The sequence below is a fragment of the Cricetulus griseus genome, chromosome 6 (genome assembly GCF_003668045.3).
Source record: "Cricetulus griseus strain 17A/GY chromosome 6, alternate assembly CriGri-PICRH-1.0, whole genome shotgun sequence".
In the NCBI taxonomy this organism is placed as follows: Eukaryota; Metazoa; Chordata; class Mammalia; order Rodentia; family Cricetidae; genus Cricetulus; species Cricetulus griseus.
The window spans coordinates 6,206,984-6,278,529 of NC_048599.1; the positions used below are offsets into that span (position 1 = coordinate 6,206,984).

The 71,546-nt window shown below is 51.1% G+C and overlaps 1 protein-coding gene across 1 annotated transcript; it reads left to right on the plus strand.

Moving 5' to 3' along the window:
- The first annotated feature begins 3,247 nt into the window (after nt 1-3,247).
- Ctcfl (CCCTC-binding factor like) lies at nt 3,248-27,926 on the plus strand. Its single transcript, XM_027423259.2, has 10 exons — nt 3,248-3,808; nt 4,491-4,716; nt 7,997-8,167; nt 9,201-9,334; nt 12,976-13,096; nt 14,474-14,623; nt 16,430-16,590; nt 19,555-19,737; nt 26,051-26,171; nt 26,734-27,926. Exons 1-10 carry the CDS (start codon nt 3,248-3,250, stop codon nt 26,901-26,903), a joined length of 1,998 nt encoding a protein of 665 aa, XP_027279060.1. The 3' UTR covers nt 26,904-27,926.
- Nucleotides 27,927-71,546: the final 43,620 nt, after the last annotated feature.

Consider the following 71,546-nt stretch of genomic DNA (forward strand, 5'->3'; position numbering starts at 1 on the left):
TCCCTTTTCTGGTCTACAGGCATACACGCAGGCAGAACACTATGTACATAATAAATAAATAAATCTTTTTTAAAAAAGTTATTATAAGACTGTTTTCATGGGGACCTCCAAATATTTGTCTTCCCAGCTCAATCCCAGTACTGAACACACATATACACAAATACACGTGTACACACACACAGAGAAATCTCAGACATGAGGAGAAGAAAACCAGGGACCTCAGAATCTAACTCATGAATGGTGTGAGAGTTTCTGTTGAAACTGACTTGAGTTCCATCTGTTGCACTATTGAAATAAAAAAAAAATCTGAGTATATACTGTACGAAAATAAGAGGCAAATCGCTATGAGACAGTGTGGGGAGAAAAAGGCCAGGAGAGAGGTGTGTGTGGACATTGAAAAATCCCAGGGCTACAGTAAGAGGGAGATCCATGCCTTGGTATTAGGGGGCGGGTTAGAATCAAGACTACATGAAAACCCACAAAGTCACTTACTTTTAGAAGCCTGTTCTTCAAACTGTGTGCTCGCCTTTGAGACTTATCCCAACATACAAACATGTTTATTCACAACTAGCAAACAAGATCACATTACACTTTTTGAAATGTGTTAAATGATGAGAGCTACAAGCCATACCTTTAACAAACTCCTAGTTGTGGAAAAGCAAACGACTTTGGAGGATGGGAGGGGCCCAAGGGGAGAGAGTGTCCTGTTAGCTTCTATTTTTCCACTGCCCCCCATTTCCATCTCTTCTCCATCCCACCTGCCAGCCAAGGATGCTCCTGCTGAGAACATCAGCTGGTGGAGAAGGGCACCTCTGGTCCCTCTGAGGTCCAGGCCTCCTGCCTTCCATCACAGCACCTCTGACGGGCTCCACCCATTGACTGCACGGGGAGCTGTTTGAGTAAAGGCCGCAGGTAGGTGGAAGATATTCACAAGTTGGAAGACAACACATTTGAGGCCCACGTTTGTTTTTTCTTTTTTAAGGTATGTTGTACAACTTTGCAATGTTCCATAATTTCAACAGAACGTTCTTGTTTCCACCCGACTCCCTCTGGCCTCCCCCACTGAACGGTTACCACCCTGTGCCCACCAGGTTTGTTGCCCTCCATTTTACAGCGCCAGCCTCCCTCCAAACCCCATTCCACCACCCAGAACAACACACACACACACACACACACACACAGAGTCACACAGTCACACATGCACATACACACATACTCACACACTCACACACACATACACACAGTCACACATGCACATACTCACACACACACACACACACACACAGAGTCACACACACACAGAGTCACACACACACAGAGTCACACAGTCACACATGCACACACTCACACACACACATACACACAGTCACACATGCACATACACACACACACACGCACACACTCACATACTCACACACTCACACACACATACACACAGTCACATAGTCACACATGCACACACACACACACACGCGCACACACTCACACTCACATACTCACACACTCACACACACACACAGAGTCACACAGTCACACATGCACATACACACATACTCACACACTCACACACACATACACACAGTCACACAGTCACACATGCACATACTCACACACACACACACACACAGAGTCACACACACACACAGAGTCACACACACACAGAGTCACACAGTCACACATGCACACACTCACACACACACATACACACAGTCACACATGCACATACACACACACACACACACACACACACGCACACACTCACATACTCACACACTCACACACACATACACACAGTCACATAGTCACACATGCACACACACACACACACACACGCACACACTCACATACTCACACACTCACACACACATACACACAGTCACACATGCACATACACACACACACACATACACACAGTCACACATGCACATACACACACACACACACGCACACACTCACATACTCACACACACACACATACACACAGTCACATAGTCACACATGCACACACACACACACACACACGCGCACACACTCACACTCACATACTCACACACTCACACACACATACACACAGTCACACATGCACACACTCGTGCACACACGCGCGCGCACACACAGGCTTCTGCCTCTTGTAAGACCTTCCTCTTCATTGTCAGTCCTCCCAGTCTCCAGGTAGCGTCCCCTCCACTTCATCCAGTCTTGCTTCAGCGCCCCCTGCAGACCCCTCTTCAGCCTCCCTGTCCATGGCCGTCCACCTGCCATGCCTCCAGCACCCGCTTCAGGACCCCTCCCCTCCTCCCAGCCATCCTCACACCCTAGGCCTCAGCGCCCCCCAGGACTCCACCCTCCCTCCCTCTCTGTCCATCACCTCCAGCTCTCCAGCGCCCCCCTCAGGACTCCACCCTCCCTCTCTGTCCATCACCTCCAGCTCTCCAGCACCCCCTCCCAGGACTCCACCCTCCATCTCTGTCTATCAATCACCCCCGGGACTCCAGCGCCCCCTTGGGGTCCTGTGCCACTCACTCCACGTCCCCATCTCCATGCTCTCCCTCTCCTTGGCTCCACCCCTTTCCCCGCCAGCGCTGCACACGGCTCTCTTTGGGGCGGTGGTGGCAGCGGCTGCAGCACGAGGATTCGCTTAGCACGAGGTGACAAGGCGGCAGCCACGCGATAGACTCTACCCAGGTCCCGCCTTCGTGGTGAGGCTCCAGGGAGCCCCGGCCTCCTGGAGAGCATCAGGGGGCGTGGGCATGGGTGGGATAGGGTGGAGTGAGACGGGGTGGAGCGCGACGGCTGGGGCCCGAGCGTGGGAGGCAGACATGGAGCCTGATGGGCCGTGTGCACATGGCTGCACAGAGCAGCGAGGCACAAAGAGAGGTTGCTCTGCCCTGCAGACCTCGAGTGTCGCACCGGGTTTTGGGGGAGGGGGGGCTGAGCCTATGGAAACCTGTGCGCTGACCCCGGTTTTGATCAGCTCTTGGCCATGCCAGCTCAGACCACCGCCCTTAGCGTCGTGCACCCAGCCAGGGATTTAGAATGTGGAATTGTGGCCTGCTGTAGCAAGTCCCGCTAGAGCCTTTTGCGGGTGCTGGAGGGATGCTGAGACGTGGTCTCACTACAGAGCCCAGGCTGGCCTGGAACGCTGGCTCTGTCTTCTGCACCTTGGTGAGAGCCTGTGTCCGCTAGGCCTCAGCCCCTGCGCACCCCACGAAGATTGCACGCTCTCTTTCCATCAGGGGACGTCACCATGGCTGCTGCTGAGGTCCCTGTCCCTTCTGAGCATTTCACCCAAATCAAAGAGCAGAAGTTGAAGCCTGGAGACCTGGAAGAGGAAAAGGAGGAGGGTGGGGTACAAAGAATGGAAGCCCAGGAGGGTGCTGTCGAGGCGGAGGCCGTGCCCTGTCAGCTTCTGGATGCAGCAGCCGGGCTCCAGAAAGACCAGCCTGAGCTGCCTTTGTGGGTCCCGGCGGTGGAGAGCGATAGGCGGGTCCTGACCCTGCAGACGGTGCACCTGACCTCCCAGGATGTGCAGCTGCAGGGGCTGGGGTGGCTGAGCGTGCCCCACTCGGAGTTCCCGGTGACGATACCACAAGAGGAGAGCTTCCTGCCATTGCCATCCGTGCTGTGGCTGGAACAAGAGTCCCAGCCCAGCCTCCAGCACTGCATGACCGTCAGTATCCCGGAGGAGCTGTACCAGCCTGAGGACGTCGGGCTGACACATTTTCAACTGCTGCAGCAGAGTGTGCCGGCGGCCGAGGAGGACCCAGAGTTAACGCCAAACTCGGGCGGAAGCGCAGCCCAGACGAAGGTATGGTTCACTCTCACACACCGGTGCCTTGTGGGAAAGAGGAAGGTAAAACTGATTTTTCCGAGATCGAGGCTTTGGGCGATATTACGTATGGACAAGATATTTTGATGCAGTAAGAATAATGAGAGATCTTTCCATATACGTATTTATAAGTATGAAGCTTACCATATGTTAACACACACATATATAGTATGTGTATTATATGTAATACATAGAGTATTTTAAAAGTCACAGGAAACAATGCTTTTATTAATGTAAGGTGCGTTGTGTTTGAAAAACAGAAGTCTTATGGCCTTACCCAGTTGGTACGGTGCTTGCCTGCATGCATGAAGCCTGGCTTTCGTGCCCAGAACCTTATACACCTGGCTTGATGGTACACAATGGGCATTCTGATGTGGAGGCAGGAGGCGAAGAGGTTCAGGGCCCTCCTCAGGTACATAGGGAGCGTGAGGCTGGCTTGACTACAGACGCTGTAAGAACCACCACCAGCGACAAAGATCAAGTCACCACAGAAACCCAGATGCTAAGTGAACGAAGGCTTAATTGCAATCATTTGGTGGCCATGAGTGGTCTTCACGTGTCAGCTTTTCCTTCTGTGGTCTGTGGTTTGCCAGCATGAAGAATTCTATTAGACTGTAGCTAACCATGTTGCCTCTGATTGCTCGTTTTTTTTACTTATCAGTTTGAAGACGAGGAGCAGGACCAGCTGTTACCCGAGGCGGGAGAACCAGATACGAAAGAAGAAGAGAAGTTCCTTTTTGTGGAAATGACACCAAACGATGAAAAGAGAGATGAGATCGTTCTGACCATTTCCCATCTGAGCCTGGAAGAGCAGCAAGATCAATCAGCGCCAAAGCAGACCAGTGCGCCGAACGCTGAGACCACCAAACCTCCAGAGAGGGGCAAAGGTTAGGCTGGTGGCTTGCACAAGACCCTGGGGGACCCCTTGCTTCTCTTGTGGGAAGGTGGCAATTATTGAAGTTAGCTTTTGAAAGTCCCTTTCGGAACATCAAGAAATGGAAGGAATGTTTTCTTCCAGGGCAGGGTTTCTCTGTGTAGCTTTGTAGACCAGGCTGGCCTCAAACTCTCATTAGATCCGCCCGTCTCTGCCTCCCAAGGTGTGTGTCAGCATCACCAACAGGAATTTTAAACTGATGTTCTATAGTGTAACTCAAACCCAAAAGGTTTTTTTTTTTATTTCATTTTGCACACAAACATTTTAAAGGCAGTTTTTCATGTTCCAAAAAGCCTTATGCACATAAATCACAGGGCAGGCCCTTGACTCTGCTTTCTGGCTTGAAGTTCCTTGGGAGTGGTAGGTGGGGGCAGGTGATTACATGCAGGGCAGCAGAGAGCCCTGCCCTGTAGAAGAGAAAAGACAAGGCAATGGGACTGGGGATCCTTTCCTGCAGAAGGCTAGAGGCTAGGAAAGGGTGCGAGCAAAATTGGGGGCCAAAAAGAAAGACAGAGTGAGACTGGGGGCCAGGAAGAAGGACTGAGCCAGGCTGGGGGCTATGGTGGAGAATGAAGCCAGCCTAAGAGTAGCAGAAAGATGCCCTCCTGTGTGGGCATCCATGGCCCTGTCAGGGCCCTCACTTAGTCTGTGGAGGTCTCATAATAACAGCACAATAGATGCCATCCTAGCAGCCCACAGGAAGATTTTGACTCATGGTGGTTTAATGGACTGCTGTTTTAAAGTAATTTCTCGCTTATTTAAGTCAAGACATTTTATCCCATTATCTCAATTTCGAGATGACTTCTTGAAAGTCCTCTCTGACTGGAATTGTAGCTCAGTGGCTCAGCTCTTGGACTCCATCCCCAGTCCTCCAAAACAAGCAAACAAACACCATTAAAAAGTCACTCTGTGACAGCACACAGTATCTTTCTCTGCTAGTAGCTCATGGCCAGGGTGGGAAGGAGGTGATGCAGCTTACAAAGGAACCAGCCACCCTTCAGCACTTCAGTTCCCTTCTAAGTGGCCAGGGTCATCCCTGTAGGTTTCTGCTCTGGGGGTGGAGTTTGGGCTCTTTGCCTATGGCAGCTTCTCATATAGTCAGTCCTGAGGCTATAGCTTCAAATTTCTCTCCTAGCTTGCATTTCAGTTTTTAATGTATTTGTAATCCCATGCAGCCATCACCACTCTAATTCCAAAACATTTTTATCACTGCCCCCAAGAAGAAATCTCTATCATTTAGTTACTTTCCATCCCTGGTCTCTTGGCCCTGGGAACTACCAGTATACTTTTTGTGTTCTGGACGTATGGAATAATATGTCCATAATAATACTTGCAAACCATATGTCATCTGGCTCTTCATTCTCTCACTTGGTACAGTTTCAGGGTTCCTCTTACTGCTGCATATATTAGCATTTCCTTTTTAACAGCTGGCTAGTATTCTATTGCATGGGCGTCCTACAATTATTTATCCATTCATCCTTTGCTGGATGTTTTGGTGTGTGTGTGTGTGTGTGTGTGTGTGTGTGTGTGTGTGTGTGTGTGTGTGCATGTCCATGAATGCATGTGGAAACCCCATAGGAAGAGATCACAGAATATCTGCTTATCACCCTCTGTGGAGACTGGCTCTCTGGCTGAACGTGAAGCTAGGCTGGAGGCCAGCAAGCTCCAGCAATCCTCCTGTCTCCAACTCCCACAGCACTAGAGTTAAAGGCATGGGAGGCCAATCCTGGCTTTTTACTCGGGTGCCGGGGATTTGAGCCTGGGTCGTCGAGCTTGCATAGAAAGCAGTCTTCCATGCTAAGTCGTCTGTCCTGACCCATGTCTAACTTCTGAGAAACTGCCAAACTATCTCCATAACTGACTACAGAGTCAGAGGCTCGTTACCCCACACCCTCACCAAGCAGATCTCAGTGCACTGTCCTGTCATTCTAACAGTTGTTTGTTCTAATGGTTGTTGTTCTAATGGCTGTTCTCATGGTTGCTCTGATGGTCGTTGTTCTGGTGGTTGCTCTGGTGGATGTTGTTCCAATGGTCGTTGTTCTGGTGGTCGCTCTGGTGGCACTGGGTGTGAAAAGGAATCTGACTGCTTCCATTCACGTCTTTCTGAGGCTGTTTCTCCAAGCACATATTGGCCCTCTGTGTATCATCTGAAGAGAAACACCTTCACAGCCTTGGCTGCTCGTGTGAGTGTCTGGTAGTTGTTGTCATAAGCTCAGGTTGCTCAGTGCCTTCAAACAGCAGATGGGATCACCCACAGTGCTGGAAGCTGTAAACTGCCCTCAGCCAGCTCCTCGAGAGCTTTGTCAGGGAATGGTAACGAGGCTGCACACTCCTTCACAGCTGTCTCCTGGCAGACGATGTCCTCACTTGCCTACATGACCTGGCTCTGCCAACAGGGACATCTGGTGCAGAAACCACCACCCGTGTGGCTGGTGGGCGCAGAAACGAGGCTCACCACAGAGAAACCACGTTCTGTTTTCATTTTAGTCATTTTAGATACAGACTTAAATAGTCACGTGTAGCTGTTGGCTGTGGTTTCATTCAGCTTCATGCCAGTTTGCCAGAGCTCCCCAGCTTGGGCAGAGGATGCTGGGAAGTCGCTCGGGTGTCTTCGTTTCACTCAACAGAGAGCATAGGCACTTGGGTCCATGTTTGTGGGAGATTTGCTTCTGGGGTGCCCTGCTTTGAGCAGACATTTCATCTTCTATCCTCTCTGGTCTCCACCACACTCTAAATGTTGTGACATTTCTATAAGATTGATTTTTTTGCTTTATTGTTTTCTTGAGACAGGGTTTCTCTGTGTAGCCCTGGCTGTCCTGGAACTCACTCTGTAGATCAGGCTGGACTTGAACTCACAGAGATCTGCCTGCCTCTGCCTCCTGAGTGCTTGGATTAAAGGTGTGAACCACCACCGCCCAGCTAAGATTGATTTATTTTTAATTTATGTGTGTGTGTGTGCATGTATTTCTGTGCACCACCTGTGTGCAGTGCCCATGAAGACCAGAAGAGGGCACTAGATCCTCTGGAATGGGAGTCACAGATGTTTGTGAACCCTACTGGTTCCCATTCTGGAAGATGGATTAGGGACCTAGACAGACACTTACCTCCTAATAAGATGCTCTTCATCCAGAATGGGGTGCCCCGGGGTATCGAGCCATCGCCTTATCCTGGCCTTGGCTGGAACCACTCAAGGGAGATCTTCCCAAATGAGTCACTGTGTCTTCTCCTTGTAGGAAAAACCCGAACCTTCCAGTGTGAATTCTGTCCATTCACTTCTTCCAAATTCTCGACTTTCACCCGTCACGTGAAAATTCATAACGACGAGAGACCTCACCTGTGCCACCTGTGCCTGAAGGGTTTCCGCACAGTCACCCTCCTTCGGAACCACGTCAATACTCACACAGGTGAGGCGCCCTGGGCGGGCTTCCTTCACAGATGCACCGTAAGTCTTGGTGAGGGTGCAAGGAACCCAGTGAGTTCTTCACCTGGGGCTTCACTGAGGTTTCTGCTACAGCTGGTCAACCTGGAAAATAGAAACTCCCAGAAGCTGGGGTAGAGCTCAGTGGAGAGCACTTGCCTAGCACATGCAGGGCCCTGGGTTCCGTCCCCCCGCCCTGCAGAAATAAAGTGAAATTGCAGAAGAGGCAGCTGATTAGATAAGTTTCCTCCCTGCGTATGGTTTAAAGAGTTTTGCCAGTATTCTCTTGGCATCTGCTAAACTCAGTTTCATTGCTCGTTCTTTGTAAAATGAGGACTCAGGCACGCTAGGCAAGTTCTCCATCACTAGACTATATCCCTAGCCCTTTTCTTTTTATTTTGAGACAGGTCTAAGTTGCCCAGGCTAGCATGGAACTTGTGAGTCTCCTGTCTCAGCCCCTGAGCAGCTAGGATGATAAACTTGGGCCACCGGCCCAGCTCATTGGTCTTTCAATCTCTTATTGCTGTTCATTCCGGTTTTATAGTGTCTAATGTATTAATTAAACCTTAGCATAAGTATCCATGGACCATTTACACCTTGCTCTCCAACAAGAAGGGAGGTTCCCATTGTACAAGTATTTATGCTTAGTTTTGCCCTTTTCCTCCCTGTTTTGTTTCTGTTTTTTGTTTTGGAAATAGGGTCTCACTTGTAGCTCAAGCTAATCTCTAACCACCGATCCCACTGCCTGAGCCTTCTGAGTGCTGGGGTTACAAGCCTGCCACTCCATTTCCCGGCTTAGTTTTGCCCACCCCCACCCCCGCCCCGAGTCCGCCTTCTTGAATTTCAGTTAAAAGCACTGACTGTTACCCAGAGCAAAGTCTCGTACATCTGTGATATTTATAGTGCAAAGAACTTCTTAATTGCTGAACCCTTTCAGACTGCCATTTCCAAACTACAAAGTCGATGGAAGTTTTGCAGGTAAGTCTCGTCTGAAAAGTGTAAACCCCATGATTTCCCAGGAACCAGGCCCTACAAGTGCGGGGACTGTGGCATGGCATTTGTCACCAGCGGGGAACTGGTCCGGCACAGGCGTTACAAACACACTCATGAGAAGCCCTTCAAGTGCTCCATCTGCAAGTATGCCAGTGTCGAGGTGAGACCCCTTGCAGTCAGCCCTGTACAGGAGTGAGAAATCGCCACCCCGAGAGGGACACTACTCTCTCCGGTATTCAGCTACTCACCAAAGACGTTTTAAAATCTATGCCAGAGGCCACGGGCATTGTTGTCTGAATTAAATATAGAAAACTGGAGCTGGGTGTGGCAGCTCACACCTATAATCCCAGCACTGTGGCTGGAGGATTGCTGTGAGTTCAAGGCCAGCCTGGTCTCCATAACTGACCATCAGAGGACAACTTGATGGAGTCAGTTCTCTCCTTCTGGAGGATTGAACTCAAGACTGTCAGGCTTGTCGGCAAGTACCTTTACCGGTCACGCCATCTCACCACCCCCAAACAGTATTTATCTAGATTTGTTTTTATTATTTTTCAACTGAGATGGGTGGTGTGTGCATGTGAGTGTGGGTTCCTGAGACGACCAAGAGAGACACATGGATTCCGTGGAGCTGGAGCTGCAGTGGTTGGGAAGCCGTTTGACAGCAGTACTGGGGGCAGGACCTGGGTCCTCTGCAAGGGTGATCGATCAACACATGCTCTTAGCTGCTGAACCATCTCTTCGCCCACCCCCAGCAACATTTAAAAGTACATAGATTATATAGTAGTTATGGTCAAAAAATAACCCTGGGGCTGGAGAGATGGTCAGCAGTTATGAGCACCGGCTACTCTTGCAGAGGGTCTGGTTTGATTCCCAGCACCCACGTGGTGGCTCGCAACCAGATGCCTGTAACTCCAGTTCCAAAGCATCCGATGCCCTCTCCGGCCTCTGGGCACCAGACACTCCTGTGGCGCACAGACATACATGAGGGCAAACACTCGAATGCACAAAATGAAAATTTAAGAATAGGAGAGAGAGAGAGAAAACTCAGACTTGTTGAAAAGGCCTTTCTAGTATTTTATGTCACTGTCAGGGGCACAAACCAGAATGTCCCTTCTAGTACAGAACTTGGGAATTTGGGCTGAAGTTTTGAGCTGAGCTGTGCCCCAGCACCACAAGGCAGCAGCTTGAAGACATAACCCTGTCCCAACTCATGGCACCACTAGAGACTCAGATGGAATTTAGCTGCCTGCTCTGCTCATGTGCGCACGTGTGTGTATATGTGTGTATGTGTCTGTGTGTGAGTGTGTGTGAGTGTGTGTGTGAGTGTGAGAGTGTGAGTGTGTGAGTGTGTGTGTGTGAGTGTGTGTGAGTGTGTGAGTGTGTGTGAGTGTGGTTTGGACCCAGGGCCTCCAACATGCTAGGTGACTGTTCTACCACTGACTTATGTCCTCAGCTATTTCTTCTTTTTTGAGACACGGTCTCACTAAGTTGCCCATGCTGGCCTTGAACTCATTCTGCAGCTTAGGCAGTCCTTGAACTTGAAATCCTCCTACCTCAGCTTCCTGAGTAGCTGGGATGCCGGGCCTGCACTGCCTGCCATCAGGCCCTTCGGTGAAACAAGTCTGTGTGCGTGCGGCGTCCCCTTTTCAGGCCCATTTTCAGCAGTCCCTGCCCAAGGCTCCATTTCGTGTGAGGAAGAGGCTGCATCCTGGTGGAGGGTTAAGCAGGGACTCCCAACAGGAACTAAGCTAAAGGGGACAGCGAAAGCTCAAACTCAGCAGTGACGCAAGTGTGTTTCATAAATCGGGGTACTTCACAGACGGGCCAGAATCCGATTCCAAGAACCTCTTTCCGCTGTGGCTATTTTTAAAAAGAGCTTTCCTATCTGAGGCAAAGGTTGTGGCCGCAACATGAGGTCTCAGAAGGTGTCTCTCCGACAAGGCGACTCCAAGGCTCCTCTTGGGGAAGGACTTACTATGGCGTCCCGCAAGTCTGCCCAGGCTCTCAGACCCTGCCCAGAGACAGAGCATCCATGGAGCCCCGGGGTGGCCTACGGGGCACTGCCCACTATGCCTCCGTCTTTTGATGGTATTTGCTGGCTAGCATTCAGGTAGGATGATGGGCTGTGACCTCCCTGCCCCACCCCTTTACATGTGAGAAAGCAGAGTGGACTAGACACACCAGTTTCTGATGCTTGTGCATTCTGCTGAGCCCCTTGGAGGTAAGTTCAAGGCCTTCCTGGGCTATAGCATGAGCTCCAAGTCAGCCTGCGCAACTTAAACACGGTCTCAAAAGGTAAAAAGAAGGCTGAAGATGCATTTGGTGGTAGAGCCAAGCACGAACACCCTATGTTACCACCTTAGATCTCCTACCATTTGCCATGCTGAATCCCGAGCCATCCCACACAGAAATGGTAAAAATGCTTGTGTCTTTCCTTCCTATGATACATGGAAGATATCCCCGTATTTCTTCTTTAAAAAAAATCAAGCTGAGCCATTATCGTGGGTCTTGCTTCGCACTGTAAGCCTTCTTCTGTTCTAAAATGTTCTTCCGGCCTAGGCGTGCCTCCTGCATTCAGGTCTGTGTGCCCTTGCTGAGCGTAAGCAGGGTGGATGTGGGACCCAAGCCTCCAGCCCAGTGTGGCCGATGGCGCCGCTCCCAGTGAAACAGTGAGAAAGGGTGGCAGTAAAGCCGGCGGCTGTGGGAATGAGGAGTCTCTTGCTGTGTCTCCTTCAGGGGCCTTCCATACCTAACAGAGTTCATTTTCTTTCCCTCTGTGTTACTTTTGTTTGTATTTGAGATGGTGGCTCATAACATGGCCCTGGTTGGTTCAGCACTAACTTTGAGGCCCTGGCTGGCCTGGAACTCACTATATAGCCAGGCTGACCCTCAGACTCACAGAGATTCTCTGTGCCTCTGCCTCCCAAGTAATGACAGCAAGGTCGGCATACAGAGGCTGAGGCAGCAGGATCACTGTGAGTTGGAGGCCAGTCTGAACTACAAAGTGCGCCTCTGTCTCAGAAAGATCTTTAAAAGAAGTCAGTAGCAGACAGAACCAACAGGGTTAGCAGAGGGCCCGTGAGGACTCTGAGCCCCAGGTGCCCTCTGGCCGCTCTCCCTTTATCTTGTGGTTCAGCTTTCCCACCTTGGAAAGCTCTTCCGGCTCTGTTTTTTGGTTACTTAAACTTTTCTACTGTGAGTGGACAAGGGCTTGGAAATAAAGATAGAAACACATGGCACTGAGCAGCAAGCTCTGTTTCTTTTGTAAAGAGAAATTTAGTGTGAAAGTCTTCAGAGCTCTGCTCATTAACCCAGCGGACCTTGTGCACACAGCCTGTGGCAAAGGGAAGGCTCATCCACAGACTGGACAGCTCTGCTTTAGGGGACACCTGACACTGAGGTCAGGTTAATTTATCTTTTCCTTTGCTCTTTTGAGACAAAGCCTCTGTAGCCCAGGTTAGCTTTGGGTTCACTGTACGACTCAGACTGTTCTCCAACTTGCAGCAATCCTCCTGCTTTAGCCTCCCCAGAGTTGGGCTTACAGACATGCACTACCACACCTGGGTTTTCCTTTTGCTCCCTCTTTCCTTTCTGTTCTTTTATTTTGGAGGGGGTGGTGTTTGAGACAAGGTCCCCTGATGTAGTCTTAGTGGCCTTGAACTACAGCAATCCTCCTGCCGCAGTTTCCTGATTTCTGGGATTGCTCGTTGCTCATATCTCTCTTAGGAAGCTGGTTACCTGCAGCCCTGACCACCTCAGGTCCCCATCACGATGACCCTCTCTCTCCCACACATGTCCTAGGCAAGCAAGCTGAAGCGCCACATCCGCTCACACACGGGTGAGCGTCCCTTCCAGTGCTGCCAGTGCACTTATGCCAGCAAGGACACCTACAAGCTGAAGCGCCACATGCGGACCCACTCAGGTGAGTGTCCTGTGCACACTCAGGTGAGAGCCCTGTGCACACTCAGGTGAGAGCCCTGTGCACACTCAGGTGAGAGCCCTGTGCACACTCAGGTGAGAGCCCTGTCACACTCAGGTGAGAGTCCTGTGCACACTCAGGTGAGAGCCATGTCACACTCAGGTGAGTGTCCTGTGCACACTCAGGTGAGTGTCCTGTGCACACTCAGGTGAGAGCCCTGTGCACACTCAGGTGAGAGCCATGTCACACTCAGGTGAGAGCTGTGTGCACACTCAGGTGAGAGCCGTGTGCACACTCAGATGATAGTCCTGCGCACACTCAGGTGAGAGTCCTGTGCACACTCAGGTGAGAGCCATGTCACACTCAGGTGAGAGTCCTGTGCACACTCAGGTGAGAGTCCTGTGCACACTCAGGTGAGAGCCATGTCACACTCAGGTGAGAGTCCTGTACACACCCAGGTGAGACCCATGTCACACTCAGGTGAGACCCATGTCATACTCAGGTGAGAGCCATGTCACACTCAGGTGAGAGCTATGTGCACACCCAGGTGAGTGCCATGTCACACTCAGGTGAGAGTCCTGTGCACACTCAGGTGAGAGCCATGCGCACACTCAGGTGAGAGCTGTGTGCACACTCAGGTGAGAGCCATGCGTACACTCAGGTGAGAGCTGTGTGCACACTCAGGTGAGAGCCATGCGCACACTCAGGTGAGAGCTGTGTGCACACTCAGGTGAGAGCCATGCGTACACTCAGGTGAGAGCTGTGTGCACACTCAGGTGAGAGTCATGCATACACTCAGGTGAGAGCCATGTCACACTCAGGTGAGAGTCCTGTGCACACTCAGGTGAGAGCCATGTGCACACTCAGGTGAGAGCTGTGTGCACACTCAGGTGAGAGTCATGCATACACTCAGGTGAGAGTCATGCATACACTCAGGTGAGAGCTGTGTGCACACTCAGGTGAGAGTCATGCATACACACTCAGGTGAGAGCCATGTCACACTCAGGTGAGAGTCCTGTGCACACTCAGGTGAGAGCCATATGCACACCCAGATGAGAGCAGTGTCACACTCAGGTGAGAGCCATGTCACACTCAGGTGAGAGCTGCCCCTGCTCAGTTGGTTTGTCATGTAAAGACTGTGCAGGCCCAGGTCTGCTCTCCATACACAATCTCACGCACCCACTCCGAGCAGGTGAGGGGCCACAGTGTCAGAGATGTCACATCTGGGCCCGTGACCCTGCTGTCTGCCTTGCCTTCCTGGTCCTACGCCGTTGAGGCTAAACCTCCAGAAAGGCAAAACCCCAGCACAGGTGTCCTTTGGGAAAGACCAGGCTCACAGGGAAGCCACGCTCTGAGAGTCACTTGTTGTTCCTGCCACAGGTGAGAAGCCTTATGAGTGCCCCACCTGCCATGCCCGGTTCACCCAGAGTGGCACCATGAAAATCCACGTGGCACAGAAGCATGGCGAGAATGTGCCCAAACACGAGTGTCCCCACTGTGCTACCGTCATTGCAAGGAAGAGCGACCTGCGTGAGTATCTGGTTTAAAGTGTCCCCTTGGCCACAGTACAGACCTGCCCTATGGACTCCCAAGGTCTGCAATCCTGCAGAGCCTGCCCAAGTCTGGAAGTCTCACTGAGATTGGGAAATTTGTCTAGCAATGTTTTTTACAGAGGTCCTGCCCTGCCCTCTGGTGGCCGAGCTGAGTAAGTGCATGCGGTTCAGAAGTGGCCAGCCCAGGCTACATACCTGTAAGGGCAAACCCGTGGGTATTGTTTTATCTGGTGTTAGACTTGCTCTTACAGATAAGGACACTGAGACTGGAGGACACAGGTAATTTTTCTGCTGGAGACAGCAGTGCTGATGACCTGGGTGTCAGAAACATAGCGGTAGAAATTTAGCCCTGTCCATGTTCCCTCCTCAGTCTGCCCTTCGCACACTTTGCTGGGAACATGAGGGTACAGAGGAGCAACTGAGGCAGGGTTCGCCCTAAGGAAGGTGTTCAGTAAGAGGCAGCTTGTGACACAAAGTCTACCTTCTCCTGTGGTGAGCCTTGTGACCCAGGACAGGATGAGGCTTTCGGGGGAGACTCTGCGAGGTGCATCAGCCCTTCAGGGAGGGGCAGACAGCTTTTGACACAGGAGTGTGGGGTGTGCAGGGCAGGAGTGTGCAGGGCAGGAGTGTGCAGGGCAGGAGTGTGGGGTGTGCAGGGCAGGAGTGTGCAGGGCAGGAGTGTGGGGTGTGCAGGGCAGGAGTGTGCAGGGCAGGAGTGTGGAGTGTGCAGGGCAGGAGTGTGCAGGGCAGGAGTGTGGGGTGTGCAGGGCAGGAGTGTGCAGGGCAGGAGTGTGGAGTGTGCAGGGCAGGAGTGTGCAGGGCAGGAGTGTGGGGTGTGCAGGGCAGGAGTGTGCAGGGCAGGAGTGTGGGGTGTGCAGGGCAGGAGTGTGCAGGGCAGGAGTGTGGGGTGTGCAGGGCAGGAGTGTGGAAGGCACAGAGTGAGGAGGGGGTAAAAGTGTCAGTAAAAATAAAAGTCCTCTCAGTTGCCTTGGGAGGCAATTTCCAGAGATTCTGGAAATACCCCTGCAGGGGTAAAGGTATCTGACCAATCTCGTCTTTTCATCTGGAACATTCCGTCAGTGCTGCTGTGGCTCCTGAGCCACCAAGCACTGCCCACTGGGACCTGTAGGACAAAGGGACCACTGGCCAGTTGCCAAGCACAGCCTGTTTGTCACATGCCAGAGGGGACATGTAGGGCTGCTGTAGCGATTACTGGCTCTTAGTCTCCCTGTAAGGAGGTGATGGTCTGTCCGCCTGATTCAGGGGTACAGGGGGTACAGGTGCTCGTCGTCCATCATACTGGTGTCGTTTGTTCAGCTTCTCATGGTGCCGCATGGCCACCAGGCCTGAGCTTAGCTGAGGAAGGCGCTTCCTAGACAGCGTGCCCAGTATGCACCTCTCTTAGGTCATGGGGACAAAGGGGCCTAGATTCCCAGCAGGACAACAGTCATGGTTTTGTTACAGAAACCCCCTTAGCCTTCTCTAAGCCCCTGCGCTGTACTATGGTTCTTAATGTTCATGGTCGATCTATAGCCATGATCTCCCTGTTGGACAGGTCTTAGACTGAGGCCTCTGGTTCGTTCCTTCATGGCAGCGGTCTCAGGTGGAGCATTGGTGCCCAGGACATGCGCCTGGATATGGAGGTGGCAGTTGTCATCTCTAAGGGGGACGAGCTAATGTAGCTGGGGGGTGGGGGTGCGGAGGAGAGTCTGCAGTGTCAAGAACTGCCCACCCCACCCAAGAAGTTCCTAGGCATTCACGGTGTCTCCTGTGGCTCTAACAGGTGTCCATCTGCGCAACCTGCACAGCCACAGCCCCGTGGAGATCAAGTGCCGATACTGTCCCGCCGGCTTCCATGAGCGCTACGCCCTCATCCAGCACCAGAGGTCCCATAAGAATGAGAAGAAGTTCAAGTGCAAACAGTGTGATTACGCATGCAAGCAGGTACTGTGTGTGAGTCAGTGTGAAGACCGTGTGCAAGCCGGCACTGTGTAAGTCACTTCAAATGCTGACTGTGCAAGCAGGTACCGCGTGGGACACTGGGAAGCAGTCATTCTTAGGAACCAGGCTGGGAGCTGGAGAGGAGGCTCAGCTCTTAGGAGCAGTTGCTGCTCTTATCAAGGACCCGAGTTTGCTTCCCAGAACCCACACAGTGTTTCACAACGATCCATAGCGCAAGGTAACTCCCGTTCCAGGGGATCCGACACCCTTTTCTGAGTTCCCGGGGTACCAGGGACACATACGAACATGAGAAACACTCCTATATATCAAAATAAAACATAAACTTTAAAAAGAAAGGAAGGAAGCTAGAGGCTAGAGAGCTGGCTCAGCAGTTAAGAGCGATTGCTGCTCTATCACGAGGACCAGAGTTCTAACCCCAGCACCCATGCTGGGTAGCAGACAAAACTCCAGCTCCAGGGGATCCAATGTGTCTTTGGAGCTCCGTGCACTTACACACATACAGACACGGGGCTGGGTGTGGCTGTGCACATTATCCCCAGCACAGAGGCAGGTGGATCTCCGAGTTTGAGGCCACTCTGGCTAACCTAGCAAGTTCCAGAACAGCCAAGGCCACATAATGAGACCTTGTTTCAAAAAACAACGAAAAAAAGAAAAGAGACCTCCTCTCACAGCTAACCTTGGAGGGGTTGAGTTAACCAAAGCAGCCAGATCAGAGTAGCTGGAGCAGTCACAGGCATCCGCTGTAGCTGCAGAGAGAGCTCACAGACCTGCTGAGGTCTACCACACTCAGGGCCACACAAGCCATCATGAAAGTGATGCCGGGATGGTGCACCTCCTCCCTGTATGGACACCCAGTGTCTCCGTCCTAACTGCAGCAGTGACACCCTGCAAAACCAGACCGGCTATGGCTGTGGTCTTCCTGCCCAGAGTTATTCACTCAGGAATAGCAGAAGGGCCCATGAGATGGCTCAGCAGGTAAGTGCTCCCTCAGCCACTAAGCTTGCAGAAAGCTTGGGGAGCTGAGTTCCCTCCTCAAAACCCATGTAGAGGGGAAGGAGAGAACCAACTACACAAAGACGTCCTCTGATGCCCCCACGCACCATAGTCACACAAAATAGTAAATCACTTTAAATGCCCCAGTGATGCTCTCAAGGCTGTTTCCCTAGTAAATCTTGACCCGACACAGTCTTTCATGTTCTGTGGGAGGAGATGGGCGCTATGAAGAGCAGCCCCTGCCTTCCGCAGCCCAGGAAGTGGGGTACCTTGAGTTACCAGTCCAGCTAGCCACTTTCCCAAGGTCATCATTTTTATTTGATGACAGACAGACTGGTGACAAGCACGTGAGGGACATTGCCTTGACAAACGGATGGCATGGTGGGAAATTCAGGGGAGTCATGTTGCCACCCATAAAATTTCACCTTTCAAAAGAAAATCAGAATTCAGATTGGGGGACTTGGTCACCACTGCCCCGAACGTTCTGACTGTTGCCGCGTTCTGACTGTTGAAGACTCCTCTGAGGGGATTGGGACTCTCTAGGAAGCAGAAAGTCTTTCATTTGCCCGTGGGATGAGCCATACCCGTTTTACCCAGACTCCACAGCTCTGCACTCAGGTGATCTCCAAGTGACCGCCCTTCAGTGAGGTGGAAACCACACCTGGGCAACAGGTCCATTTGGCATAGAGCACAGGAGACAGGTTGATTGTTGTGACTTTGAGTTCAGGGTTGCCACCACACTTTAAAGAATTAGTGCTCACTGAATTTGGGTGTGCAGAAACCTTGTCCACAGCTCCTTCTGTGTGGGGTTGCCTGCCCATGCACACGGGCAGTTCACAGCTCAGCACTGGGTGCCTGTCTCATCACTTTCCACCTTACATTTTGAGATAGAGTCCAACAGATCCTGGAGCTAGGTGATCAGATTAGCCTGACAGAGAGTGCCAGGAACCTCCAGAACTGAGATCACAGGAAACGCCCCCACCCCTAGCTTTTACCAGGCACTGGGGGCCTAACTCAAGGTTCTTAACTTGCACAGCAAACATTTTACCCACTAAGCTGTCTCCCTAGCTCCCTCTGATTCTTCTTAAAAAAAACCATGCCTACACTCCCAGGTTCTCCTCAGATACTCAACAAACACCCCACAAATGCAGAGAAACAGAGGCAGACTTCTCCTGGATCCCTGAAAAGAATTTTCAGACTCAGCAGAAAACTCTACATAGTAACTCTTAACTCAGAGTTAACTGTGGAGCAGTTAACTCTAACTCAGATAATCCGTGAGCGGTTCTGCCTATGTGTGAACCCTGAACACTCTGGCCCACACTGTAACATTGGGATGTAGCGTTATTTCTTTTTAATGGACTGATTTTTGTTTAACTTTTCAAAATGTCTATTAGTTCCTCACTTCCTGTTTCTCATAGTGAATACGGCTGTCTCATCCACAACACACAAGCACCTTGGGGTGTGTGATGATCTGAGTGTGCCTTGGTGCTGGGTGACTGTCTCACTAGCGGACACCAGCGGCGGGGTTCCACATTCCCCGTCTTTCAGAGTGTAGGCTAGATTGGGGCTGGAAAGATGATCAGTCGTCAAGGGTGCTCGATGCGCTCATAGAAGACCAGAATTTGATTCCCAGCACCTGCATAACTCCAGCTCCAGGGGATATGACGCCTTCTGCCCCCGGTGGTCCCACTCAAACACAACTCACATAAGTTATCGTCTTCTGTGTGGACCACAGAGAATTTGTGTCTGTTTTTCTTTGGTTTGGGGGCAGGTCTCTTGTAACCCAGGCTGGCTTAGAACTCCACATGTAGCCAAGGATGACCCTAGCACACAGCAGGCCCTGACTCTGATGAGGGCCACACCGCTCTTGAGGGGGGAAAGCTCACTAATGATGGGCAGTTCTGAGGAACGCTTCCACCCTGTGTCAGCCGCGTGTCCCTGCTTTCCCCCCAGGAGCGGTGCTTGAAGGCGCACGTGCGCACGCACACAGGAGAGAAGCCGTTCTCCTGCCTCGACTGCAGCAAACACTTCCGGCAGAAGCAGCTGCTTACCGTGCACCTGAGGAAGTACCACGATCCGAGCTTTGTCCCTGACGTGCACCTATGCCTCAAGTGTGACAAAGGCTTTTCCCGCTGGGTAAGCACCCCTCTCTCTCAAGGGCTAGCGGCACTACAAACAGTGGCCTCAACGGGCAAAAGGGAAGGCCAGGCACATAGCCTTTGGGCAATGGAACCAGGGCCAGGTGTGCACCAGGCAAGCACACCACTCGGCCCCTACTTATTTTTTTTTTATTCTGAGACCAGCTCTAGCTATAGTGTTCATTCTGGCCTTGAACTTGGGCTCTTCCTGGTTTAGTCTCCTGAGAGGGTGGGACGGTCTAGGCCACCAGGCTAGACTCAGTCTGTTCACCATGTTCTTTGGTGAGTATGAACTTAACCTATGGTTATTATTAGTGATATTTCGGTTTTTAACCCCTTTCGTTTTGGAAAAATTACTGTGTTCCACCAGGCCCGGCTCTGGGGAGCACTGGGGCAGATTGTCCACACACTGTTGAAAACAGTTTGGGGAGTTCTGTCATTCCTGAGAGAACCTAGTTTTTTTGTTTTCATTTTTGAGACAGGATCTCACTGCATAACTCTGGATAGCCTGGAACTCAGTATGTAGATCAGGCTGGCCTCGAATTCATAGAGATCCACCTGCCTCTGCCTCCTCTGCTTGAATTAAAGGTTTGTGTGCCACATGCTGGGTGGAACCTAGCTTTTAAAGTGTGATAGTTGACAGTTGCAGTGAGAACTGAATGCAGGTGTCTTCACAGAGTGATTTTCGTTCCCAGGCATTTCCAAGGTGTGAAACCAGGAGGTGAATGGATTCCCATCTTCTACCCTGTCAGTTGATGTGTTCATTTTCTATTTCCGAATAACAAATTACCTCAAAATGCCAGAGCTTAACAAACGTGCGTCACACCATGGTGGATGCAGTGTGACAGGGTGGCTCTGGTTATTAAAAATGAAAGTGCAGCTAGATACTTGAATCCAACTTACCTTTTAGAAGATTAAGAGAAAGGTCTTGGGTGTGGGCGTCAGGGCAACACAGGGGCGGACTGACCTTTGGATTATTAGAAGAGTTAGTGATACCATAGACAGACAGACAGACAGACAGACAGACAGACAGCACAGTGGGGCTCTGATAAGACAGTGGGATCCCTTTCTACAAAGCTCAGAGGAAGGGAAGTTTCCACAGCAGGAGCCTGGAGCCAGGTCTCTCTAATGTATGGGGGGGCATCTAACTGAGAGGTCCCCACCTAATGGTGGCCTCTGGTGTCAGGCTGTCTGTACAGAGTCTGTCTCTGTGGCAGCAGGAAGTCCCAGGATCAGCCACAGGGATGAGATGGTCTGGGATCCTCACCTCTCTGGAGTCCTGGCACTAAGAACCTGTTACAGACCCTCAGGTTTGCTCCCTGGTAGGAGGCTGGTCAGAGACTGAGGCACTGCAGGCGAGTCCACCCTGATTGTCCCAAGCTTAAATCTAAATGTATTCACAAATTTCTGCTCACTGACTCACACATTGGTTTGCCTCTGGATCTGAATGTCAGCAGCCAGCAGCAGGACTCCCCTTCCTGTCATGACCCTGACCTGACCCAAGACACATCTCTGCTGCTCCTTCTCTCCAGGCTCAGGGATTTGTCACATGCCACTGTCTCTGTGTCCAGAAGAGTCTAAATAGGCTACACTTAGCATCCTTGGCCATGCTTTTAGAAGGCTGTGTTCATGTGCACTAACTCAGCTTATACACCAGGCGTTCTCAGCTCTCATCTTTACGCACAGCAGGCACATATAAGTAGCTGGGGGAACAGCCCATGGCTCAGAGGGCTGCTGACCACACTGTCGCCACGACTGAAAACAAGCTTTATTTTATACATAGTCACAGAAAACCAGGGCCAGCACATTTTCTTTGTAAAGAGAATAAACACCCCCAGCTCCTCAGACAGCTTCTGCCACAGCTTGACAGCAGACATGGATAGATCACTTAGGAATGGGTGTTGGGGAAAGAATGGTCTCAGTGTCCTCCAAAGGACCACAGGAACAAAGCTGAAGTAGTCTGACAAGGCAATTTCTTTTATAGAAAGGGTTTGCCAGAGCCCAAACAGGGCTAGGGAGTATGCTCAACCAGGAGAGCCTCCGTCTTTTATCCCTGACAGAGGCTGGTGGGAGATGTACCCTGAGTGCCACACTCAATGACCCCATGCAGCTGGAAGGGGCCAGCTTGGCTGTTGCCCCAATTCCATGAAGGCATGTAGAGTTACCTCTTCAACGGACCTATCTAAAAGCCCACAAAAGTCCATCAATATTTTCATTTGTGTGGCATCCACTTGTAGTGAGGAAAGGACGTCCTGACTGGTACCTGGAAAGAGATGAGGTACGTTAGGGCAAAAGTTATCAGCATCACACGTAGCAGAAGTCAGGACAGAAGATAATTATTAAATATCTAAAATTGCTTCTCATCTCCTGGGCTCCTCCTCGTTTTTCTTTAGCCCAGGGGCTGCTCACGAGTTCTGCTTTCAGACTCTTTGAGGGCTATTGGAATGGTCAATATCAATGTGAGGTCCCACCTAGATGAGGAGAGAAAAGCAATCTACATGGCACTAAGTATAGGTTAAAACAGTCGTGGGCCTGTCTCTCTCGCCATGTCTCAAGTGCGGTACCTAGGCAGCATGTCTTATCAAGAAGAAAGTCATTGTGAGAAACAGTCTTCTAAATGGCACCCCCTGGTGCCTGGGGAGTGGTGAGGCAACACCACAGTCATTTTAGTCTGGGTTACACCTCTATACTCTTCTGATGGGTGGTTAAGATCGTGGAGGAGGCCAGATTTCATCACTTTCTTTTTATCATTAAGTCCCACTGAGGATTCCTTTGGTCCTCGGGGTCATGTGGGCTTCAGAGGACCCTCTGGCTCCTCCTGACTTCCTTCTTTCCGGTTGTTCCATCTATGTGAAGGTAAGGCTGAGTCTGTGTTTCCGTGATCCCATTATGCATCTAAGAATAAGAAAACCAAAGAGGACCAAGTGGGAGGGCTGGGACGTGTGACTGAGTTCCTGTGCTGCAGGGAGTCCTAGGGATGCAGTGCTCCCCCGAGTGCTCAGGGGATCCAGGAAGGTTAATGGATGCTGCCTTTTTGTCCCATGCCATGTGGTGGCAAGGTCACATGGTCATCCCGATGTAGATGTTCTCTATGATGGTGGCCAAGTCACATGGCTGTCTCCATCTTGATGAGGTCACCAGCCAAGATGGTGACAAAGAAACATACTTGTTTTTACTTCTGGTGTGCTCAGCTCCGTAATAGCATTAAACCCATCCCTCATCTGGGCACAAGTCCCGTGGATCCAAGCCAAGAGGAAAGGAAGAAAGAGAGAGAGGGAGGGAGGGGAGGAAGAGAGAGAGAAAGAGAGAGAGGGAGAGGGAGAGGGAGAGGGAGAGAGAGAGAGAGATGCAGCGCCTGTTTGGGTGCTGTGTTGTTTTGTTTGTCAACTTGACACAAACTAATGTTATCTAGGAAGATGAACCACAATCTAGAAAATGCATCCATTGGATTGCCTGTAGGCAACTCTGATGGCCATTTTCTTCCTGATTGATGAGGGAGGGCTGAGCAGGTGGTCCTGGTTGTGTAAGAAAGCAGACTGAGCAAGCCATGAGGACCAAGCCAGTAAGCAGCTCTCCTCCATGGCCTCTGCTTCTGTTCCTACCTCCAGGTCCCTGCCTTGAGTTCCTGCACTGACTTCTCTCAGTGGTGGGGTGTGACTGAGAGCTGTAGGCTGAAATCAACCCTTCCCTTCCTAAGTTGCTTTTGGTCATGTTATTTATCACAGCGATAGAAACCCTAAGACAGGCACCAAGTTAGGTCAGCACGGGTATAGGAGACAGTACATGTATGTGGCCCAGACATGTGAGCCCTTAAAGCAAACAAAAGAAAAAAAAAACAGTTAAACCCATGTTCACACAGCAAGAAATGGTGTCCATGTGTGTTTGGTCTCCTGTCAGCTCCTAGACACAAGCTAGTGCTGAGAAAGAATCCCATGATGAAGTGGAGAGAACAGGAAGTGTGCCCCAGAGCCCATAGGTGTCACTGTTATTTTGGGAGCAATTGGAGAAACCAGGAAAGAAAAGTGACCTTGGTGTGGACTGAATCAGAGGGACCTGTGAATATTGAGAGCTGGCTACCCACAGTCTGGGGGAATCTGCCTCCTTTGAGCCCTACTTGGCCTTCTTGTCTCCTATCCTGGAGCCGCGTGAATTAATCTGTCAGAGTTTCAACACCACATACAGAGGTTTCTTGAATCTCAGCCTCTGGTAATGGAGGCTTCATCCATCTTCAGCCGACTCCCCCGTGGGGCAGTGCCCTATGTTAAGTCCTCTTAGCAATCAGAAGCCACCAGGGACACATGTGACACATGTGACATGTGGATCCAGACTTTACATCCACTTTAGATCAGCTGAGTGTCTCATTCACTCTCTCACTCAACCTGAGGGTGGCCCAGCCACCAAGGGTGCTTGGTCATGTAGACTTAAAGTCCCGGTTGAGCCCCAAATTGTGTTCCGTGTCATACGATGGAACACACGAACTGAAAGTAGCCAGGCAAGGCAATTCTTCTTGCAAAAAGTGTGCACCAGAACCCAAAGTGGGCTAGCAAGCACACCCAGCCAGGATGGGCTCTTTTTATCTGGTTGTCTTAGCTATGGCTTCCCTCACTTCCTTCCTCGGCTGAGATGGGAGACACGAGCACCACGCCCATCCAGCATCTCTGAGCTCTGATGTGGTGCAAACTCAGCTGTCTGTGTCCTGAGCTCAGGAAAACAGCCAGGTGGCGTCAACCTTTCCTCCCCAAGTTGCTTTTGGTCATGTTATTTTTCATAGCATAGAGCGGTGGGCATAGAAATGGATGGTGCATTGAGTTTCAGGTTTAGTGTCAGGCCTCACTTTACAGGGTAGAAGTATTATGCAAAGATAAATTCTCTCTGACAGCTCTTATTTTAAAAACTAAAACAAGCTAGGTTTTGGCTAGACCTAATTGTAAGAGGGAGGGTAACCTTTAAAAGGTCATTTGAGGGACCCAGAGAGACAGCTCAACAGTGAAGTAACTCTTGTAGAGGACCTGACTTTGGTTCCCAGCTCCCACATCAGATGGTTCACAACCATCCACAACTCCAGCTCCCCGGGACTAACGCCCAGAGACACCTTCACCCACCCACCCCACACACACCACACACACCACATACATATACATCAACACACATACACACCACACACACACACACCACACACATATACACACACACATACACACCACACACACACACACACACCACATACATATACATCAACACACATACACACACACACACATACACACCACACACACACACACCACACACATATACATCACACACACACACACACACACACATACATATACATCACACACACATACACACCACACACACACATATACATCAACACACATACACACACACATACATACACACCACACACACACACACCACATACATATACATCACACACACATACATACCACACACACACATATATACACACCACACACACCACACACCACACACATATACATCACACACACACACACACACACACACACACACACACACACAATTTTTTTAATTTGAATTAGAAACAAGATTGTTTTACATGACAATCCCAGTTCTCTTCTCCCTCCCGTCCTCCCCTACCCCTCCCAACTGAAACCCTACCTATCACACATCCTTTCTGCTCCCCCTGGATGGTGAGGCCTTCCATAGGGAGTCATCAGAGTCTATCGTATCCTTTGGGATAGGACCTAGGCCCACCCCCTTGTGTCTTGGCTCAGGGAGTATTTCTCTACACACACACAATTTTTAAGGTTATTTTGTTTTGTTTTGTTTTGTTTATTTTGGCCCAAATCTAAAAGGTACATATAACCTGCTGTCTTCCTGTTATTTTTATTTTATTTGCATTGGTGTTTTGCCTGCACATATGGCTGTGTGAGGTTGTAAGATCTTGGAGTTATGGACATTTGTGAGCTGTCATATGAGTGCTGGGAATTGAACCCTGGGCCTCTGGAAGAACAGTCAGTACTCTTAACCTCTGAGCCATCTCTCCAGCCCGGAGAGCCCACTTTTTAAAAAATATATGTAACTATTGATGTGTTTTGTGGTATGTCAGAGGGTGTAGCGTGTGCCACAGCTACACACAGAGAGCTCAGAGCCCAACTTACAAGAGTCAATTCTCTCCGTCCACCATGTGGGTCCTCAGGCTCCAACTCAGGCCCCTGGGCTGAGTGACAAGTGCCTCTCCCTGTTGAGTCATATCCGAATCTGTTGAAGTCCATCTCTTAACCGAGGGTTGCACCCTGCACATGGGGACACTGAGTCATCTCCCACAGAGTAACCTGCAGAGACACCGGAAGAAGTGTGACCCAGAGCATGAGAAGCTGGCCACCTCCAGAAAAGCAAGTCAGGTGATGCAGAAGCAGACCGTGGAGGAAACACCAGGATGGGACAACGGTACGTCCTTTCTGGCCACTTTGTTTAATCGGACAGTGGCTTTCCCTTTGTTAACCCCAGCCAGAAAGCCAGTGAGGGTGAGGGCAGTCGTAGCCTTGTCACTGGGGGGCTTGGCAACTGTATCAGAGTGGCTGTGTCATGGCCACACCTCTGCAAGGTCACCCACACTCAACCCCCAAACTCAGAGCATCAGGCTACGCAGCAAGCACTTACCTGCTGAGCTGTCCCCACAGTCGTCTCTAGTGACATTTTTGATTGCCACAGCTGAAGAGGAGTGTGCCACAAGCGTGTCATAGGTGAGAAGCTGCTTGCTTCCTATAGTGCCCCCAGTGTCCCCATTAAGGAGTCCCTCCCCCAGGTTAAGCGGCCCTGCCCTGAAATAAACTGACAGCCGGTATTCCAGAATCAGGTTTTTTTTTTTTTTTTTTTTTTTTTTTTTTTTTTGGCATGCCGGCTGCTGGGTTCACACTGTGGCAATTGTTTCAATATGCACTTTCTGGTTTCCCTATCTGGATGTCCTGGCTTTCTCTCACACTTTCTCACTCTGTCCATTTCCTCCTAGATGTCGCTACCCAGGAGAGCCATACCTCGAAGGAGGCACAGTGCCCTGGGGAGCTGGCTCTGTGCCACCATGGTGGCGGTGGTGGTGGTGGTGGCGAAAGTGCGGCTGGAAGCGAGAACATGGATGAAGGCCTGACCTGCGAGATGCTCTTTAACATGATGGATAAGTGACAGGCTGCTCTGAGCTGCAGCCTCTAGGGAAGAAACCAGTTAGAAACAAGATCACCATAGTGATAGCCGTGTCCCCAGAGTTTGATGTAGTATGTAGAAATGTTTGAAGAAAAACAAAAACAAAAACAAAAAAACACTACAACTTTTTCCTGCAGACTAGACTCAGAGCTTGGAGTGGAGGGTGCACCTCAGCCCCGTGGGCTCACTCTCTAAGCACTGGCAGGGTGGCCACCATGAGCCAAGGACAGGTTTTAGGAAGTACTTACTTTCACAGGAGTTCAGCCCAGTTGGCGCCTCGGCGGTTAAGACAGGGAATCTTTTGAGTTGTGGTGTCCACCCTTAATATTTCTGATACTATGATTTTCAGACACTGTGGATGAATTGTGTACCTTTTTTTTTTACACCAATGAATTTTCTTTCTATGTTTAAAGCTACCAAGATGCTTTTAATGAATTCTGAATTCAATCCAAAGACCTTAATGCTATAAAAAGATGGAATAGCAGAAAGCAATAAGCAGCCCATTTGAAGAGAAAAATATAATATATATATAATAGATCTTACTTTAGCACAGAGCAAGCCTCCCCTTTAGATTTTTGGCCCCCTGCTTTTGTAGGCCTGTGGGTCGAACCCAGGGCCTGGTACAAGCTAGGCTAGTACTCCCCCAGCAAGGCACCTCCCAGCCCCCACCCCACTTTTTTCTTTTATATTAAGTTGCCCTGGCTATACTAGAACTCATTCAGTAGCCCAGCAATACTTCAAACTGTCTGTCCTCCTGCCTCAGTCTTCCAAGTGGCCGGAATGACTGGCCTTTGCCACCATGCCTGGCTTGTATTCTCCTTTAGTTGCATTCTTTGCCAGCTATGAAATTGCCCTGGCATTGTTAATAGCATCATTTTAATTCTTAGCCAGGTGTGACGAAGCACACCTGTCTTCCAGGCACTCAGAAGGTAGAGGCCAGAGTGTGGGGAGTTCAAAGTCATTCTCAGCTACATCTCAAACTGCAGGCCAGCCTGGCCTACATGAGATTCTCTCTCTCAAAACAAAACAAAACAAAACAAAACAAAACAAAACAAAAACATGTATCTATAGAATTTCTTAGTATCTTTTTTCTGATTCTTTTGCTTTGTTAAAAGTATTTTATTTACACTTTTAAGTGATTGGCTTGAGAAGGAATCTGATAATGAAATGTGTATTTGTGAAGAATTTGAACTTGTAAAAACTCTCATTGGTTAGGGAGAAAGTCTTTTTCCAGCCCTCACTCTGTGCAGCTGAGATTAGCCAGGATGTGTCTGCAGAGCCAGTACCTAACTTTGCCTAGTGCCTTAGGCTGTGGACCTCCACACTGCCATGTCTCTGAATTACCCATAAGCCCCAAGTTCAAAATCTTAAAATGTTGAACTATTCAAAACATCCCATGTGTGAGGGAAGCCCTTGTGGTATGGTCCCAGGAGTAGTCCCCCACAGTTGGGCCACTGGGTTCTCTCCCTGCCTCAAATGAATTTGTGGCGTGACTACGTAACATGCAACAGGACTTGAACTCTGTGACCTGCTGTGTGCTGTCGTGACGTGATTTTTCTATTTGCATACTTTTGACTGTTGTAAAGATTTTTGCATAATTCAATAAAATGAAATTATTTTTAAAAACTGTCTTTGTTCTATGCGAATGGTGGCCTTCTTTTCATTTTTGTTATGCTAGAGATTAAGCCCAGGGCCTCAGGAATGCTAGGCAAGGCACTACCACCAGGTACACCATAGCCATCTTTATACTTTCTATTTTGAGAAAGTTGTCCAGGCTACCCTCTGTGTAACCCAGGCAGACCTTGAATTCTCAGTTTCCCAAGTAACTGGGGTCACACCTCCAGAAAGCCTGCTAGTAATGGTCTTTCAAATGTTCTTGGGGGCTGGAGAGATGGTTCAGTAGTCTTGCAGAGGACCTGAATTAGTTTCCCAGCACACATTGGGCAGCATACATGTTGGTCTCTTCAGGTCTCTTTACATACTGCACTGCATGTAAAATTCGCCCCCCTACACACATACATACAGCTTAAATTTTTTGTTTGTTTTTGATTTTTGAGACAGAGATTCACCTGCCTCTGCCTCCTGAGTACTGGGGTTAAAGGCTTAGTTTTGCTTTTAATGTCCTGTTGGGCCAGAGAGATGACTCCATGGGTAAAGGCACTTGCCACCAAGCCTGATGAACAGTCCCCAGGACTCACATTGTAGAAGAATACCAACTTCTGATATGTTGTCTTTAAACTTCCACATGGCGGTGTGGTACTCTCTCTCTCTCTCTCTCTCTCTCTCTCTCTCTCTCTCTCTCTCTCTCTCTCTCTCTCTTAGAAAATTTAATGTCTTCTCGAGTGACGGGGGCAGGAACAACGGCTCAGTAGGTAAAATGTTTGCTTCACAAGCATGGGAGCCTTGGCTCCCAGTAACCAGGGTTAGGGTTAGGGTCAGGGTCAGGGTCAGGGTTAGGTTAGGGTTAGGGTTAGGGTCAGGGGATCTCAGGGTTAGGGTTAGGGTCAGGGGATAGGGTTAGGGTCAGGGTCAGGGTTAGGGTTAGGGTCAAGGGATCTCACACCCTCTTCCGGCCTACAAGGACATTGCACACACATGGTACACAGACATATGTGCAGGCAAAACACTCTCCCATATAATGAAAATAAACCTTTTTTTTAAAACATGCAAGACAGCCAGGCGTTGGTGGCACACGCCTTTAATCCCAGCACTCGGGAAGCAGAGGCAGGTGGGTCTCTGTGAGTTCAAGACCAGCCTGGTCTACAGAGCTAGTTCCAGGACAGCCTCCAAAGCCACAGTGAAACCCTGTCTCCAAAAGAAGAAAAAAAAAAAAAAACATGCAAGACAGGGAACATGTTCTTAAGATGCTGGCCTATGGGTGCCAGGGTGGGACTGAGTACTTGTCCAGCATGAAGCCCTGATTGTGGTCCCCAGCAGGGAATAAACTGGGTGCAGTGGTGAGGGCGTGTAATCCCAGCATGGTGTAGACAAGAAGTCCAAGGACATCCTCATCCACACAGTGAGTGTGAGGCCAACTTGAACTGCTTGAGGACACCCTGTCCCAAATAAATTAAAATAAAATAAAAACAACCTAGTAGGTTTCCAAAGACATGTCAAAATCTCCTCATAAAGAGACTTTTATCATGTAGCAAAGTTCAACTTGGTGGCTGGCGTTGGCTCTGCTCCGTTCCGAATCCCACCAGACATCTGGAGGTCGCACAGCCACACAGGTCCCTCTGGAGTGCGGAGGATTCCGGCCCACTGGGCTCTAAGATAGCAGCAATGCCCACAGTGCCCACTAGAGGGCAGGCGTCTCCTTCTCGAGCATAGATACAGGCGCTTCAAGGCTTTTCTGTAAGCCCACACAGTCCTAAGTCTGGCAGCTTACTTTGTGCAGTACCCAAAGAGAAGGCAAAAGAGAAACGGGGATGTGGCTGCTTAGTTAGGATGTTTGGATTAGCTGCCGGTGAAGGTGCTTGTTAGAGGAATTGCCTGGGAGTGGCTGCTGCGCTTAAGATGGTTTGTAGACTTGAAGATAGGGCAGGAACGGCTGGGACACCTCTGGCTCCCTTAATGCCTGCTTCGCCAGGAGACAGCACCTAAATTGCAGCTTGAGTTGACGGTGGCTCTCTCCAATAAAAAAACATGAAAAAAACAAACAAACAAACAAAAACCAACAACCTGAGACTAGGGGAAGCATGGTCACATGAGGACAACCTCTGTGCCTGGAATCCGAGCCCCATCAATGACAGGCAACGCTGTGGGCATCCATACCGTGATGGCTAGGATGGGTTCAGCCCTAGATCTTGTCTCCAGGGTAATCATCCGGCTCTTCTGATGCCCTTGACAGTCCTCAGGGGCAGCTCCTATCAGAGCAGCCCTGTGTTGTGTCTGAAGGCCACCATGACTGCTACTTAAATATCCTGAGGAACGACTTGAAACGTGGGAGTCAACTTGGCTCTCACTCCCTCTCACCAGCCTTTCACGGGTGTTGATTTGTAGCTGCAGGCCTGGTGAAAGACACTTGCAGAAGGTGCCCATCCAAGGTGTGGCTGTCATTAGAAACTTGGTCACCTCCAATCCTCTTTGAAACCCTCACAACCTGGAGTTTCAAAAGATGTGGCCCGACTCAGTGGCACACGCCTTTAATCCCAGCACACCAGAGGCAGAGGCAGGCGCATCTCTGTGAGTTCAAGGCCAGCCTGGTCTGTAGAGTGAGTTCCAGTACAGCCAGGGCCACACAGAGAGACACTGGAGACACTGTCAAAAAAAAAAAAGGGCTTGCCTCTGCTTCTGCCCAGTGCAGAAGCAGACAAATCTACCGTGGCCAAGAGCAGGTCAAGAGACATCGTATAGACAGCTCTAGTGAAATAGCTGTCTCGGGGCTGCAGAGATAGCTCCATGGCTACAAATACTGGCTGCTCTGCCAGAGGACCCAGGTTCAATTCCAGCACCCACATGGCAGCTCACAGCTGTCTGTAACTCCAGTTCCAGGGGATCTGATTCCCTCCTGTGACCTCCACAGGCATCAGGCACACACGTGATGCACAGACATACAGGCAGGCAAAACAAATACATAAAATAAAAATAAATCTAGGGGCTGGAGAGATGGCTCAGAGGTTAAGAGCACTGACTGCTCTTCCAGAGGTCCTGAGTTCAATTCCCAGCAACCGCTTGGTGGCTCACAACCATCTGTAATGGGATCTGGTGCCCTCTTCTGGCCTGCAGGCATACATGCAGGCAGAATACTGTATACATAATAAATAAATCTTAAAAAAAATAAAAATAAAATAAATATAAAACAACAAAACGTTAAAAAATGGTTCTCTTAGGGGGACCTAAATGAGCTCTTAGAGGGTGGCCGGCCACGATGTCATTTCTTGTTAATGGTTGTAAGTGTACAAAGCAATCCAAAAGTGATTAACAGACTTTTCAGACAATGGCTATAATTATATTCTAAGGCCTGAACAATGAAAAACAGTAAAATAGGGCTGGGGTGTGGATAGCTCAGTGGTAGAGAGTGTGGCTGCTTAGCTTGGCATATGCTATGCGTGGAGTCAGCCCCAACACCAGTGATGACATAATGACTGAGACAGTAAACAATGGGAGAGCCTAGGCCTTCCCTGGAGATCCTTGAACCTTGACCCTCACCCCTGTTGGAAATCCCCTCCACTGAGAACTGTGTCATCTGGGAACAAAAGTAAACGGCCTGGCTGTGACTATAGACCACGCGGAGGTTAAAGAGGGAGGGAAAAGAACCATTTCGTCAGTAGACAATTTATCTTAAGCAAGGGGTGGGGGCACGGAATATTTAAACCTTTTCAGTCTTGAGTTTTCTAATTTCAGATGAAACATGCTAACTTGGATAAGCAAACACAAAATGTGGCATGTGGCTTGACCGTCACCATTTCCCACCATGTTCCACACACTGCCCTGCAAGTCACCTCCCACATCTCTACCCCTGCCGGGCTGTGTGTGGCACATGGGAATGAGGGGTTAGCGTTGCTGTTCCCGAGGCTGACAGGGCCACAGGGGTGATGGTGTCCTGACTCTCCAGACTTCCCTGCCGTCAGCAGAGTCCCACCAGCTGCAGCTCACACACTGGAGTCTGTTCATTCATCGTGCCTGACTGCTCAGATTTCTAAATTTGGTCAGTGCACAGGGCTGTGCGGGTGCCTGCGAGCTAAAAATACCAGGCAGGTCTGGGGTGGAGGCTGCACACAGCAGGGGTGGGGGACGGCAAGGGGAATCTCTGGGATCCAAACTGTCCTGGTCTCTTCCACAACCTGGTCTGTCTAGACGACATCTATGCTGTGGAAAGGCCAGCTGTGAGTGACTGTCCTAAGTGAGTTACAGAAGATCCCTTTCCTAAGGAGAGAGTATTGGCTCAATAATTCCCAGATCCGGATGGCATCTGGGCATCACTAGCCCTGAGACTTACCTTCACTTCCTTTTATTAAAATAATAATAATCAGTAGCTTGTCTCACAGTCCAGTGAGGCAGGAGGTTCATGAGTTTGAGGACAGCCTGAGCTACACATTAGCAGTTGACAGAGTGCTTACCTAGTATGCACAAGACCCCCAGGTTCCATCCCTATCATTGGAGAAACCAAACATCTTGGCTGTCCCTGTAATCCGGATCCAAAGGCAACAGAAAGAGAGTGACACTGGGCCTGGCTTGAGCTTCTTAAACCTCAAAGCCTGCCCCCAATGACAACTTACTGCAACAAGGCCACACCTCCTGATACTGCCACTCTCTCCCGGCATATGGAGGCCATTTTCATTCAAACCATCGCACTGATTGAGCCATCTCTCCAGGCTCCTGTGAGTCTTGTTGACAACAGAGGCTCAGGATATATAAGGTCAAGATGGGACCACCCACCCTGTCCTGGTGTGCTTAGGGAAAGCTCCCACGCCCACCCCAGGTGGCTCAATCTGAACTTGGTTCCTGTGTTTCCTTTGCCCACCCCCCCACTCTAGTCTTTGAATTGTACTATATTAGACACACGTATCAATCTCATTAATATGCAAGCTTGCTTTCGCCTTCAGTAAACAGTAAAAGAGGGGCTAGGTATGTGGCCAAATTGGTAGAGAGCTTGCCTAGCATTCAGGACACACTGGATTTGACCCCTACCACCTCATAAAATCAGATGTGGTGATGCATACCTACACCACAGCACTGGGGGGGTAGAGAGGCAGAGGCAGGAAGACCACAAACTGCCCTCCCTGCCTCCCTCCCCCCCCAAAAAAATGACAGGGAAGGGGATAGGACCCACATTCCTTCACAGCATACCCACAATGTCCCAAAGACCTCCCAGAGAGCCATGCCTTTTGCCTTACTTGAGACAAGATCTCAATGGGTAGCTCTGGTTGGCCTAGAACTTGCTATATACACCAGGCTGGCCTTGAACCACAGAGCTCATCCTGACTCGGCCTCCCAAGTACTGGAACTAAAGGCATGGACCACCATGTGTGGCCAAGCCCCTCTCCCTGGAAAGTTCTACCACCAACCTCTAAGATCCAAACTAACACTCCTGATGCTCAATTGGCTTCCTGTGCTGCCTGTCCATTGATCATTGATGGGTCTGTAGACACTGTTGGATCAGTCTACTAAGGACAGCAGAGTCAGATGCCTTTCCCTCAGCTTGGGGCACAATGTTGGTGCTGAGTGAACACTTTCTGAACCAATGAAGGAGGGAATAAGTGAACGGATGAAGGAAACGAATTCAGAAATTGAGCTCAGTCTGAGTCGCCTGCGAGAGTGGGGGCTTGCCCTGGGCACACCAGGCAGGGAGGGCATGTGATCCCATCTGGGCCATATCCTCCTGAACCTCTGTCATCACGTCACAAGGCTCACAGGGGCCTGGAGAGATGGCTCAGTGTGTGTGATTGCCTGCAAACGTGAGGCCCGGCCCTAGTTTGATGGCAGCACACTTGTAAAAGCTCCATCTTGGTGGTTGGTGTGGAGCACCAGGGAGGCAGTGGCAGGCAGATCCCTGGGGCTGGATGACCAGTCAGCCTAGCCTACTCAGGAAACTCCAGGTCCCAGTTAGAGACTCGGTCTCAAAAACAAGGCAGACAGTAACTGAAGAATGACATCTGAGGTTGACTGTATTCTGAAAATTAAGTGGTAGCCCCTGGGAATGATGGTATATACCTTTAGTCCCAGCACTTGGGAAGGCAGAGGCAGACCTGGTCTCCAGTTTCAGGTCGGCCACGGCTACACAGTGAGATACCCTGCCTTTGGGGGGGCGGGTGTAAAACTATATGGATAACAAGGAATTGTCTTAAAATAAATGTCTTTATGATTTATTATCAGTAAACATTCATTTGCATACCTGTTTTACATCTTCGTATACGCCCAGCCAGGAAATATTTCTCAGGCAAAAAGCTGCCTTGAACGGAAAAAGAAGATAGAGTGAGAACAAGACGCAGCCACTGCCAGGTGACCTGAGAGCTGTGTGGAAGGAACACAACCCTGTTCATGAGGCCCCAGACAGAGCAGTTCTGGAAGGAGATCTGTCTCCACAGGATCTACAGTGGCATCGGCTAATCACCCTCAGAGCTGCCCTATGTCTTAGTTTCTTCTGTTGCTGTGACAAATCACCATGGCCAAAGCAACATGTAAAGAGAACATTTAATGTGGGTGCTCGTGTTCAGCGTGGCCAGTACTTCAGGGAGAAAGGCAGCAGGCAGACAGGTACCGTGCTGGAGCAGGGGGCGGGGAGGGGGAGAGAGACTGAGAATGGCAAGGGCTTTTGAAACCTCAAAGTCCACACCCAGTGGCACACTTCCTCCCACAGGGCCACACCTCCTAATCCTTAGACAGTTCTACTCCCTGGGGGCCGGGCACTCAGACATGCAAGTGTATTCTCACTTGAGCCAATGAATCTGGGCAGGGACAGCAGGCAGAGCACAGAGTTAGGGAAGCCGGTGGGTGGACACAGCTCTACCTCAGAAGGGCTCCCCTTCTGCACAGTTTCCTCAGTTTCCTTTTCTCCTACTCAACGCTCTCAGTGACCTGCCCTTCCTGGCCCCTGGCGGGAGCTCCCAGCCAGTAAAAGATGCCAATAAAGAGGTGCAAGATGAAAGAGAGAAGAGAGGTAACACAGAATGTAGATTACCGTAAACGGGTTCATTTAAATTGTAAAGGCTAGTTAGTGATAGTCCTGAGCTATTGCCAAGCATTTATAATTAACATTAAGTTTCTGGCTGGTAGCGCACATCTTTAATCCCAGCACTTAGGAGGCAGAGGCAGGCTGATCTCCAGTCTCTGAGTTTGAGGTCAGCCTGGTCTACAGAGTGAGTTCCAGGACAGCCAAGGCTGTTACACAGAGAAACCCTGTCTTGGAAAAAAAATTAAGTTTCTGTGTGGTTATTTTGGGAACTGGCTGGTAGGAAAGAAAACTCTGCCTACAAAAGATGCCAATAAAGGGCTCCGTATGTCCATCCTCCACTCAGGTGGTTAGTCTTGGCACCAAAGGCCTTTACCTGCTGAGCCATCTTGACAGCCCATGTATTTGGTTTTCTGAAACAGGATTTTCATGTAGTTCAGGCTGGCCTCAAACTTTCCATGTAACCAAGACTATCCTTGAACTCCTAATCTTCCTACCTCCTGCTCCTGAGTGCAGGGATTACAAACGAGAACCACTCAGGGACCTTGGAAGAATCCTAGTGTCCAGCTGCTCCTGGACCAGCTATTCTAGAAGGTGGGGTGGGACCTAGCTCGGGGCTATCAGAGCTCCTAAGAGGAAGGAAGAAGGGGGAGACAAGAAAAGAGAGGGAGGAGCTGGGCGTTGGTGGTGCACGCCTTTAATCCCAGCACTCGGGAGGCAGTGGCAGGCGGATCTTTATGCGTTCGAGACCAGCCTGGTCTCCAGAGCTAGTTCCAGGACAGTCTCCAAAGCCACAGAGAAACCCTGTCTCAAAAAACCAAAAAAGAAAGAAAAGAGAGGGAGGAAGACAGGAAAGAGAAAGAGGGATGTAGACAGACAGATACCAGGCTGTGAGCACACCTATCCTCAACAAAGGAAGACAGGCAAACCCGGACATTTCAAAACCATCAGTGAAATTCGGTGGTGACAGTGCACACATCCGCTTCCTGCTGCAGTCGACGGCTAGACCCTCCTAGGAGCTTTCAGCACGAAGTACAGACTGTTCAGTAACAAGCAAGGGCTTCCTCCACCGCTGTGGGGGGCACACAGCACTCTTCTCTCTGTAGACTCTCAGCTTCATGGAGCTAAGGGACACAATGAGACCCTCTGGGGCTCTCAGAGTGGCCTCATTCCTTTCTGTCCTTTGAAAGTAGAACTTAATAATTGGGTTCCATCACTGGTGCTGAGCAATATATTAGCCGTATAGTCAGTGAATGTGTGCATGGACTCAACGGACGCAGGTAGGAGAGAGAACGTGTTGGTGACATTCCCAGGAGCCTGTGAGTAGGACACAGAGCTGGCCTTCAGTCCAGCCCGGTCTCCTGGCAGAAACAGGGACCTGAGGACGTACACAGAGTGCGGGGGGGGGGGGGGGGGTCGGGGTGTGGCAGATGGTTCGTGTGCTTCAGGGGAAAATACAAATATATGACTGAGCCAGACGTGGTGGCACAGCCCTTAAATCCCAGCATTTGGGAGGCAGAGGCAAGAGGGTCTCTTAGAGTTTAAGGACAGCCTGGCCTACAAGGTGAGTTCCAGGACAGCCAGGGCTACACAGAGAAATCCTGTCTCAAAAAGAAAAGAAAAGGTGACTGTAGAAAAAATAGACTCAGGGACAGGAGGACCCAGCAGGGGAGCAGGGGACGCAAAGGCCCTGAGGTGTGCTTGGGAATGGGTGGGATACTCACAGTACCACAGTGCCCTAAAGTCAGGGGTGGGTGATGGATGGCCTCACGAATGATGCCACTCGGGGAGCTGAGTAACTTATGGTGTTCAAGAGATAGCATTCTGGAACAGGACCAAAGCCCAGGCCATAATGGCTCCATCTCACCACCCCACCCCATACTGAGTGTAGCCAGGCCCAACCACAGTTACAGTACTCCCACAGCACCTCCGAGAGAGCTCTGGCTTCCCACAGGGAGAGGCGGTTAGAGCCATTGGCTGGGAATAGGGGCCTGGCTAGGCCACCAGGCCTTCCCAGCAGGCAGCTGGGCTCTCCACTGTCCAGTCACCACCTGGCCCAGAGCCTCCCTCAGGCACAGGGCATTATCAGTAGTGGGATGTGTGGGTATTGTTCCCTTCTGCCTCAAAATCTGATAGCTGACTTTAGTGGGAACTTAAAGTATCCCCTCTCACCCCATCCTGGAGTCCCTCTGGTGATAGACAAAGGGCCTGGGAGATGGGTGGCCAGAGCCAGGTTCCACAGCCTAGTCCTGCCCACTGGACCTCATGGCTAGCCCTGGCCACTAACTGACTGTGAATATAATGGAGACCAAGGTCAACGGCAAATACAAGTCTCTGTCACAGACATCACCACTCACCTGCAGGAAGGCCCTGTACTCCTCCTCCCTGTGGGACAGAGTCCAAGGACTGCCTGCTACAGCCCCCACTGGGCACTGTCAGCAGCAAGTGTCCTCTGGTTGACAGCAGGTGGATAGAGCCAGGGAAGGAGTTACGAGGCTCTCACCGTTACAGAGCCATATCTAAAAGGACTGGAAAAGTGAGCGTCTTGGAGCTGGGGGTGTGGGTTCCTGTGTGATGCTTGCTGGTAGGCATGAGGCCCTGGGTTCTATCCTCAGTACAGCATTAGCATTTGCGATGGGTTCACCAGCAGGATAAGGAGTTCAAGGTCATCCCTGGCTACATAAGGAGTCCTGGGCGAGCCTGGGACACAGGAAGCCCTGCTCTATTCTGGTTTTTGTTTGTTTGTTTGTTTGTTTGTAGTTTTGTTTTTTGGTGTTTTGTTTTGTTTTTTAAGACAGGGTTTCTCTGTGTATCAGCTCTGGCTGTCCTAGAGCCAGCTTTGTGAACCAGGCTGTCCTTGAACTCACAGCAATCCACTTGCCTCCTCCTCCTGAGTGCTGGGATTAATTGCACCGCCAGGTTCAGTTTTGTTTTTAGGGTGAGCTGTTTTGGATGGGGACATAAGGAAGAAGGGAAGCGGGCAGGGCTCTGCCCAGCCCTTTACAGCATCTTCTGATAGAACCTGCTCAGCCACCTGGAAGGGAAGCCACCATCCTGGTCCACAGAGGAAGAAACTGAGACTCTCTGGCAGGAAGAGAACCCAGCATGCATTACTGTCACCCTACCCTCTCTGGTCAGCAAAGCCAGGGGGTACTGACATCAGATGGGGCTGCCATGTGCAGCTCAAGTTTGTTCCTGTCTAGACACCGGGGGAACTTGGGCAACCCAGAGTGGGGAGGATGATACTGAATGAGAATGTACCCCTCCCTTAAAAATAGAGAGCGAGAGTCAGGTGGTGACTCTCCTAGCATTAGTCCTAGCATTCGGTAGGCAGAGACAGGAGAATCTCCGAGTTTGAGGTCAGCTTGGTCTACAGAGTGAATTCCAGGACAGCTAGGACTACACAGAGAAACCTTGTCTTCAAAGGAAGGGAGAGAGGGAGAGAGGGAAGGAAGGAGGAGGGAGGGAGGGAGGAGGGAGGGAGGAGGGAGGGAGGGAGGGAGGGAGGGAGGGAGGGAGGGAGGGAGGGAGGGAGGGGGAATGCAAGGCTGGCCTACTTCTCAGTCTCAAATCTCTTCATCCCACATGTGAAACATCTGGCTGCCTGGAACCACATGTCCCTGCCAAGACATTCCCCCCAAACCACTGACCCCTGGTAGAGGTCTAGTCACCCAGGGCCACAATTCCACTGCAAGGTCTTTGGGACCAAGCAGGTGACTACACTGAGCCCATGAGCCTGATGATGGACCAAGGCTGGGCTGGTCCCTGCTACACTAACAGGAATGCCTGGCTGTTGTTATGGAATCCCATGTTAGCAGGAACACCATGCTTGCTGGAAGCCCCTTCTGTGGCTGGAGGCCTTGGTCTCTGGGCCTCTCTTCACCTCCCTTAGGAGAGCCTGTCTCCCTGTGACTGCCCGAGAAGGAGGACAGCCAGGAGTCTTCTATTCTTGTAAGACTCTGACAGCAAGGCCTGAGGAGCCAGAACAACCCTGGAATCCTTCAGCAGCCAGCCAGGAGGTGGGACCAAAGGCTTTTTGAAAAAGCCCCAGGAATGTCCTTGCTGGCAACTGAATGGGAACAGTCAGGGGAGCCTGGGCAGCTATAAATAGGACATCCCATGCAGGTGATGGGCAGGGCAGGCAGCCTCCAGGGAGGAAGAGCCCCTCCCACCCTCCCCCACCAATGGGTTGGTCCTCCTCCAGAGCCCAGAGCCCATTTCCCTGACCTTTGCCTGGCTGTTGCTGGAGTCTCAGCCAAAATACATGCAAAGCCAAGTTCTATACCTGGGATTAACCCTTGATGGCATGACCCTATAAAGAGTCCAGATGGACACAGCCCAGGAGCAGGGCTGTGTCCTCTCCCAGAAAAGCATATGAATCTCCAGCTGTCTTCAGGCAGTGTTGGGGGTTGGCCCATAGGTGACATGTTTGTTTGTTAGGGGCCCATAGGTGACAGAAGCGTGGCCTCTCTGTTTTTGTTTGCTTTTGTTATTTTGTTTTGTTTTGTTTTGTTTTTAGAGACAGGTTTTCACTGTGTAGTCCTGGCTGTCCTGGAACTCACTCAGTAGACCAGGCTGGCCTCGAACTCAGAGATCCGCCTGCCTCTGCCTCCCAAGTGTTGGAATTAGAGGCATGTGCCACCACCACCTGGTTTAGAACCTAGACTTTGTACCTGCTGTCAGTGCCAAGCCAATGTTAAACATCTAGATGTCTGTCCATAATGACAAGAACATGAAGTGTGGGATGGTGCTTAAAGGAGGCTGTTCCAGAACATTCTTACCAGTATATCTGGCATAGCCTTGATCAAACGTTCACCAGCAGGGCCTGAATGAGAACCAGTGAGCATGAAGAGAAGGAGTGGGACCTCACAGTTTGTGTGGCCACAGCACGTTCTACGGGCTCTGGTACATGGTTACAGCGACAGGGTGCAATGGCTTCTGGGGTCACAGTTTGTCTCTGTCTTTCAGTTTGGCTCTTGGTTACCTAGGTATGGTCACTCTGTGGAAACTCATGCAAGCTGGCACTAGTATTATTACACACTTTTCTTTTTTGGGGGGGAGGGGTGTTTCGAGACAGTGTTTTTCTGTGGCTTTGGAGGCTGTCCTGGAACTAGCTCTTGTAGACCAGGCTGGTCTCGAACTCCCAGAGATCCGCCTGCCTCTGCCTCCTGAGTGCTGGGATCAAAGGTGTGCACCACCAACGCCCGGCTATTACACTTCTCTTTTACACTTCAATAGAGTGGGTAGAAAGCCATAAGGAAAGGGCATGTGTTGCAAAGCCTGATGGCCCAGGTTTGACCTCAGGGTACACAAGCTGAGGGGAGAACAGACTTCCTCAAGTTGTTCTCTGACCTCCACACGTGTGCTGAGGCACAGGCCACACACGATCGCTTTAATACACAATACACAGACAGAAAGACAGACTGACAAACACACAGAGAGAGGGGGGAGAGAATAAATGTAACAAAAATTAATTTTAAAACAATTAGGCAGGAGATAGAGGAGTATGTCCAAGAAGCAGGTTATAGGTTGTAAGTAACATTGGGACCACCCAGTCAAACTTGAATTTAAAAAGAAAAAAATGTTGGGTTAGGTGTGTGGCTAAGTTGGTAGAGTGCTTGCCTAGCGTACACAAAGCTTTTGGTTCGATCTTGAGCCCTACATAAAACCAGGAGTGGGCACACACCTGAAATCCCAGCTCACTGGATCAGGAGTTCAAGGCTAGCCTCAGCTACATAGTGAATTTAAAGCCAGTCTAGGTTAACAGGAGACCTTGTTTCAGAAAAAAAAAAAAAAAAAAAAAAAAAAAAGATGCATTTCAGATAAACATTGAATATTTTCTCAGTGGAAGTGTGTCCCAAATATTGCTGGGGCTACTACATGTCCACTGGGGAACAAAACCAGCCACTAATGGACACCACTGGGTGTCAAAAGGATTGAATAAAATTCCTGTGTGAACTTGAAGACAGTCGATCCTGAGTGCTCCCTGGTGAGCCCCCAAGGCTCGAAATGTGAGCCAGCTGATGGCAGCCGAGGCCTGGAGCATGGAAGCCAGTCTCAGACTTGGCTGTTTCTGAGAATGTGCAAGGGCATTGTGTATGTGATTTGTCCTGTAGGCCAAGGAGCAATGCCCCGCAGTCCCTCTTTGCTCACTGAGATCCAGTGACAGCTGTGTGCTGTCCTGTCTGCCACTTTCCTGCACATCTGAAGGTTGGGACACCAGCATATATTTGGATTTGTAAGTCAAATCACTGAACTTCAGCCTGGGGCAGCCATCTGTCCTGAGAGAGAACATTCTGGTGGAGCCAGGCTGCAGGCAGGGTGGGGCAAGGCAAATATGGGGGTTACAGCCCGCACCACCACACCCTGCTATATTATTGTCATCATCATCATTGTCATCATCATTTTATTCTTAGGTGTTGAGGACAACTTCCAGTTTTCCACTCTGGGTTGTCATGGGGGGGGGGGGGGCAAACAGAACTCAGGTACAAGCAATTTTACCTGCTGAGCCATTTTTTCAAGCTTTGGGGTTTTTGATTTTTGGTTTTTTTTTTGGGGGGGTTGTTATTGTTGTTTTGTTTTGTTTCATTTAAATAGTGTTTATGTTGAACTATAGCAGAAGTTGAGGGAATGGCCTCACCTTTCCCCAGCTGTGTGGCCTGATGTAACAGACCATGCCTCAGAAAAAAACTGTCCTACATCAAAACCCCACTTCCTGACTGGGGATGTCACCTCCCCACCCCCTGCAAGGCTCACCTCCCCACCCCCTGCAAGGCTCACCTCCCCACCCCCTGCAAGGCTCACCTCCCCGCCCCCTATAAGGCTCACCTCCCCCTACAAGGCTCAGGGAACATCAAGGAACAGGGTGGGAAGATAAGAGATAGGAGGCCTGGCAGGACAAGGAGACGCTGTCTTCTGAGCATTGCTGCCCTGTGAACTCATGGCAGCTGAATGCCTGCCCAAGGTCAAGGCGGTACCTTAGAGTGCCAAGCCCAGAGGCAGCTGGGCCCCAGACCAGTGTGCTGAGACAGGAGGAGAACTCACAACTGGAACTCAATGTGTGCAAAGTAGAGTCTGAAGACCCCTCTCATTGTGACCCAAGTGGGCACCTGCGAGTACCACTGACCCCTGCTGAGGGCAGTGCCCCCATGTGTCACACCCAAGGCAGAGGCAGGGAGCATTCTAAACACAATCCAGTCACAACTGACGCTGTACAGTATTTGGAGGGGAGAACATGAGCTTCCGAGGGACACACAGCTCAAGTTGTCCTTCCGACAGGAAGGAAGTGTCAAGTGCAGGGTCTGGCTGCCGGCACAGGGGAGACAGCTCCAGTGGCGGTGACTGAGGGAGGCTCAGTTTCCCATACAGCTGCAGGGAGCTGGGGCCTCTCCTGGGATGGCTATGCTCTGGACAGGACAGCTGCAGATTCTTCCAGGACGAGGAGAGTCATCAAACCTCCCCAAAGGGAGCCTCAGAAGATGATCCCTTTTCTAGTTCAGTCTCCCCGTCGACACAGGCTCCAGGGCCCCAACACTGCTGTCTGCACACCAACAGCACTCCCTCCTTGGCTCTTCCCAGTGTCCAGTGCAGCCAGCCGCAACAAGTCCTTTGCAGTGAATACAGTGAGACCCAAAGAGGAGGGACAGGTAGGTGGCAGCTGGCTCAAGATCAGTGGTCGGCACACAGAGGGAATTCATGCGCACGCAGGTCTGTGGCCCACCGGGCAGTCCCTAACCTGCCGTCTTCCCTCTCAGCTGAAGCCCAGCCCCCCCCCCCAACCTGAACATTCTCTTTCCACACACTCCATGGATGCCTCCTACCTATGAGAGGAGATGTTATCTCCAAGTGAGCAACCAGACTAAATACTCAGGACAGCCCACCCATCCCAACTCTGTACCTTTCTTCATGGCCCTGGTGGGGTGGTAAGCACCCAGGAGGTCAGACCACATCGTGTAACTCATGGGTGTGACCAGAGTGGATTTTGGCAAGAAACTGGTTAAGTCAGAGTGCAGATGTCACAAAAGCTTCCTCAAAAACCATTTAGCAATGGAGGCTGAGCTGGGGTGTGGCACCCCTCAAAGACAGGATCCTAAGAGGCATTGGGGACATAAAAGCAAAAATGTCGGCTGGATGGTTTTATGTCCACTTGACACAAATTAGTGTCATCTAAGAGGAGGGAGCCTCGATTGAGGAAATGTCCACCTAAGGTCCAGATGTAGGAATTTTCTTAATTAGTGATTGATGGGGAGGGCCCAGCTGGTTGTGGTTGGTGTCATCCCTGGGCTGATGGTCCTGGGTTCTATAAGAAAGCAGGCTGAGCAGGCCATTAGAGCAAGCCAGTAAGCAGCTCCCCTCCATGGCCTCTGCATCAGCTCCTGCCTCCAGGTCCCTGCCCTGCTTGAGTTTGTGTCCTGACTTCCTGTGGTGATGAACAGTGATGAGGAAGTGTGAGCCAGGTTAACCCTTTCCTCCCCAGCTTGTTTTTTGGTTATGGTGTTTCATCACATCAAGAGTAACCCTAACTAAGACTACCTAAAACTCTATCACTCGGGAGGTGGAGTCAGGAGGACCAGGAGTTCAAAGTCATCTTTCGATCCATAGTAAGTTTGAGGTCAGCCTGGGACACACACACACACACACACACACACACACACACACACATAAATAAATAAATCAGTTGGGGGGGCACAGCTGTGGAGTCAGCTTAGCTGGTAAAGGCACTGCCCGCCAAGTCTGACGACCTGAATATCTTGGAACCTTCATTGTGGAAGGACCAGCTGACTCTCACATGTTGTCCTCTGACCTCTCCATGTACCCTGTGGCACTCATGTGCACACGCATGCGCATTTAATTCAGTTTAGAACCGCATCTGACAAAGCTGGAACCTCACTCTTCCCTGCTTCTTTCCAAATCCCACAGCCTTCTAGGACCCACTAAAAGCATCAGACAGACCCAGCCTGTAGAGTGCATCACAGCCCCCTGAGCTGTGCTCCCCTGAATGGTCAAGATCCCTGGGCTGTGCTCCCCAGAATGGTCAAGATCCCTGAGCTGTGCTCCCCAGAATGGTCAAGATCCCTGAGCTGTGCTCCCCAGAATGGTCAAGACCCCTGAGCTGTGCTCCCCAGAATGGTCAAAATTGTTACAAGCAAAGGACAATGGGGAAGCCACCACAGACTCAGGCACCTGAGGAGTCATAGTGGCGGTAGGATGTACATTCTCAGGTGGGACCCTGTGTTAGTTACCTCCTGGCTTGTTGTGGCTCACAGTTTAAGGGTTCAGTTCATCATGGTGGGGAAATCACAGCAGCAGGAGCATGAGGTAGCTGGTCACATGGCATCCACAGTCAGGAAGCAGAGAGAGATGAACGCTAGTGCTCGACCCCCTCTCTCCTTTCTATGCAGTTGGGAGCCCAGCTCACAGAATGGAGCTGCCTGCATTTAGGGTGGGTCGGCTTCAATTAAAACAATCTAGAAACTCGCTCCCTGACATGCCTAGAACTTTCTCTCTTACAAGATTCTAGATTCTCAAGTGACCACCAAGCATTAGCCGTCACAGACCTACAGAAATCCAAGGAAAACATCTCTCTGTTTCAAGCCTGGAACTCCATCTCTTTGTCTTTAAATTTTTATTACACTTTGCTGTGCATGTGTGGTGTGTGGGTGGTTACTCAAGTGCCATGGAGCATGTGTGGAGGGCAGAGGACACTCATGGGAGTCAATTCTCTTTCCACCATGGACAAGCGCCTTTATCCACTCAACCATCTTGTTGGCCCTGGAACTCATCCATTCATGAGCTCATGGTGACTTCTTGGCAGGGACAAATGTACCTGATCACACAGGATGATTACATTGGAGGGTGACCACCAAACCAGAGAAAGGCTCTCGGTGGTTACCTCTGCTGGAGATGAAGCTTTCAAAGTTCACCGTCCCACAGGAACAACAGAGAGAGACAGAGAGACACACAGAGACACAGAGACAGAGAGAGAGGGGGGAGAAACAGAAACACAGAGAGAGAGACAGAGAGAGAAACAGAGACAGAGACACAGAGAGAGACAGAGAGAGACAAAGAAGAACATCCCAGAGATCCGAAGGAAGCCCTTCCATTCCGTCCGTGAAAACGCTTTGTGGGCTTTGCTTCCTCCATTGGAAGTCTTTTGAAAGGGTCTTTCACAGAAGCTGGGAGACCATCTCTGAGGAGGAGTCCTGAACTGAAGATTTTCCAGAGATCCCCGTGATGCCACTGGCTTGAGCATCCTGAATCCCAGACCCCATCCTCTCAAGTCATCCCAGGAAGTGGGAACTTACCATGAAGAGGAAACTGAGCCACCTATGTGGACTTATGCCTGGGATTCCAGAATTGGAAAGGCTGAGGCGAGAGAATTGCCATGAACTTGAGGCTAGCCTGAGCTATCTATATATGGAACAATCTTGATGCCATAGCTAGATCCCGTCTCTGGGAGTGTGTGGTGGGTGACGGGGTGTCATTGAAGGCTTTGAGGCCCTTGATAGCATCCATCAGTATCTGAAACAAGGCTCAAAAGCCTTCCTCCATCAAACTTAGTCAATAGTTCTACCTCAGTGCTCCCAAGCTCTGTCACCACCAGGAGACCAGAAGAGAGACCAATGTCAAGAGCACCTGTGGGCTAGCACACAGTCTCAGAAGGACTGCTGGAGACGCTGGTAGACCCTCTTCCCCAGAGGTCAAGCGCAGCCTGGGAGTCTACCAGAACAAGACCTGGGTGGCCCAGGCAGCTGTCCTCTGAGCCCCCGCAACAGGACACGTGTCTGGTTGGACAGCCTTGTCCCTCAAAGTGCCAAAGTAGCAAGTGTCTTCAGTGCCACCTGGGAGCTGGCAAGGAAAGCAGTCCCTGGAAGTGGAAGGCCACATGACCCTGTGAAAGTGGTATGTCACCAGTGAGGGGTCCTAGACCATTGACTGCAGAGGTCAGGGACAGGCCAGGAAGAGTCCACCATGAGCAGAGACTCTACCAAGGCTGCTAGGCCTCCGGCCTCATCCATGTGCCTCACAGACCTCTTCCTCTTGTAGCCTGGAAGTGACTTTAGAAAGCCACCTTAGGACCCAGCCTGGCCACAGCAGCCCCTGGAGATCCTGTGAAGCCTGCACAGGGGACATGTGCCAAGGCCTAGGCAGTCCCGGTGCTAACCACAAGTGGCGCCATGGGGGCCCAATTTCCCTATGGTTTTTGGGACATGTGCCTTCTCAGGCACAAAGCAAGCATGGAGGGGGTTGTGGGTGAGGGATCAGAGTGTAGGCACTGTTATTCTTTTGCTTAAATTAGAAATTTGAGAGATGAGAGATGAGTGCACTCGGGAGGCAGAGGCAGGTGGATCTCTGTGAGTTCGAGGCCAGCCTGGTCTCCAGAGCAAGTGCCAGGATAGGCTCCAAAGCTACACAGAGAAACCCTGTCTCGAAAAACCAAAAAAGAAAGAAATTTGAGACATGGACATGGACTTTAGAGAGCACATTAAGCAGTTTATTATAGGGCGGAAGAAGCGAGGGGAAGAGAGAGAAATGGAAGAACAGATCAGGGCAGAGAGAGTAAGAGCAAAGAGAGAGAGAGAAGTCGACTGCTGGAAAGAGAGAGAGAGGAGAATAATGCTGTGGGTTTAAAAGGGGGAACTAGTCCCTATGCAGCCCCGAAATGAGTGACAGTCATGACGTGGCCACGCAACACAGGGCCCTTTAAGCTGCCCGAAGCTTTCAGGCACAACATGGTGGGACCCGAGGTTATGGTGAGGATGCAACTTTTCAGCCGGCCGGGTATGGTTATCTCTGCCTCTTGAAACCCTGGCATTTGCACGTTGCTGCATGAACTTCCCGCCTGGACTCTCAATCTATACAACAGATCATGCTATCACCCAGGCTGCTGCTAAGAGGCCCCGGGTGTGAACCACAATGTGTGGCTGTATGGGCTACCTTTCTTCTCACCGTGACAAAACAACCCAAAGAGGAGCCGTTTATTTAGGCTTCGGTTTCGGCAAATTTAGTCCATGGAGCCTGGACATTGTGGAGGTGGAGGCTTGTGGCAGACAGGAAACCAAAAGAGGGGGAAAGGACGGTCCAGGGACTCATAGCAGGCAGGAAATGGGAGGAGGCCACACCTCCAGTAACCTACTTCCTCTAGGCAGGTCCCACATAAGTTTCCAGACCCCCGCCCAAGGCAGTGTCACATCTGGAGACCAAGTGTTTCACGGGTGATCACGCCCGTGGGTGACATTTCAGATTCGAACCACAATGGGGGTGAGATGCAGTGATGGGAGTCCCAAGGCGGTCTGGGGAAGGACCAGAGTGAACGACTATCCAAGGAACATTGCCTCACAGGGACACACCTCTCGGGGGAAGCAGGGGCTCCTGAATACTTGCAGGGTGCCCTGTGCTCTCCCCTGCCAGGGTTTGGGGATCAAGCTTGGTGCCAAGACCCCTGCATGGTTTTCAGAGCCTGGTAGGAAACAAAACTGGAGACCTTCGCTCAAGAGAATTCACAATGTTCTAGTCAGGGCAGCCACCCAGAGCCTCTTTGGAGGATGCAAACTCCCAGATTTCAGAATGGGATCTCGCCTGTAGACACTTTCACCAGCAGGAGTCTGGCTCTCAGTACAACTCAATGTAGAGGTCAGAGTGACCCACAGCAGTGTGGAAAGACACCGGGGATGGGGGTGTGCTCTGGGAATGGTCAAGTTGTCATCAAGAGATAAAGCCATCCTTATCCAGCAGCCAGCAAGCCTGGCCCGCACTGGGAGACTCCGCCACACTTCTCTGTTTCCAACGGTCTGGGAAGACAGTGGACCTATAATCAGGGCATTGGTGAGCTGTCTGTATTCTTCACTCATCCAGCTGTGCTTCCGGGTGAAGCCAAGAACAGGGTGGGTACTGGAGGTTTGGGAGGTTATTCTCTGATCTCCCTGGATGAGTCCCTCAGAACAGAGCAAAAGGAGTCTGTCACCGTAACATGGAGAGGACAGGAGGTAGGGTGGCAGGAAGACAAGGGAGCAGCAACCCAGAGCCAACTCTTCACCTCAAGCCTGAACTTCCTGAGGTGGCTTATTTGCATAGTGTCCAGACTGTGGGGTGACTATAGACAGGCAGCCTGCTGGTCACCTGTACTCCACACCATGCAAAACTCTCAACAGTCACCGTGGTCAGCCAGGGGCCATGTCCACACTGCTCCACCCAAGCTCACTCGTAGACTTGGTCTGTGGCATGCCACATCAGTGCCTATGTTTCTATAGAGGCGGAGCCTGGGAGTCTGACAGGAACCTTCCCCGGCTCAAACAGCTGATAAACGCAATAGCCAATAGCTGTAATGGAATCCAGGTTCAGGCCCCTCAGGTCCCCCAGTCTAGAAGGCTTTGGGTAAGTCAGCTTCTCTCCCTGCCATGGCCAGCAAAGCTCATGACCTGAGCTACAGCCCTGGTGGTTGGTGGGGAGATGGGGCACAGACCCCAAAGAGGTGCCTGGGTAACACAGGCTGGGCAACAGGGTAGGACACAGCTCTACCACAATGACTTCTTTTCTATGTCAAAGGAGATTCAATTTCTTAAAGGGGAAAGCAGGTTCAGTCCGTAATGCAGGCTACTGAGCAATCCCACAAGTGCTGAGCTTGAAGCAACCGTCTTGCTAAACGCTCTTTGCCTCCATCTTAAAAATAAATAAATAAATAAATATCGATGTTAATTTGGGTTTTTTGTTCTTGAATTTTTTGTTTGTTTGTTAAACAGTTTGTTGATTTTGGTTTTTTGTTTTTGTTTTTCAAGACAGGGTTTCTCTGTGGCTTTGGAGGCTGTCTTGGAACTAGATCTTGTAGACCAGGCTGGTCTCAAACTCACAGAGATCCGCCTGCATCTGCCTCCTGAGTGTTGGGATTAAAGGCGTGTGCCATACTGCTGGACCTTTTTTTTTTTTTTTTTTTTTTAAGGCAGTCTCACGCGTCCCAAGTCGATTTCAAAGTCAATTTGTAGCTGAAGATGACCTTGAACTCCTGATCCTCTGGCTGCTACTTCCTAAGCGCTAGGATTACAGATTTGTGAGACCAAACCCTGCTTGTGTGGTGTTGGAGATCAAACCCAGGGCTTCCTACATCATAGGCAAACATTCTACCCACTGAAGTTCCTGCATTCAGGGAAGCCCTTGAAACCCTAATTGCCTTGAATTTGGGGCTCTACGTTTTCATTTAACAGTGAGACCGTGTAGAAACTGGGAGGGTAGGCCATGTGGAAATACATAGATTTACAGAAATGGGTTAATAATTAAGACAGAGCTAGCCATTAAGAAGCCCGAGCCATCTGCCAACAGTTTTATAGTTAATATAAGTCTCTGTGTGCTTATTTGGGGCGGAGGGCCTCGGGACCTAGGAGGGACAAGAAAACTCCAATTATATTCACCCAGGCCAGAAGGAGACTTTGTATGGAAGGAGGACTTTTGTGGATGCGATTAAGGTAACTCTAAATCCGATGCTGGTATTCTGAGAGAGCAATGGGACGTCTGAGGCACAGAAACATGGGAGAAATCTGGTGACCACTGAACTGGAAGGCATGCTGTCACACGCGAGTAGATGCCCAGGACACTGGCAACCAGTGCAACTAGAAACAAGCCTGGGGCAGGCTTCCTCTGCCGGCTTGGAAGGAGGCAGCCCTGCTCACACCTTGATTGTAGATTTCAGTTTTTGTTTTCTTAGCTACATGCTTGTGCTCCATCGGGACCGGGGTCTCTACTCCTTCCCTTCACTGTTAGATCACTGCCTAGCTCGGCAGCCGGCTTTCCACCGGGACAGTGAGACTATGCACAAGAGGAACCACACCCAAGATGGACACTGGCTCATCACAGACGTACCCAAACCCAAGAGAGCCGCGCCCAGTACAGTGACTTACACGGCGGCTGTGAGGGGATGGGCAGTGGGTGAGGACATCAGTAAGGCCAGGCTTCATGCAGTTCCCTCCCTGCCCCTAGCTCAGAAATCAGTATCCCTGGTACCTAGACCTACCTCTGAGTCACATGGGGTTGCCAAGGTCCCCCACAAAAGCTGACACCCTTGTGAGGGAGGATACATGGCCAGGAAGGACTTGTTGTTTGCAGTGTCAGTTCACACACACACACACACACACACACACACACACACACACACACACAAACACACGCGCTAAGGGCTGTCCTCTGTGCTGGCCTCTAGGCCCCACAGTCATCATCCCCCAAAGAGGGCAAGGCACCCCCCATAGGTAGCCCCAGGCTATTGCTACCCTGGCAGTGTTGTAGACATTCTAAAGTCCCTCCCTGGGCTTTCAGACCTGTGAAGCAATGCAGCCCGAGTAACTGGGATGGCTTCAGGAATCTCATACTGAAGAAAAGAAAAGCCAAGTGTGTAGCCAACCAGGAGGGGAACTTGTCTCCCAGGAAGACTCCAGACAGCGTGGCAGACCACCTTGCAGGAGACACCAGAACCAGTCAGCAATGGGTCAGTGACAGGCAGGACACACCCTAACCAGACAGCTTAGCTATGCAGACAGATCTCCTGCCCTCTATTTAAACCTAAACGTCATGTTGGGACCTTGAAGATGAACTTGGGGGTGGTGGGGGTCCCTGGACCTCTTTATTTGCTCCTCTTCTCAATGTGACTGTGCTGAATAGCTCTCCCATCTCAGCTCTTTGTTGGTTGTTTCTTTAATTGGTGTGTTGACACCGAATGGGCTACATCGACTGTAATAACTCCAGTAATAAATCCTGCCCCTCTCTCCTGGCTTCAGTCTGCTTCCGTGACCATGTCTGAGCCCCCTGTCCATCCTAAGTGCCTTGCTTGAGGCTGGCTTTCTATCCCCTTCCCTCTTTTTTTTTTTTTTTTTTAAGCCGTGTTGACTATTTCTTTTAAAGATTTTATTTATTTATTATGTGTACAACATTCTGCTTCCATGTATATCTGCACACCAGAAGAGGGCACCAGATCTATAATGGATGGTTGTGAGCCACCATGTGGGTGCTGGGAATTGAACTCAGGACCTCTGGAAGAGCAGTCGATGCTCTTAACCTCTGAGCCATCTCTCCAGCCCTGTCCCCTCCCTCTTAAGAGTCTCAGTGGAAATACACCCCAGCCTCCATTCCCTGATTCATCCTGCTCATGTGCAAATGTCCAGAATGTTGGCAGAACCCAAGATTTACACACACACACACACACACACACACACACAGTGATAAGCCGCTGCTACAAAGACCAGCTGTGAGGCTTAAAAATAGACCCACAGGCTGCCAAGGATGCCAGGTCCCTGGCTCAGAGAGGAGAAGCCCACACCAAGGTGGGTTCGTCATCATCCCAGAGAGCAGCTGCTGCCATGTGCTCAGAGTCCTCTGGTGGGCAAAGGACTCCCGGCCTGTATGGGGCTGGGTGGCAGCTGCTGAGTACATAGATCCAGGACCCGGGGTAGACAAGGAGGCACGGCTCCCTCCCCACTTCCCCTGTCTCCTGTCCCCTCCCAACCTTCTCCCATCTGTCACCTATCATCAAAAGGTTACATGGACACTGCAGAACACTACTCTCATGAACTGTGACATTAGGCTAGTGATCTCACCCCTGGAGTCTCAGTTTCCCAGTCTGTCAAGTCCCCTGCACTAGAAACTCAGGGGCACCGGCACCTGACCTTTCTTCTGCTGGGTTTAAATTCTGGGTTAACCAGGACACACACGTCTGTGGCAGCATAGTTCTCTCTCTCTCCCCTCAGCCACTGGAAAACCTGTGAACCGCTGACTCTCAGACTCCCCTGTGCCTGGATTCCAAGGGAAGGACAAGCACCAGTGCCACTTCCCTGAGGGATCTCAGGACACGGTTACAGGCGGAGACACATCCCTCCACCGTATATAGTGGGTGCCTCTTAACTAGATAAATTCCCCCTTCCTCATGGGCTCAGAACTCCATCTCGTCCTCCTGCCCCGGAATCAGGGATGACCACCTGACATGAACCTGAGATGATAAGAAAGGTCTCAGCACTCACCTGCTGCTGTCTATCTGTCCATGAGATTCATACTTCTTCAGATGAATCTCTTCACCGAAAGGACAGTATCTCAGTGTCCCGCCCTGAACCCTGCATCTGAAACCTCTCTTCTTAAAATTTAAACTGGGAGTACACTGAGTGTGTGCACATACTTGTGTGCAATGCACACAAGAGCCAGAATAAATGTATGTATTCCACTTGCATGAAGGAGGCGGCAAAAGCCAAAAGAGGGTGCCCGATCCCCGGAACTGGAGTTGCGTGCAGTCATAAACCATCATATGGGCTCTGGGAACTGAACCATGGTCCTCTGCAAAAGCAGCAAATTTCTTGAGCACTGAGCCATTTCTTCAGCCATTTTTTCATCTTCTTTGATTGTGGTTTGTTGTTTCTGGAGCTTTAAATTTCTTTTTTTCAGGCTGGGTGGTGGTGGAACACCTGCCTTTAACCCCAGCACTCAGGAGGCAGAGGCAGAACTCTGTGAGTTCTAGGCCAGCCTGATCTACAGAGTGAGTTTCAGGACAGTCAGGGCTGACTAGGAACTTCTGAATCTCCTGCCTCTATCTCCTGAGGTTGGATTACTGACATGTGTCTCCACAACCAGTTTTATGTGTCATTAGGGGTCTGTCTTAGTTAGGGTTTCTATTGCTGTGAAGAGACACCCTGACCACAGCAACTCTTTTCTTTCTTCCTTCCTTCCTTCCTTCCTTCCTTCCTTCCTTCCTTCCTTCCTTCCTTCCTTCCTTCCCTTCCCTCCTCCTCCTCTTCCTCCTCCTCCTCCTCCTTCTTCTTCTTCTCCTTCTCCTTTTTTTCTCGAGACAGGGTTTCTCTGTAGCTTTGGAGCCTGTCCTGGAACTTGCTTTTGTAGACCAGGCTGGCCTGGAACACACAGAGATCTGCCTGTCTCTGCCTCCCGAGTGCTGGGATTAAAGGCGTGCACCACCACTGCCTGGCCTCATGGGAACTCTTAAAAACAGCATTCAATTGAGGTGGTGGCTCACAGTTTCAGAGGTTTCGTCCATTGTCATCATGGCGGGGAGCATGGCGGCGTGCAGGCTGACGTGGTGCTGGAGAAGGAGCTGCTGCGTGTTGATATGCAGGTGACAGGAAGTAGATTGAGTGTTATCCCGAGCAAAAGAGACCTCAAAGCCCACCCCCCACAGTGACACACTTCCTTCAACAAGGCCACACTTCCTAATAGTGCCACTCCCTTTGGGGGCCATTTTCTTTCAGACTACCACCCACAGGGTCTAACAGACGGCCCCACGCATGCTAGGCAAGTGCCCTACCAACCAAGCCATAACCGCAGCCATTTCTTTTCTTCTTTAGAAAGAATGGGAGAGGGGGGAGCTCTGCCCCCCCCTCCATACTGCTCTCTTGCTGCTGGTCAGGTCACAGGGAACAGCCTGGGAGGATCCTTGGAGCTCGAACTAAGTGTAATCTCTCCAAGTAAATTCACTCATCCTGGACTGAGTCTACTGAATCTTTTTTTTTTTAAGATATTTATTTATTTATTTATTTATTTATTATGTATACAACATTCTGATTCCATGTATATCTGCACACCAGAAGAAGGCGCCAGATCTCATAAGGGATGGTTGTGAGCCTCCATGTGGTTGCTGGGAATTGAACTCAGGACCTCTGGAAGGGCAGTCGGTGCTCTTAACCTCTGTGCCATGTCTCCAGCCCTGAGTCTAGTGAATCTTGATTCCCACAAATTACCTGTCCCTCTCTCTGCTCCCTCGGCAACCCCTACCCCACCCCATCTAAGGGCAGACGGTACAGACATAGCCAGGGCTGTGCTGCAAAGCTCACAGCCTAGCTGACTGAAGAGCCCTGGTCTGACACACCACCTCCCAACCAGACCCACCCATGGGGAGTGTCTGAGGCAAAGCCATGAGTCAGTATCTAGAACATTGTGCACACATGCCAGCAGGACATAGTAGGTGCTCAGCAAATACAACTGAAAGAGCCAGTGGTAACTGTTCCCATTTGGCAGACTTTAAACTGAGGTTAGTTGAAGAGGACCAGGGTCACTCTTGGATCTAGAGGGAACTCAAGTTTGGGGGTGAAAGGTCCTGCCCAAGGTGGCAGAGGCAATGCCTGAACCGAGTTTCCCAGGGAAACAGATGTTCCTACTCCTTCTCTTTCACGGTCAGCAGCCTACCAGGTCAAAGGCTATATCATATGCTGTGTGGTCATAAGTAACTCACACAGCCTCTCTGAGCCTTGGGCACAGGCGCCTCTGCTCATCCAGTTCCCCACTTCCCCATCCCAGAGCTCCCAGTGACAGCTCTGGCTTGAGGCCTCGGTTAAATAGATTTTCTCTGACTCATTAACTGAAAGGACAAGTTTATTTGGGAGTGTGGAAGTCTATTCAGAGGCCCTGGGGCGCACCATCTTGGGAATCACGTTACTTCTCTCCACTTTAAAGGATGCTGGGAAGACGGCAGACACAGTGGCCAGGCACTTTTTTGTTTGCTTTGCTTTTTGAGACATAGTTTCACTGTGTAGCCTTGACTGTCCTGGAACTCACTCTTTAGAGCAGACTGGCCTTGAATTTACAGAGATCCGCCTGTCTCTGCCTCCCGGGTGCTGGGATCAAAGGTGTGCGCCACCACCTCCCGGCCTGGCCAGGAACTTCTGCAGAGCATAGGACCAGCGCCCGGTGCTCCCTATGCCCTCTCACAGATCTTTCTCCTACTTAAAAAACAAAGTGAATGGCTGCATCACAACTTCCCCTCCAGTGAAACCAGAGGGCAGGTCCCGGCCTCAGCCAGGAGCTTGGCAGGAGCCACACCCCAGAGCCAGTCCACACCCCAGAGCCAGTCCAGCTTCTCCCGAGTAGTCTCTAAGCACTAGGACCCTGTGACCCAGCCACACCCTATTGTCAGGGAGCAGGTGTCATGCAGCAGTCACTTGTCCCAGGGGACACCTCTGTGCCAGGAGGAGGAGCTTTTGTCAATCACAGGCATTTAGAGAAAAAGCAGGCTCTCCTCTAGTGAATGGAGCCCGCCACAGAACCCCTAAGGAAGGTGTCTAGTAGGCAAGGTATAGCAGGTCTGGCAGGACTAACACTGTTTTAAAAAAACTGAAACCCTCCTCTGGGCCACCAGAGAATGCACCCCAAGAAACAGAAATTGTCCCCCAGAATCCATGCTGGGGCAACGGTAAGGCTGAATGAAGCCTGGTGTGGCCAGAGGGGGAGCTTGTCTCCCAGGAAGGGAGTCCACACAATCTGGCAGCCGGTTAGACCTTGCAGGAGGCAGGAGCAGGTCAGCGATGGGCAGGACACACCCTGATCAGACTGCTTAGTTGTGCATCCTCCACCCTGTGTTAAAGCTAACTTCTGTGCCAGGACCCCGATGACAGATTGGTCCTCTGTGTTTGCTCTTGCAGTGTGGCCACATTGAATAAATCTCCTTTTTCTGTGTTTCAATATGATTTGTCTCTTTATTTGTCCTGCTAAGGGCAGGTGGCTGGGCCTGGCTTGTTAGGACCACCAGGCGGCAGGCTCTGGGCTAACAGCTCCACAGTGGCCTCCAGGTCTCACCTCTGCCCAAGTTAATACATCAAAACATGACAGGGTTACCCATCCCAGACACCTCACCCACAATAGTACCCCCACCCTGGCTGGAGTCAGAGGCTTCGGAAGACTGCCGGCCTCCTGCACTCAGACAGAGTGACCAGGGACACTCTTTGCAAGGCTGGGCCATTTTATAGACATTTGCAGGCTCTTCCTGCCATACGGGAGGCCTGCACTGGAGTCCACAGTGACCAGCAAGCTTGGCACTGATCACCCAAAAGTGCAAGACCAGGGCTACAGGGTCTGAAGAGCTGGACCAGACCACATGCATGTATTCCAGCACACACACAGATTCACACACACACACACACACACATGCAGGCAGACACACACAGGTTCACAAACACATGTACAGACACACATGCATACATATACACACACAAGTCTCACACACAGACACACATGTACAGAGACACACACAGGTTCACACACATACACACACAGATCTCACATATACACAGATACACACAGACACACACACAGGTTCACACACATAGATATATACATACACAGGTCACACAGACATACAGATGCAAACACAGGTTCTCAGAGACACACACAGGTCACACAGATGTACATAGACACACACATGCACATAGGTTCACACACAAAGTCACACAGATGTACACACACAGGTTCACACAGACATACACAAACACACACATGCACGCTCATACAGGTTCACACAGGCAGTAGGCAATAGGCCAGCAAAGACCACTGCCACCACACACTTCCTGTCCTAGGGGAACCAGAGAGAGGTGTGACATGTCTCTCTAGCACTGTGACCATGAGAAGTTTGGAGGGCGGTAAGGGGTGTGGAGGGTGATCTGGAACAGTCCAGTCCCTGCAACCCAGCTCCCAAGAAAAGGGGATCCTCCCTCTGCTGGCTCCTTGGTTTCAGATCTAGCCATTGTAAGGAAGGTAAAACTGAGGCTCCAGAAAGCAGAGTTGCCTGCAGGAACTGAGATAAGCAGGCAGGGAATTCCATGCCCAAAGAAACTCTTGATACACACCTGGCCCCACAGGCCACACCCAGGTCCTGTGAGCGGGTCTTCCTCACTGGCTGGCCGATGGGAAGTGTCTTTTCCAGCTGTCACGCCTTCCCCCACTGCAGACGCAAGTGGGACCAGACTTCAGTTTGCCCTGTCCAAGTCCTTTGGCAAACCTTGCCTCTAGTCCCTACAGACAAGACACTGGGAATTGGCTGACCCACAGGAGTGCTCATTCCTACCCCAGGACATGTGGGAGCAGGGGCCTGTGTGTGCTTGGGGGGTGGGGGGGTGTCATGCTCAGCCATTTTTGAGGTCTTTGCTGCAGCCAGGACCCCAGGACCCTTGCACCTCCCTGCTCCCAGGGCTCCACTGGAACATTCCAAAGCATCCAACTGGAAGTCCCTCTAAAAAGGGACACAACAGCACTGGGTGCCCCTGCAGTGGGGGCTCTTGGAAGCAGAATTGGGCGGATCTCTGCTGGGTGAGCACTGGAGGCAGGGTGAGCAGCTGCAAAGCCTGGCCAGGCCCTGCTGCTCGGGCCTTATTTGGTAAGAGCCTGCGCTGGCCTGGTCACTGGGACTCCAGAAAGCCCTGGACTGGTCCCAGCGCTACCAGACAGGCAGCCACCCTCACCCACCCAGCCAGGGACTGGCATATTCAGAGGTGGGAGCTCCAGGGTCAGTCAGGTCCCTCGGGACTCCATCCCAGACCTGGACAGGGATTCCCTGGCCTTTGCCTATATAAGGCTGAGGAGAGACACCGGCGCCAGGCAGACCCACAGTCTCAGAGGTATTGTCTTAAGTGGGTGCCTGGCACTGGGCACTGAGGCCTTGGATTCTTGTAAAGACCTGGCAGGGAAATTGTTTGACAGTTTTGACAGTGTACTGGAGTCTCCTCTCCTGGGAAGCTGCCCCAGCAAGTGCAGCACCAGGCAGAGGACATGGACGTAGCTTTGGCTACCAGGACCCTCCTGCAGGGTCCACATGTGCCCCTGTGTACATGGAAAGGGAAGTCGAACAAGTATAGCTGCTGTGACCGAGCTTCCGAACCCTGGGTCCAAGCACAAGCCGGCCACACCAATGGACTTATCTTTGTCACCTTGTTTGTGTCTCAGGAAGACCCTGAGCTCTTCAGGGGCCCTGATAAAGGGGGACTAAAGCCGGAAGAAAGGGGTTTGTTTTTAATTGTTTGGTTCTGGGAATTGAACTCCAGGGCCATGCACATGCTAGCCAAGGTCTTTGCCAGGGTGTTTACCTTCTGACCAATCAGAGTATCCTGTGCTCAGGTCAGTGTCATCTAAGCCTGGGACAGTCACAGCAACCCAGGCTACATAGACACTGCTCCAAAGAAGGCCAAGGGGAAGGCCTTCCCATGTAGGTGACTTTTGTTTTGTTTTTGAGACAGGGTTTCTCTGTGTAGCCCTGGCTGTCCTGGCACTAGCTCTGCAGACCAGGCTGGCCTAGAACTTCCAGAGATCCACCTGCCTCTGCCTCCCAAGTGGTGGGATTAAAGGTGTGATCCATCACAGCCTGAATCATGTAGAAATCTTTTAAGCTGAGACCCCAAAATAAGTAGAGACCAGTCCTAAGAGAGGAGGCAGGTGTTCCAGACAGAAGACACAGCCCTGAGACAGAGAAACCCAGATCCAGGGTGGTCCAGTCTAGCAGCCAGTGTGGCTGGGGCAGAGTGATCGGGCTGAGCAGGGGTCAGGTAGACAGAGGCACAGGACCCATGTCATTGGGAGTGGCAGGAAGCTGGGCTTGAAGCAGGGGACCTAGTGATGTCACAGACCATACACTGTGTCTTCAATCCTCTGGGTTGGGGGTGATTTATCATGACTTCCCTCATCCCTAGTAGGGGTGGGGTGACCTTATCCCCACTTTGCCAAAGAGGAACTGGAGGCCCCAGAAGTGATGAGAGGGGGGACAGATACTTCCCTCTGCTTTGTCTGGCGCCAAGGCCGGGCCAGGAACCGTGGCTGCTGGTGGCAGTCCTGGCTGGACTGCTGCAGGTGGGGGCAGAGTCTTCTCTTACCTGCTATCTCCCCCTAGACCCACCACCAGTCTCTCTGAACTGCCTGACAACTTGCTGAGATGTCTCTCAAGAAACCCTCCCTTCTGGGCAAACAAAATGTTTGTCACCTGTCCTGGCCAGCCAGGTGGAGCTTAGGGGAAGAGGGGAGACAGCCAGGTCCCTGGCCTGGGAAAGAGACCAGGTGGCTGCCCACTGTCTCTGGCTCTGATGTGGCTGCCCAAGGGTGACAGTGACAGAGAACTGCTGAGCAATGGGTGCAGGCCCAGGATACGGCCACTATACATGTCCCCTAGGCACAGAGTTAGAGTCCCCTAAACCTGCTTTTCAGACCCAAGGCTCCACGGCTTGAAGTACACTTGTGACCCCTGGGCTGGCAGGCCATCTTTTTTTCTTTTTTGTTTTTGTTTTTTGGAGGCAGGGTTTCTCTGTGTAGCCCTGGTTGTCCTAGGACTCACTTTGTAGACCAGGCTGGCCTGGAACTCACAGAGATCCTCCGCCCTCTGCTGGGATTAAAGGTGTGCTCCACCACCGCCTGGCCTGGTAGGCCATCTTTTAAGGGGCTTAGAAGTTAAGTAGCCAGGCTTGCTGGACACCAGGTGCCATGGAAGCCTGGGCATCTTGGTGAGAAGGGCCTGCTACTGTGTGTACATAGAGAACAAAGGCCAGAGAGGTTTATGCAGTTGCCCTGAGTCACACAGCTTACAGTTATTGAAATGAGGATTTGGACCTCCAGTTTTAGATACTGACCAGCATGGGACGTTATGGGTTTAGTAGTCCTCCAGGGACTCCATCTACTAAGGGTCTCCAGAACAGACCCCTGTGGGCACAATCGCTGCTATCCAGCAGGCACCTGCTCAGCACTGTATGTGTGACAGCAGATCAGAGAACAAAGCCCAGCCCCAAAAGAAACACTGTGTTGGGGGCAGGGTGAGAACTAGGGTTGGTGCTGGCAGAGACTGAGTCTGTAAAGTAAAATCTATAGGAGCACAAGGGCACCCACCCACCCATGTGTCCTACGGCAGTTTTAGCAGTAGCAGTGGCGGTGGCATCTGGCTGCCATAATGTCGAGGTTAAACCTGTCACCGCACCCCCCCCCCCGCCCCCTTCCACCTGCATGACCCATGGCCCTGCAGCACCTGCTGGGCCAAAACACAGCGTGTGAGCACCACCCCCAATGTCACAGCCACCAAAGTGGAGGAGTCTGAGGGGCAGGGTATGTGCAGGGGTCTTGCAATGTGGCACAGGGCAGGCTCAGAGGACAAAGGTCCAGGCCGCCTCTCCCTGGGGCGCCTCTGCCACCCGCCTCCACCAGTGTTCTGAGTACTTAGTTAACATGTGCAGCCAGGCTCTGGGGAGCAGGCAGGGAGTCACACCTTGGCCTAGTGCCCACCCCTCCATGAAGAAAGCCCCCCATCGAGACAGCAGCAGGGATGGGGTGTGGAGGGTGTTATCAAAGCTAATGCTCTCGGGGCTCAGCTGTGGGGAAAGGCATTCTGGAAAAAGGCAGAAGGGAAGGGGTGAGAGGACAGGGGGAGAGGGGAAGAGAGGGCTTCCAACCACTCAGTGGCAGGAAATGGCAGCAGGGGTAGCGGAGGCGGTGCCCCAGTGCCTGGGCCACCCTGCCACGTCTGAGCTGGCTTTAGCCACAGTTCCCAAACGTGACCCTGGAAGGAACCTTTAGGACTTGGGTCAACTCCATCAGCTCTCATTGTGGTTTTGTTTGTCCTCAGTGTGTTTAAGAGGAAATTCTCCGGCACCCGAGTGAACTGTCCCCACCTGTCCTTTTTTGGGGAGGCTGGGGAGCCCACTACAGAGTGTTCCCCGTGCTAGGGCTCCTCTGGCTTCACTGTTGCCTTTGGGCTGTGGGGTTGGGCACCCAACTCTCCTCCTGTGTGGACGACCCCTACAGCCTGGATACTGACAACGGGAAACCTGGGTTTGAGCATCACCCAGCTGTCTGTTTCCCAGTGTGATGGACGCTGATCTGCTTCCCTTGTGAACACAGAGGGCTGCCTGGGTCGGTGACTCTGCCCCGCCCCCCTGAACCCACCAGCAGAGGCAAGTCACCACGGATAGTGATGTCCAAGTTCTGGAGCCGCAGGCCAGGGCACGCCTGTGGAAGTATGCTTGCATTTGCTGCCAAGCTGAGGAAAGAAAAAGGACCCTGTGTTTTCAGGTGTGTCCTGGTGACAGCACCCTCCCAGAGCTGTCTGTATCTCCCTAGTGTAGGACTTTGTGTCTAGAGGAACCGTGGGACTGCCTGGTTCAAGCCCCAGTTCCACCATGTCATCTGGTCATCGGCAGAATGGACCTTTAAGAAACGGACATCAGCCAGGTATTGGTGGCACACGCCTTTAATCCCAGCACTCGGGAGGCAGAGGCAGGTGGATCTCTGTGAGTTCGAGGCCAGCCTGGTCTACAGAGTGAATCGAATGCCAGGATAGGTTCCAAAGCCACAGAGAAACCCTGTCTCGAAAAACCAAAAAAAAAAAAAGAAAAAGAAACAGACATCAATTCAGAGCTGCAGATGGTCAATTGGTAAGCTGCTTGCCTAGCATTCATGAAGTGCTGGGTTTAATCCCCAGTACCACACGTGATGGAAGTGTGTATGTGTGTGTGTGTGTGTGTGTGTCAACAGAAGTTCAAGGTTAACCTCAGTTACTTAGCTCAAGTTCAAGGCCAGCCTGGGCTACATGATACCCTTTTCCAAATAACTAAAAAGAGGATAATAAACAAATAATTATGGGCCACTAGAAACTGATCAAGTCAGCACTTCAAACACTGTGGGTGCCATAGAGATGTGAGCATGAGACCTGAGTTTTTCATTTCCTTCGCCTCTTGATTTTTCGTGTGTGTGTGTGTGTGTGTGTGTGTGTGTGTGTGTGTTGTGTGTGTGTGTGTGTGTGTGTGTGTGTGTGTATGTGTGTGTGTGTGTGTGTAAATATACATGTAAAGGTCACAAAGAATGGTCCTTGGACATCTTCCTCTATCATTTGCCACCTTATTTTTCAGACAAGGTTTCTCACTGAACCTGGAGCTAGACTGTCAGGCCACTGAGCCCCAAGGACCCATGTGACACCACACCTGGCTTTTTACAGGAGACCTGGGGATTTGAACCCAGGTCCTTATGCTTTGTGCAGCAAGCACTTTCCTGACTGAGCTCTCTCCTCTCCCCTGCCCCTCCTGTTTTTATATAGTACCGTACAGAACACTGTTGCTTCTGAGTTGCTGCCTTGGCCGGGCACTTGCCACAGGGTGAAGGACTGAGCCAGACAGCTAGAGCCTCAAAATCTGGCTTGTGAGACTGTGGTCTTCAATATTTTCACTTCTGATGTGAAGTGTGGGGCGGAGCTTGGTCAGCATCCTTCCCAGCTATAGGTTGTGCCTCTTCTGAATGACAGAATGGCAATCACTGTCCCTTTTCCTTCAGGGTGTATACCTTGTTTGCCTCCAGTGTTTCTCATGTGACCTCTGGGGTCACCCCAGATGTAGGGCCCCCCGGAAAGAAACTCCATTAAATTTGTATTACATTTATATATGCATTCATTCATTTATGAGTTTCTATCTGGGCGGGGCATGCAATGGTTAGAGAATAACCTCCATCAGGCCATTTGGTGGCAAGTATCTCAACCCCTGAACTACAGAAAGGCTTTCTGTGAAGGATGGATGGGAAGGGATAGAGTGCCAGCCCCAACCGTCACCACCCAGCCACACCATCCCGAGGACCCTCTGACCCTGCGACTGAGATAAGGAATTGTCCCCTGCTCTTGGATCAGCAAATCTAGTGGGGCAAGTGTGCCAGGCACTTCTGATGAATCCAGGGACTGCCATCCTGCCCATCTCCCAGAAGTCCCAGGCCAGAGACCAGAGCAACCTACTCCATTGGCCAACAGCCCTTTCTTCCAAAGTCACCCGTGCACCAGCAGGAGGCCCTTGCTCACTGTGAACACCTCCCCACCAAGTCTAACTCATGCTGTGACTTCCTGCCATCATGTGGGTGTGAATTAAACATGGATCTCGGTCCTGTGGACATACGTACCCTGTGGGGTGGCCATGCTGGTTGGACTACTTACTGTCCCAGCCTGGGAAGGCACCGGTACTCTGAGCCCATCGCTGCTTTCATTGGTGAAAGTCATTTATATCTGTCCCCCACACCCATGCACGCTGGCCCTGCTCAACAGCACCTGGGATGATTGGAATAACACCCTGTCAGCTAGCAGCCAGCACAGCCTGCAACCACCACACTCCTGTCACCTTTTCATTCAGAGGTGGCCTTACCTTCCCAGACCCCAGGACTCTGCAGGATCTGCCCACCTAGTGCCCCCACTGGCTCTGTTCTGGAACTCGGGAGTTCAAACGGTCCCCACCCACCCCCACCTCTCCTGAAACTAGTCTTCTCTACCCCAGATTTTCCTGTGTTGGGGACTGTCCTGGTCTTGTGGAGTGTTGGTGTCCTGGCCTCCAGCAGCTGAACGCCTGTGCCTGTGACAGCAACATCTCCAGACTCCATTGGTGTCAAGGAGTGACTCCCATGGGCTACTGCAAACACCCCCAGTCTCTGCTCCTCCTGCTGGCTGCCACCCTTACCTAACCTGGCAGAGTGACCATCCATGGCTGGTGCCTCTTGGAATGGCAGAGTGGCTCTTTTTCCATATTTGGAATCACTCTTGTCCTGGTGGCCCACAGAGAGAGGGTTTTCCACACTGAGTCCACCTATCTGCAGCTTGTTGACCGATTTGCATCCAGGCCTCCTACACACTATCCCCTCTGCCCCAAACCCCTACTACACACTTGGGGGTCCCAGCTTTTTTTTTTTTTTAAGATTTTATTTATTTATTTATTTATTTATTTATTTATTATGTATACAACATTCTGCTTCCATGTATATCTGCACACCAGAAGAGGGCACCAGATCTCATAACGGATGGTTGTGAGCCACCATGTGGTTGCTGGGAATGGAACTCAGGACCTCTGGAAGAGCAGTCAGTGCTCTCAACCTCTGAGCCATCTCTCCAGCCTGGGTCCTATCTTTTTATAAAACATTTATTTACTTACTTATTGGGTAGGTCAAGCCACCCCACTTTCACCAGCTGGGTCCTGGAAGGTCAGGCTTGATGGCAAGTGCCTTTACCAGCAGAGCCACCTTGCCCCCTCCACTTAACACAAGGTCCCTGTAAGCCAGACTGGCCTCAAACTTGCCGTCAACAAAGATGACTGAGCTTCTGATCCTGCTGCCTCCACCTCCCCAGTGCTGTGTTTATGGGTATGCACCATGCCTGACTTATGCATCATGGGAGTCCAACCCTGGGCCCTCATGCATGCTGTGCAAGCACTCTCCCAGCTAGGCCACATTCCCAGCTCCTGGCTTTTCTCAAACTGCCATTTCTGGTTTTAATTCCCACCTTCCCCACAGCAGTTCTCAGGCCACACAAGGACAGGGGCTCCAACCCCTTACTTGTCTACCCTGGGTCCCTGGAGGAAGGAATGAGCCCCCTCCTTTCGGAAGGGCACGGCCCTTCATGTGGGTGTGGAGAGGAGAAGTGCCTCTCTGGGCAGCCTGCAACACAGCTTGCAGGTGCCTCTGGGCTACGCCTGAGAGGAAGCAGGTGGAGACCTTCAGCTCAGGAAGCAGCCGCAGGCCCAGCCACACCCGGACTCTGAGCCCGAAAAGCTGTAGCTCTAAATATAGCCACAGGTTGTGTAAGGAAGTGGTGGCTTTGATTACCTCAGGGCAGCTCAACTTGGCTGAGCACTCTCAGCCTCAGGAAAGAAAAATGGGGAAATGGAGCCTCCTCTAAGTGAGGAAGGGGTCCTGGGGGCAGCTGGGAACAGGATCTGCCACGCTGGCAGGGTCCCCTGTATGAACCCTGACCCCTCTGCTCTGGACCAGCTCAGATTGTCAAATCCAGTGCTGTGTGCTGAGGCTCTTAGAAGGCCTACTGGGGCAGGACAGAGAAACTGAGATGTGGAAGGGAAGGGGGCCCCTCACCCTGGAGTCAGGTTGACGCCTCCTGAGGACAAGAGTCTGGAGTTTCTGCAGCAGTCAGCCAGACGTGGTGATGCGCACCTTTAATCCCAGCACTCTGGAGGCTGAGGCAGGCAGACCTCTGAGTATGAGACCAGTCTGGTCTACAGAGTGAGTTCTAGGACAGCCAGGACTACACTGAGACACCATATTTTGAAAAACAAAACAAAAAAAGAATTCCAGCAGCCAACAGCATTGGCTGTGACAGCTGCCAACATGGAGGCTTTTGTGTCCAAAGTGCCCCCCAATACACACACCCACCCACCCACACACACACACACACACACAAGCCAGCAGTACTGTTAACAATGTTAGGAATGTTTGTGGGTAAGCAGAGGCCTAAAGGTGGGTTTGTGTTTACCAGGAACTTCCCTTAATCCATCGGCAAAGGTCGCCTGCCTCAGGAAGGTCAATAGGGACAGTTTGTATCAGCTCAAGGACCCCACCCTGCTGTCATAGCAAATCTGCTTGCTTTTCCATCATTTTGCTCCCTCCTCCTAGAGGTAGCCTTAGTAGTCTGATCCCCGTAAACCTGTCTACCATGGAGGGGTCCAGTTCAGTGGTTTCACTGTGCTCTTGCTTCCAAAGGCAAGATCCTGGGCCCACAGCAGTGCTCCACCTGCTTCTCTCAGGCGTAGCCCAGAGGCACCTGCAAGCTGTGTTGCAGGCTGCCCAGAGAGGCACTTCTCCTCTCCACACCCACATGAAGGGCCGTGCCCTTCCGAAAGGAGGGGGCTCATTCCTTCCTCCAGGGACCCAGGGTAGACAAGTAAGGGGTTGGAGCCCCTGTCCTTGTGTGGCCTGAGAACTGCTGTGGGGAAGGTGGGAATTAAAACCAGAAATGGCAGTTTGAGAAAAGCCAGGAGCTGGGAATGTGGCCTAGCTGGTAGAGTGCTTGCACAGCATGCATGAGGGCCCAGGGTTGGACTCCCATGATGCATAAGTCAGGCATGGTGCATACCCATAAACACAGCACTGGAGAGGTGGAGGCAGCAGGATCAGAAGCTCAGTCATCTTTGTCGACGGCAAGTTTGAGGCCAGTCTGGCTTACAGGGATCTTGTGTTAAGGGATTTATTATTTGTTGAGACAAGCAGTCTTGGGTGGGCTGGAACTCACTCTAGACCAGGCTGGCCTTGAATTCACAGAGATTTGTCTGTCTCTGCCTCCCCAATGCCACCACACTGGGCCTTTTTTCCCATTGTGTATATTAGTGTTTCTATGTGTGGGCATGTGTGCAGGTGCCCTTAGGGTCTAGATGAGGGTGTCAGATCCCTTAGAACTGGAGTTACAGGTGGTTGGGAGTTGCCCAATGTGAGTGCTGGGAACTGAACTCGGGTGTTCTGCAAGACTTCTCTCCAGCCCCAGGGTTCCTTTTATAAGAGACATGTTCAAATAAGAATGCTAAAATAGCCTGAGTTGTGATTAAGGCCTAAGCATATATGATATGTTTCCTTTACAAGGAGTCAATTAACAACACACTGGGGTCTCACAGACAAAACTATAAACACATATCCTCCTTTCCCAGCAGTCCCTGGGGCCCAGGGTTTCACCTCAGTCGCAGCCATCCCACCTGCCACCTTGATCTCCCTTAAGTCATTCGAACACCCTTTGAGAGGGAGGCCAAAAGCCCCCAAATCCTATACATGGATATTGGAAAAACACTTCATCAGGGGCTGGAGAGACAGCTCAATGGTTAAGAGCACTGGTGGTGGCTCTTCCAGAGATCCCAGGTTCTGTTCCCACCACCCACATAGTGGCTCACAATCATGTGTAACTCCAGTTCCAGGGGATCCAACACCCTTTTCTCCCCTCTGTGGGGCACGTATGCTCTCTCAGGTTCACACATGTAGACATAAAAATAAATACACCTAAAAAAATAAACATACATCATCACTTCTGTCTCTTGAGAAACACTCCTCCACACTTCAGGGGATGTATTCTGCAGTGGCTAAATATTTCTTGGCTCTCATCTTACTACTCCTGTGCTGATATCTATGTTTAAAATCCCTTGATAAACTCCAACTTGCTTCCTACTGGCTCATCCTGGATGGAGGAAGGTAGCCAGCCCTGAATCTCCACAGCGGGGCAACAAGAGTAAGCAAGGGCCGGGTAGAACTCCAAGGGTGACTTTGTGCAGGGTGAGTAGTCAGAAGGAGAGGCCTTAGCTCCCAAACTCCACTCAGTAGCTCAGAGAAGTTTCCAGCACTCCACTGGGGGCCAGGCCATATGCTTGGCCTGAACCAGACAATGCTTCACACTGGTGGCAAGCAAGGTGCCCCCAAAGACTCTGTGCAGCCATTTATCCAGTTGTTTCTGGCAGGAACAATGAGCCCTGACTGCATGAGGGGTGCATGCCGAATTGTTGGGGCTTGCACCCTCTACTGTTCATGATCCAGGACATGTGCATAGCTGCATGGAGCCACGTGTACATTAAGCATGCAGCTGAATTCCACGGGGCCAGCCGACACGACTGTCTACAACAGAAAGACACACATTCTGCCCGCTGAGTCTCCCTGTGAAGCCACACGCCTTGCTTTCTCTGAGTCTTAGACTCCTCTCTAAAAGTGGAAAGAGATGGCCTTGGGAACCTAAGGAATGAAGGGATGTGGCATCTAGCCCATCCACACAGAGCTCCTGGGCTGGCACCAAGTCTACTGGCCTGGAGAGGGATGTACTTAATCCAGCTGGTAGAAGGACGCTGGGTCAGGAGGATCCCAGGCAGGCCCTTCCCGAGGACTTGGTTGGTTCCTGTCTGTGTCCTCAGGCCACCTGGGGCGGTACCAAGCAGGCTGGCCTATACCCAAGAGCTTATCCCAGTCTTGCCTGTGACGCAAGCAGTGGGCAGTGGCCTCCTGCATAGGAAAGCCCCCCCCCCACCCAGGTCTTTGGTGCTTTTAATCTAAGTGAAACTTGGGAAGGAAGAGTCTTCCCCTACCAGCCTGGAGGGGCTTTCAGAGGGCTGGGGCAAGCAGGGACCCTAAGCATGTGTAATACGTTCTCAACAGCTGGACGGAGGCCATGAGCAAGTGGGGAATCTCTGGATGTCAAGGGCAGAGTCCTTTGGGAACTGTGATCTCTCTGGGCTCTCTCTCCCTGGGTCTCTGGGAAGCCAGAGCCACACTGTGTCACACACATCACTTCCGGCAGGGCCCTACCGAGTCTCGGGTCTTCCTGGCTCCCCTCCTGTTCCCCCTCTCACTGCCTCTACACCCCAGAGCCTCTTCATTGCTGAGCCCTTGCCTGGAATGCTGTTCCCTTTGGAAGCCAGGCTCTGCTCATCAGGGGCTGCTGGAGGCTGTTTAGGGGAAAGTCCTGGCCCCAGGTTTGTATATGTGACTCAATGTTCTTTTGACCAAAAGAGCCTAAACATCAGGCTCCGGTAGAGCTGGGCCTCTCCCCGGCGGCAAGAACACATCCCTGACGCCCTTCTTCCTGGCTGCTGAACAGGCTAGGTCACAAACTGTCCCCTTCAGTGGGTACTTGCTGAGCAGTTAGCTGGTGGGTAGGGTAAGGGACATGGAGGTGTGGGTGTGGCCAGGGCCAAGAAGGAAGGAGAGGAAGAAAGGACAGGGGAGATTCTGGTGCACAGCAGGCAGAAAGCAAGGGCAGGGAGAGCATCGGAGAGCGAGCGCATGCCAGAGACAAAAACAGTGTGTGCAAAAGTCCTGAGGCAGGGGTGGGGCTGCTGGTGGGGAGAGCCCAGCACCTCACCGTGGTGTCTATGGGACCCAGATTAAGCTGTGGTTCCAGGAGTGACATACTTTCTTTCCCACTAGGACCATGCCTTGTTAACTAAGTTGTAGGTAAATTCTGCATACAAAGGATTGCCAGTGCATGGCAGCTGGGAACTGACAACACCTGCCGCAATCACACAATGGGTGTAGCCTGTGTGCCCTGGGGGGCGGGGATCGGAGTAGCTCCATGGAGAGCAGTGAGCTGAGGATGGGAGGAACAGGTCATGGAGCCGGCCTGAACCTTGGTGTGGGCACAGGTGTCCCGAGCTGGGACCAGCTGGCACGAGTGAGCAAGTGAGGGAGGGACACTCCATCAGCCCCATCGGGGATGTTTGTGGCCTGTAAAATAAGAGCACAGGGTTTTCAAGGCCCAGGGAAGGTCCTGTTCAACCTGAATGGTCCAGTCCATTTCCCCCGGCTCCTGTGTGCCCGTGTTCTCTGTCACAGACATCACACAGTAGGTGCTGCTGAGATCTGCCCGCTCCTGTGTGCCCGTGTTCTCTGTCACAGACATCACACACACAGTAGGTGCTGCTGAGATCTGCCCGCTCCTGTGTGCCCGTGTTCTCTGTCACAGACATCACACACACAGTAGGTGCTGCTGAGATCTGCCCGCTCCTGTGTGCCCGTGTTCTCTGTCACAGACATCACACACACAGTAGGTGCTGCTGAGACCCATGTAGACAGATGGACCACATAGAGCTGAGCAGAGTTCTGTGCATGGTAAAACCTTCACCTCCATTCCAGGATGGTAACTAAGCCCACGGGGCCAGGAATCCCAGTCCTGACTGTGGAGGAGGAGCTGATGTGGTCTGCACTAAGCAGGCAGGGTTAAGAGGCCTCAGAGGATGGGGAAGGCACCTCTTCCACAAGATGGATGACCATGATCCACACCAGAGAAAATTCTTTGTGCTCTAGCTGGATTTCTGTTGCTATGATAAAACATTCTAACCAAAAGCAATTTGGGAGGAAGGGGCTTGCTTATTTATTTATTTATTTATTTATTTATTTATTTTAGACAGGGTTTCTCTGTGTAGCATTGGCTGTCCTGGAATTCTCTCTGTAGCCCAAGTTGACCTCACACTCACAGAGATCCACCTGCCTCTGCCTCCCCAGTGCTGGGATTAAAGGTGTGGCCACAAATTAAGATATTTGGGCCTGAAGAGATGGCTCAGTGGTTAAGAACACTGGCTGCTCTTGCAGAAGCCAGAGGATCCATTTCCAGCAACCACAGGGCAACTTACAACCATCTGTAACCCCAACCAAGTCCAGGGGATCTGATGCCCTCTTCTGGCCTCTACAGGTATTACACTCACACAATGCACATACACACATGCAGGCAAAATACTCATACACATAAAATAAATCTGAAAACATAAAAAGAATGAAGAGACATGTGTGGCCCTCCCTTGGGCCATCTGACTATAGTTCCTTTGGAAATAAGAGTTGCAAAAGACATTTTGATTATGTCCATTAAGATAGGGAGCTGTTACCAGACAATCGTGGTGTACTCCTTTAATCCCAGCACTAGGGAGACAGAGGCAGGTGGATCTCAGTGAGTTTGAGGCTAGCCTGGTCTACAGAGCGAGTTCCAGGACTGTTACACAGAGAAACCCTGTCTCAATAAACAAAATCAAGGGCTGGAGAGATGGCTTAGGGGTTAAAAGCACTGGCTGTTTTTCCAGAGGTCCTGAGTTCAATTCCCAGCAACCACATGGTGGCTCACAACCATCTGTAATGAGATCTGGGTGCCCTCTTCTGGGTTGCAGGGATACGTGCAGACAGAACACTGTATACATAATAAATAAAAATAAATCTTTAACAAAAACAAAAAAGATAGGAGCTATGCTGGCCTTTCCAGGCGTCCCTGCCGTTCCCAGGGGCACATGACAGCAAGGGGACATTCTACTGCAGAGCAGAAAGTGGAGCTGTCAGGTCTCGGGTCACTTTTTTTGGAAGTGACCTAGGAAGCTTCAGAAGTGTGGCTACAGTGGGACAGGTGCTTGCTGCATCACAGCTGACCAGGCCTGGATCCTGGTCCACAAGGTAGAGGATTCTGTTCAGCCTGGAGCCCTCTGGAGGAGACACGCAGCCTCACTGACCTGTGTTTGCGGGTTCCAGGCTGTGGCCCAAGTGGAGTCACACTATCCTGGAGCTCCTCCTCCCTGAACCATGCACGGCCACAGGTGAGAGAGGCTCTAAAGCCCTTGTGGTGTCGATTCCAGCCCACTGCATGGGCTGGAAGAGCTCAGCAGTCAAGATCTGTGCTCTGTTGTGAGGACTGGAGTCCAGATCCCAGTGGGGCTCACAACTACCTAAAATTCCAGCTCCAGAGGATGTGAAGCCCTCTCCTGACCACTGTGGACACCTATACCTATATGCATGCATGCATGCATGCACACATACATACATACACACACACACACACACACACACACACACACACAAAACCTAAAAAAAGAAAGTCACACACCAGTTACTTGTGCTATCTGAGGCCTCCCAGCTGTCTGGGAAGCAGGAGGATTGCTGTTTCAAAGCTGTCCTGGACTGTTCAGCAAGACCTCGTGTCAAAGAACAAAAATGTAGCAGAGTGCTTGTCTAGCAGGCAGGAGGCCCGGGTGTCATCTACAGAACAGTTAACAGTCCTG

Coding starts and splice junctions, on each gene's coding strand:
- Ctcfl (XM_027423259.2), top strand. CDS start 3,248: ATGGCTGCTGCTGAGGTCCCTGTCCCTTCTGAGCATTTCACCCAAATC. Junction 4,717..7,996: donor ACCTCCAGAGAGGGGCAAAG/GTTAGGCTGGTG, acceptor TTCTCCTTGTAG/GAAAAACCCGAACCTTCCAG. Junction 16,591..19,554: donor GTGATTACGCATGCAAGCAG/GTACTGTGTGTG, acceptor CTTTCCCCCCAG/GAGCGGTGCTTGAAGGCGCA.